The 72,089-nt window shown below is 38.7% G+C and overlaps 1 long non-coding RNA gene across 1 annotated transcript; it reads right to left on the bottom strand.

Moving 5' to 3' along the window:
* Positions 1–43,385: 43,385 nt before the first annotated feature.
* LOC139705582 (uncharacterized) lies at positions 43,386–50,119 on the bottom strand. Its single transcript, XR_011707472.1, has 2 exons — positions 49,638–50,119; positions 43,386–44,967 (listed from the first exon to the last, which is right to left on the bottom strand). It is a non-coding gene; the product is annotated as an uncharacterized lncRNA (long non-coding RNA).
* Between the last annotated feature and the right edge of the window lie 21,970 nt (positions 50,120–72,089).

The following is a 72,089-nucleotide window of genomic DNA, read 5'->3' as shown; positions in this document are numbered from 1 at the left end:
AGGTAAGTGCAAATGAGAATCACAATGAGAGATCGTTGTGGTGAGCCATTCCTATAGACCGTGGCCGCCATTAGAAGATGGCGCCGGCTTCCACTGTGGCCTATGGTAAACAACTCCTTTTATGGAGAGATTGGCACGCAATCCCTTACCACCCTATGAGAAAGATCCACGTGGCAGCTTGGGATTGGTATGTGGGAGGCTTTATTAGGCTGTGCTTGGGCGCTCGGCGGGGGGTCACTAGAAGATGATACATGAATCAAGGCCTGAATAAACTGCTGAAAGAAGAATCCTGTGTCGTGTTTTTCCCTTGCCGGCGAGGGGTCACGACAGTTGGTGGCCCTGACGGGGAATTATATTCCTCGAACCCAGGATCCAGAACTTTCAGCAGTCAGGGTGGTGCACCGGTAAGTTCCCAGGTAAAGTGGGAATCCGCAAGCTAATAGCGGGACGCTCCCCTGTAAAAGGAAGAGAGCGGGGATTTTTGTACTTTCACTTTCCTTACAGCTTTGAAAACATTATGGGTGTTACTTCTTCAAGCCCAATTTTGTTGGCCCTAGATGGGTTGCTACGTTCAAAAGGACTTAAAGTAAAGCAGAGCACTTTGCAGATGTTTTTGAGAGAGGTTGATATAGCGGCTCCTTGGTTTGCCTTTTCAGGGAGTCTTACGATTCCTAGCTGGGATAAATTAGGGAAAGATCTAGATTTCGCTCGTGAGCAAGGCACCTTAGAGGGTGGCGTTATACCACTTTGGAAGTTAGTTAGAGGATGTATAACAGATGGTAAATGCCAAGAAGCTGTGAGTGAGGGTCAGGCCGTTCTTGAACAACTACATGAGGAAAAATCTGAAAGATCACATAGTGAAGTGGCAGAGAGTATCAAAAGTAACAGTAGTGAGAAGGCAAAAGAGCCTGAAGATAAAAATAGGAGAAGGCTCTATCCAGACTTGACCGAATTAAAAACGCCTGAGAACACAAGCGACTCAGAGAGTTCTGAGGACCTTGATATATTGTTACAACAACTACATAAGATAAAAATGAAAAAGAAGAAAAAGGAGACACAAGGCGCGCATGCCTACTGTAAGAAGGGGGAGGGATCTAATATTGGTCAACAAAACTCTGAGGAGGAGGAGGTAGAATATCTAGAAGAAGATATGATGCCTGTTGCTCCACCCCCGTATGTAGGGGAGGGCCAAAGTTCCGGGAGATCTTTTCATGCGCAAGTTTGGAGGACAGTTAATACAGATATGGGACTTGCATACCCTGTATTTCAGGACAATAACAGGGGAAGATATCATGAGCCTTTAGACTTTAAGATAATTAAAACCTTGGCAGAATCTGTCCGCACTTATGGCATAGATGCCGCTTTCACTCTCACTCAGGTGGAGGGACTTACTAGATTTTGCATGACTCCCTCAGATTGGGCTAGTCTAGTCCGCGCTTGTGTTTCCCCAGGGAAATATTAGGAGTCCAAGGTTGGTTGTTTAATGTTTCTGGCAGTACCCAAGAATTAAAGTGGGGTAGGAGACTCAAAAATATGTCACACAATGCACAATTAAGTAATGCAACGTTACACCCTGCAGCAGTCTGTCTCCAATCTCCGTTCCTGTTTCTTTTGGCTAATATTTCGGCTAATGATACATCACAGGGGATACTTAATTGTTCTAATGTTACCTGCTATTTGTCTGAGTGTTGGAATGGCTCCTGGACTACGGCAGTGATTATGAAAATTCCAGCCTTTGTCCCGATCCCAGTTACTGCAGATCCAGAATCCTTTCCTATTGTTGAATTGATTAGAGCCCATAGAGATTTTGGAATAACGGCAGCTATAGTGACAGCTGTGGCGGTGTCTGCTGCTGCAGCGGTTACAGCTGGAGTAGCCATGGCCAGCCAAGTACAAACTGCTGCCACTATTAATCAGGTTATTCAACAAACATCCACCATACTTGAATCTCAAAGTAGAATTAATCAACACATTTTATCTGGGATTTTGGCTGCTAATCAAAGGATAGATCTGCTTCAAGCTCAAGTTGAGGAATTGTCTGACCTAGTACATTTGGGTTGTATTGATCAACGTGCACATTTATGTATAACCTCTGTCAGATTTAATGATTCCAAAAATGCCTCCCGCATCATCGGGGAATATCTATCTGGAACCTGGTCCATGGAAGCAGAAAACTTGATCCAGTCTCAACTAACTCAGATTGCTGTTTTGAATAATACCCGTGTCGAACCAGTGACTTTGGGTCAATTCACCAGTTGGCTATCCTCTGCTTTTTCCTTTTTTAAGGAATGGGTGGGAATGAGCATTTTTGGGGCAATGTGTTGCTTCGGTGTTGTACTTTATTTGTGGCTTCTCTGTCGCCTTAAAACTCGCCATGCAAAAGAGAAGGCTATGATCGTACAGGCTCTTGCGGCCTTAGAAAATGGCATTTCTCCACAAATCTGGCTTGCACATCTTAAACAGTGATTTCTGGGCATGGCCATTGCACCCCAAGTTAATTTCACATTGCACTGGGATTGGCGTGCCCTCTTTCCTATGCTTTCTCAGTGCTGAATAGCCCTTGCACTCTGCAGGTCTTGTTACCATTGCACGCAGATGGGTTTCAGGACTGGTCTTTCTTCTCGGCTACAGACTCTTTACCTTCCTCTGGGGCTTAGGGATTGTGTTGCCAACTTAAATTTTGTCATTATTACCAGGCTACCTGTATTATCCTACTTCTCACCATCGTCACGATGCAGGATGCGAGGCAAGGCACTGCACTTGAGTGATCCCTCAACGGACCTCAAGGAAAGCATGTCCTATTGCATGCAGGTTTGACGTCCACGCCCCGCCCTACGCCCTACGAAAAAAGGCGTCGGCTGATATGGGACCAGGTCTAGGGAAGGGCCCTCCTTAGGACTGAACCATACATTGCAGCCACTTCTGCACAGTGGGATAGGACCTCTACTTTCGCCTGCATTGTTTTATAAAACAGAAGGGGGAACTGTGGTGAGCCATTCCTATAGACCGTGGCCGCCATTAGAAGATGGCGCCGGCTTCCACTGTGGCCTATGGTAAACAACTCCTTTTATGGAGAGATTGGCACGCAATCCCTTACCACCCTATGAGAAAGATCCACGTGGCAGCTTGGGATTGGTATGCGGGAGGCTTATTAGGCTGTGCTTGGGCGCTCGGCGGGGGTTCACTAGAAGATGATACATGAATCAAGGCCTGAATAAACTGCTGAAAGAAGAATCCTGTGTCGTGTTTTTCCCTTGCCGGCGAGGGGTCACGACAGATCGTGTCACACCTGATAGGAGGACTATTATAAAAAGATACCAGAGGTGATAAGTATTAATGAAGATGTGGGAAAAGAGAACCCGTATACCCTGTAACCCTGAATGTAAATTATACAGTTCTTATGTAAAACATGGTGGAAGTTTCTTGAAAAATTAAAAGTAGAACTTGATATGATTCAGCAATGCCACTTCTGAGTCTATACCTGAAAGAAAAATCAGCATCTCAGAGATACCTACATGCCCATGTTTATTGTGGCATTATTTATAACAAGAAAGAAATAGAAACAATCTGTGTCTATCGATAGATAAATAAATAAATTGTGATATATCTATACACTATATATAGCATATATGTTATCTATATCATATAATAGTCCAGTGTTTGTGTGTGTGTATACACTTATACATACATATACCATATACTGTTATTTAGCCATAAAAAAGAAGGAAATTCTTCCATTTGCAACAACCCAGATGAATCTTAGGGTATTGAACTAAGTGAACTGTATCACACAAAGGAAGGCACTCAGAGGTGGCATCTAAAAATTCAAACTCATAGAAACAGAGTAAAATAGTGGCTATCGGGGATGAGGGTGATGGAAATGATCAAAATTTATAAACTTTCAGTTGTAAGATGACTAAGTTCTGGAGACCTAGCATAGGACATCATGATTATAGTTACCAATACTGTATCAAAGACTTTAGAATTTGCTGAGAGTAGATCTTAAATGTTCTCAATGTGCACACACGGTAACTAGGTGAGATAATGAATGTGTTAACTAACTTGACTGTGCTAATCATTTGCATATGTATGTGTATATATATGTGTGTGTATACATACATGTGTTAAACTATCACATTCTAAACCACCAATTTAAAATCTTTTTGTCAATAATACATTAATAAAGTTGACAATATAAGGAAGGAAGGAGCATCATTAACTGTACATTCTAGGGAAGAATTAGTTGAATCTGTTAACACAAGATTAAATTATTTGCTACACCTTTATAAAAATTCATCAAAAGTGTTTGAAATTTCTTCACACAACCCTCTCCTTTTGATTTTTCCCCCTGGCAATAATAACAGGGGCATTTATTCCTATAAATAATATTAAATTAAGGGTTGTTTCAATAAAAAATTAAATATACATATCTATAAAATATTTTCATTTATTCCTAGTTGATTTCAGACCTTACATAAACTATTTTGGCCCATAATGCATACTTTGAATTTTCTACTAGATTTTGTCCTTGTTATAAAACAGTCTATTTCCAAGAGGTAGCCTGAATGCCCTCTTTGTTTTATCAATATCTCCCTCTTTTAAATTGGGCTTCTACGTTAGTTAATAATATCTGGTAACAACTTTTATTCTTTTTTTTTTTAGTTGTAGTTGGACACAATATCTTTATTTTATTTTTATTCATTTTTATGTGGTGCTGAAGATCGAACTCAGCGCCTCAAATATGCTAGGTGAGCACTCTACTGCTGAGCTACAACCCCAGCCCACAACATATATTCTTTCAAACATATTTAAGTTATTATTATCTAGTGGTTAGAAAATAGCAAGAATAAGGGCTATAATTTATCTTGCCAAACCAAAAAGAAAGAAAGAAAAGAAAAAGCACAAAATAAAGCCTAGACATGCTCACCTGTAAACCCAGGTACTCCAGAGGCTGAGGCAGAAGGATGGAAAGTTCAAGGCCAGCCTGGGCAACTCTGTTTTAATATAAAAGAAAAAGTGTACTATTGATATTTAATTTCAATTTTATCAATGAGGATTTAAACAGATTAAATAATATGATAATGACAGAGAGGGGACTTTTAACCAAGTATGTTCAATGTTAACTAACAACAGAAAATTAACCACAATTACTCTGCTAAGCACTGAAGAGAGCTACATCATCTCCTTGAGCCGGGGCGGGACTACACACAATATTACGGATGCAACTGTTGGCAGAGAGGAAGGGGAAAGGGGCCCACTCCCTCTGCAAACTCTTCATGCCTCTTTCTGCTTCACAATCATCTGCATGGATTCCAAGCTCTCCTCAGGGAATGTGTGAGCTCTTGGCAAGAGACCTATATAGGCCAGGCTGCACCAGCTGTGGCAGATAACCCAGAAGTTATTTGTTCCATAGCTGATTTTGCAGCTTAGATTTCAGCCTGTGACTGGGTGAACCTGGCTTTCAGGCTTCAGCAATTCAAAAGCACAGCCTTGGCATATGCACAATATGGTTTTGTGTAAACAGTGCTTTCCCAATATATCCTTGCTAAGTAACTGGCAGTGTAACATGAGATACCAGGGTGGTTTTTCTCTTACCATCTCTTTCAATCACCTCTTCTCAGCCTCCGTTGTTTCTGCTCGGCTGCATGAGAAAAGAAAGATAAGAAAGACATCATCCTTGCCCTCAAGATGCTCCTGTCTAGTGCCACAATTGGAAGCTGAGCCGAACAGCTAATACACATAGTGACAAGTGTCAGGGTAGGTCCAGAGTACTGTAAGTAAACAGAACAGATCTAACAAATTGCAAATAGATAAGAGGAGATGGTCATTATGAAGGAGTGATATAGTTCATGCAGTTGTATTTGAATAGGATTTGAAAGGTTGCCAGTGCTTCCACAAGAAAGAAGGAATCAGCTTTCTAGGAAGATACTGCTGCACAGACTCCATGTAAGGGCAGAGATGTACACTCAAGAGCATGTGCTACAGATCTACAAGCTTTAAATTCTGATTTACAAACACCCGCTCTGTAACTGCACAACCTGCCCCCCACACATGCATTGTTTACTTTTGATACCAGTCTTGGAGATCAGGAATAGGTCCTCTCCCTGGTGTTGAAGATTAAACACTGGAGAAATGTTGAGAAAGCACAGAAAGCACGTTTTATTAGAGAAAGGAACAGAGACAGACTTCTATGAAGAGAAGAGGCCCTAAGAGCTGGGAGTCCATGGGAGGGGGTGCAGCTTGCTCTTTTATGGACCCCAGAACCCCATTTTAATTATTGTCTTCTCTTTCTGTTCCCTGTACATGTCTAAGGACAGGAAGGAGCAGGAGCATGCAGGTTAATTGTTAGCAACCCAGAGTGCCCAGGAGCAGATCACAGAGGTAACAGCCCATTATTCCTGTTTGATAACTAGTCCTCATCCTCTCTGGATCCCCATCATTCATTACCTGTACTGACTGCCTGACCTTCGCACCTGCCTCAGTCTGCTGAGGAATGTGACTTTTCCTGTCCACTTAGGCCGGGCGGGGCTGCAGTCTTGCTTTCTGGCAAAGAAAGCATGCATGGGGCGGGGGGGGGGGGTCAGCATAGTGGGCCCATTTTGTTATTCTTTTAACTTCGTGTGTTCCCACCATTCCGAACTATCTGTCTGTCCCCTTATGCTTTCTTCTTGGGTATAAAGACAATAAAAGATTAATTGCAAAAACATTGTTTAACCATCTTCACATATAGTATGAGGTATAATGATGTAAATTCAGGGACCCCCTTTTCATTGCTCAAGTCAGACTTTGAGCTATGTTTTTCTCCCAAGCATCATTTAGAGTCACATATCAAGTGAGCCCTAGGGCTAAGGAAAAATTAAGATGGTCAGAAAGGAAATCTGTGGTGTGAAAGCAGGAGGGCAGGACAAATTATGTTCAATGCCATTCCTCAAATTTTGAAAATGTATTTGCTATGTTTTTAATGTCCCTTCCAAAACTCTTGTTGAAATTTAATCCCCACTGTGAAGTACTAAGAGGATAGCAAATTAATTCTGCTTTGTTCTTTGGAGGTGGAAATTTTAGGAGGTAATCCAAGTTCAATAAAGTTGCCAGGTGAAGTGGAGCATGCCTGTAATCCCAGTGGCTCTGGAGGCTGAGACAGAAGGATCACAAGTTCAAAGCCAACCTCAGCAAAAACAAGGTGCTAAGCAACTCAGTGAGACCCTGTCTCTAAATAAAATACAAAATAGGGCTAGGGATGTGGCTTATGGTGGAGTGTTCCTGAGTTCAATCCATAGTACCCTCTGCCAAAAAATAAAGTTCAATGAAGTCATATGAGTGGCACCTAATCCAAGGGGACTGTGACTATGAGAATAAAAGGCACCTGAGCCAGGACAGTCTATTCCTACATGGAATGCTCTGTGCTGGACTCTGCAGGGTTCTTATCCTCAAAGGACCTCACCAGATGTACTTGCCTAATTTTTAACTCTCCAGCCTTCAAAACTGTGAGCCAAATAAACCTTTATTCCTCCTAAATTACCCATTCTATGGTATTTAGTTACAGCAACAGAAAATAGACTGAGATAGTGCTTTTCATGAAATCTAAAATTCTGGAAAGCCACACTTTGGCTCTTGGTTGGACATTAGTTCCAAAAAAGAGAAGCTGGGATGTAAAGGCTTTAGAGTTTTTCCAGGGAATTGACTCTCTTGTAGACATAGAAAGGCTATCAAAAGCTTTTAGACAAGAAAGTGTCCAAGCCTGTGTGTGTGTGTGTGTGTGTGTGTTTTAAATACTTATGGCTCATGAAAATCAAAGGGAGATCAGTTTAGGAAAGAAATCAGGGGAAAAGAGAAAGGGGAAACACCGGGAAATGATATTGGCTAAATGATATTGTTCATTGTGTGCATGTATGAATATGTAACAAGGATCCCACCATTATATACAGTTATAATGCACCAATTAGCATAAAAGAAAAAGAAAAATACTTGTTGCAACGGTGCTAAAGATGAAATAAAATAGATGATAACCATGAGCATAAGTATGATTTATTCTATTTTATAATCTATATATCTATATCTATATTGTTTTGGGGTCTTTGCTATTTTATCTTATTTATTTTAGGTGTATAAGCCTTTCATTAACAGAAAAACCCTACAGAATCATTGAGTCTTAGGCATACCCACAGTACACCATGGGCAGCCAGTGTTGTTCGTGTGCTGGCCTCAGACACAAAGGCCCAAGAGGTGGCCCAGCTCACTCTGGGCACTAATTTTCTTCAGTTGCTCCAGATCTTCATGGACTTTGCCATCCAGTCCATTGGACATTCCATCCTCTAAATCCTTCTGTCTGATGAAGGACCAGCCTAGGATCTTCTGCTGGTCTAGATTCTGCATAATGTGATCATACAATCCACCTCATTCCCAGCGAGTTCTCCAACCCTCTTGGTGAAGTCAGCATCTGTTTTCTTAGCACCACATGAGCATATCTTTGCCCCACGTTATGTCTTTTTTTTTTTTTTTTAACTTGTTCTAATTAGTTATACGTGACAGTAGAGTGCGTTTTGACATACCATACATAAATGGAGCATAACTGCTCATTCTTCTGGTTGTACATGATGTAGAATTATACTGGTCATGTAGTCATGTATGCACATAGGGTAATAATGTCTGATTTATTTCACTGTTCTTCCCACCCCCATACCACCTCCCCTCCCTTCACTCCTCTCTGTCTAATCCAAAATACCTCCATTCTTCCCTAGCACCCTACCTCCATTGTGAATTAGCATCCACACGTAAGAGAAAACGTTCAGCCTTTGGTTCTTCGGGGTTGGCTTATTTGGCTTAGCATGATATTCTCCAGATCCATCCATTTAACAGCAAATGACATAATTTCATTTTTCTTTAAGGCTGGGTAATATTCCATTGTGTATATATATATATATATATATATATATATATATATATATATATATATATATACCACATTTTCTTCATCAATTCATCTGTTCCAGGACACCTAGGTTGGTTCCATAGTTTAGCTATTGTGAGTTGAGCTGTTAAAACATATTGATGTGGCTGCATCACTATAGTGTGCTGATTTTCAGTCCTTTGAGTATAAACCGAGAAGTGGGATTGCTGAGTCAAATGGTAGTTTCATTCCAAGTTTTCTGAGAAATCTCCATACTGCTTCCCAGTAATATATGAGTGTACCTTTTCCTCCACATCCTCACCAACATTTACCTGTTTATTTATTTTAAATTTAATTTGTTATACATGACAACAGAATGCATTACAATTCATATTACACATATAGAGCACAATTTTTTATATCTCTGGTTGTAAATAAAGTAGTCATGCCATTCATGTCTTCACGCCTTACCAACATTTATTGTTGCTTGTATTCTTGATAATTGCCATTCTGACTGGAGTGAGATGGAATCTTAGTATAGTTTTGATTTTCTTTTTTCTAATTGCTAGAGATGTTGAACATTTTTTCATATATTTGTTGATCAATTGTATTTCTTCTTCTGTGAAGTATCTGCTCAGATGTTCAGATCCTTAGCCCATTTATTAATTGGGTTATTTATTTATTTATTGGTGTTAAGTTTTTAGATTTCTTTCTATATCATGGAGATTAATGCTCTATATGAGGCACATGTGGTAAAGATTATCTTCCATTCTGTTGGCTCTCTCTCTCTTCACATTATCGATTGTTTCTTTTGCTGTAAAGAAGCTTTTTAGTTTGATTCCATCCCATTCATTGATTCTTGATTTTACTTCTTGTGCTTTAGGGGTCTTGCTAAGGAAGTCAGTTCCTAAGCCAACATGATGAAGATTTGGGCCTACTTTTTCTTCTATTAGGCGCAAGGTCTCTGTTCTAGTGCGTAAGTCTTTGAGCCACTTAGGGTTGAGTTTTGTGCATGGTGAGAAATAGGGGTCTAATTTCATTTTGCTACATATGGATTTCCAGTTTTCCCAGCCCCATTTGTTGAAGAAGCTATCTTTTCTCCAACATATGTTTTTGGTGCCTTTGTCTAGTATGACATATCCCAACGTTTTAAAAATTTTTATTTTGAGACAGAGTTTTGCTAAATTGTTGAGGCTGGTCTTGAACTTGTAATTCTCCTGCCTCTACCTCCTGAGTAACTAGGATGCAGGTGTGAGCCACCAGGCCTGGCTCAAAAACAACATAATTTTATTACTTATTGTTTGTTTATTTGTTTTGTGGAACTGGGCTTCCACATGCTAGGCAAGTGCTCTACCGCTGAGCTACATCCTTACCCATCCCACACTCTCATTTGGCAGAAAGTAGTCTACCATTGATGTTACTGTTGAATACTCACAAAATGTGCTGGAAGGTCTCAGGGATCAGCAGAGACCTGGCTGTGGCACCAGCAGTGGTTTGTAGGCCTCCTGTAGAAAAGCCACATTTTCATTGTTTTTCATTTCTTCCCTGTGGAATATTTTGCCAAGAATGTTCTGTAGTGAAGGATTTCTTGCTATAAATTCTTTTAGCTTTTGTTTATCATGGAAGGTTTTTTTGTTTCACCATCAAATTTGAAGCTTAATTTTGCTGGACATAAGATTCTTGGTTGGCATCCATTATCTCTTAGAGCTTGATATATATTGTTTCAGCATCTCCTGGCTTTGAGAGTCTGGGTTGAAAGATCTGCTGAGATCCAAATTGATCTTCCCTTATAGGTAATCTGATTTTTCTCTCTTGCGGCCTTTAAAATTCTATCGTTATTCTGTACGCTAGGCATTTTCATTATAATGTGTCTTGGTGTAGATCTGCTGTAATTTTGTACATTTGGGTCCTATAAGCCTCTGGTATTTAATTTTCCAATTCATTCTTCATGCTTGGGAAATTTTCTGATATTATTTCATTGAAGAGATTGTGCATTCCTTTGGTTTGAATCTCTGAACCTTTCTCTATCTTAATAAATCTTAAATTTGGTCTTTTGATAGTATCCCATAATTCTTGAATATTCTGTTTCTTACCATCTTCACTATGGGGTCAACTTTATTTTCAAGATTGTATATTTTGACTTCATTGTCTGAGGTCCTGTCTTTCAAGTGATCTAGTCTGTTGTTGATGCTACCTATTGAGTTTTTTAATTGGCTTATTGTTTCCTTTATTTCAAAGATTTCTCTTTGGGTTTCTTTTTCCCCCAGTATCTCTATCTCTTTCTTGAAGTAATCTCTTACAACCTGTATTTGCTCTCTTATTTCTTTGACGTTAAGATATGGTTGCCTGAAAAAAAAAAAAAAAAGATATGGTTGCCTGTATTTGTTCTCTTATCTCTTTGTTGGAGTGATCAGTTTTTGCATGCATATGCTCACTTAGGTCTTTCTTTAATTCCCAAATCATTTTAGTTAGTATATTCTGAGCTCTTTCTCTGATATTTCACCTACTGCTCTATAAATTCTATTGTTGTACTATCCTGGTTTGTTTGGGGCACCTTCCTCCCTTGTTTTTTCATGATGTCTATGTGTCTTCTTCCTTTGCAGTGTAGAACTGAGGAATTATAGCATCTACCCTATTGTCTTACAGTGTGCCTACAAGTTACCAATACCTCACATTTAAGGAAGAGATCCATATTACAGCAATCAATGTACCCAACGTGCAGCCATATATCAGTTAGCTTCTATTTTTACATTTGCAGTTTTGTCACTATAATCAGAAATGATGAGTTTGGTTATCTTCTATCATATATTCAATAGGTTTACATAATGGTTTACAATTTCTAATGGTAGAAGGGGGGACTGGGGGGTTGGCTGAAATGTTTATGAGGTAGATGTGAGAATATGGAAGTATTAGATTATATGACTAGTGAGAGGATAATCCTAACAAGTTGGCTGTTAGTAGGAGAAACAAGAGAGAGGCAATCCCTTGTAAGACTCCCTGTTACCTCAGCAACAGAATAACAGTTAGCACCCCTGGTAGAGAAACCTATGGTACAGCCAGGCCCATAGGGACCTTGGTGATGTCTTATCAGATCCTTATTGTTGTCCCTTGATAGAAGTGGCAATGTCCCTGTTTCGTGGTGGTGGCTGCCTCAAGCCTATGTGCACCCTGATGTTGGGTTGTGGAGCCACACTTTGATGAATAAGGAACCCCAGCACAGGATGGCTCTCCATTCTGGCACAGGGAAGAGCCACATTTTCATGTAAATGTTTTGCATTTTTGGGAAATCCCACAGTTGGTCTTGTTGTTCAATTCTGAAAGATACCGAGGTATAGTTGAATAAGCACAGAAGTAGGAATGAACTGGCTCTCCTGTCATGATAGAAAAACATGCATCCCAGTTTACACAATTAAGGTAAATGTCACCTTTAAAAAAACTGTTACAAAACACATTTAGTTTAGAAAAAAAGCATTTTGATATTAACAAATTAAATCTCACATATGCTGTACAACTTCATTCAATAGAGCTCCTGTTGATGGTATCGAAAAGTAAAAAGAGATCCAAGAATTCTATGCTGCAACTTGCTCTTCGTCTTTCTAGCACTGGTTAAATACAATATAGCAATAAAATATTCCCACCATTTACCATCTACTGAATACATACTACTTATGAAGTACTGTGCTAGGCACTTTGCATGTCAAATATTTACTTAACCTTCAAAACAATAAGGGATTTGCATTTTGTTATCCACACTTCATAGCTGATTAAACTGAGATTCTTAGAATTTGTCATTAGCTCACATTCACATAGACAGTGGTGCAAGAGGGATTTGAATGAACTTATCTCCTTCCTTCAAAGTTCTTGCTCTTAACTCTTTCTTGTTTCATCCTAAATGTGTGATTTAGAGGAAAAAAAAAACTTCATGATTTATTGATAACTTACTATTTGGGAGACATAGCAGCTATTTAATGAAGCTAATTACTTGTAGAGTACTAGGCAAATTTCCATTTTAAACATGACAAGTAGAATAGAAGGCATTAATCATATTTCAATGTGGAGTTTTACTTCTCTGAAATAATACTACAGTTAATTCCATCACAAAAATGTATGTGTGTTAAAGTGAATGAAAAATCTTGACTTTAGGAAAAGACATAAAGGGGAAACTGTCATATTCCATTTGTGCTACAACACAATACCTCAGAATACCAACAGAACATCACAGACTGAGAATAATTTATACACAAGAGAAATGCATTTCTCACCATTTTAGTGACTTGGAAGTCCAATATCATGGTGCCCACATCTGATAAGGGCCTTCCTGCTGCAGGTGACATGGTGGGAGGCAACACATAGTGAGAGAAGGGGAACTTGTCAGCTCAGGTTTCTTTTCCACTTCTTATAAAGCCACCAATATCATCGTGGGATCCTCATGACCTCATCTAACCCTAGCTGCTTCCATAGGAAGGTATAATGGAATGAGGTATAGTGGAATAGGTCCCACCTCCAAATACCATCAACATGTGAACTTGGGGCTTGATTCTCCAACATGGGAACTGTGGGGGACACACAGAAGCACACATCTAGCAAATTGATAGGGTTATGGGCTAAGAAACCAACCAGGAAAAAGCAATGGATTTTGTTTCTGTCACTGAACACTGTGCAGAAAATACACCTGAATGGACATGATAGCTCATAATATCCCTTTCCATGTTCAGAGGGAGAAGCCCTTGTATGCCCTGACTTAGGAATGGAGATTCACACACATCACATTCAGAAGAAGATCAACCAAAAGCAAACAGATGTTTAGAAGACCCCCTGAACATCTGCAGTTACCTCCCTCCAGAGCTGCACTCTTTAAAGAAGGTATGTATACAGTTGAGGCATAGTAAATCCTCCCAAATAATCAATTGTTGAATCTTCACCTTCTATAGGTATAATTTCCTAAAACTGAGAAAACATCCACAGGCAAAGTGAGTCTCCTTTCCTTTTCATAATTTTTCTCCTACTATACAAAGAAAAGGCTTCCCCAAGTCCTACTTTGGTAATAACCTATGGACATTCTGTGAAGCTTGTCTTAGTAAAGCCTTCTAAAATAAAGGATGTGAAAGCTCATGATGAGCCCACGGTATGGAATCACTTCCTGGTGGGACTTACCTGTGTATCTGTGAGGGAGGAGCATGGTATTAAAAATGGGATAATTTGGCCCATGTTGGGATGCTCTAAGATCAGATGTATTATAGAATGGGAAGCTAGGGATAACAATAACATCCATTTAATAACTATAATATTCATTCAATGCTTTCCTGCATTGAATACTTTGTTATAAACTGGTAAATACAAGTAAGGTGTTTCTCTGGGTTCTGTGAGACATTATAGCAAATCACTGAACCTAAGAAAGGAGTCGTGGAAACTCCGTGAACTTATAAGTGATCTACAGAAGGTCTATGGGCTTGAGGACCAGTAAGTGGCATGGGGTGGGGTGAGTCTTGTGAGATCTGAAACTAGGTCCAGGTTATCAGAATTAAGTTTTAGGATATTCAGCTGGTGTCCAGAGAACTAGGGAATTGGTTGTTAATCCTGGAAATAACCCAGGATAAGGCAAGTCATATTTTTATACTTTCTTAAATATTCATTCAGACCTCATTATCTTTAACTAAAATTAACTGGTGTATTTATTTTTTAATTTGGTACACTATTTATCCTTGCTTTCACTAATCAACCACTTCTTTGGTTCTTTTTTTATTCATTTCTATCATGTTCTTACTGGATTCAGGGAAACTTCATGGGAATAGCTTATCTCTTTTATAGAAAATAACAAACTCAATGAGCTTTGTAAGATCCACTTCTCATTAACAGCCCCACATCTTCTCTTCTTTTTGAAATCAGTATCTGTAGTGCAGGGATTGGGTAGAGAAGATAGCAATGGTGTGGTAGATGGCCTCTAAATATGGCTGCCCCAAAGGACTGTGTCCCTGGGAAAACCGGCTGCCCTTCCCAGGAAAAGGTGCTGTCTCTTTCCCTGCCTTTAAGTCTGGTCTGGCCTTTTGACTTGCTTTGAATAGATTTGAAATGACAGTGTGCTGATTCCCCACCTCAACCTTACCAGGCCTGGCAATCCAGTGGCCATGTTTTAAAGAAGCCTGGATTATCCTTCTGGAGAGAAAGGGCCATGTGGAGAGACCTGTAGGATGGAACGTCACCACATGGAAAGAGAGGCCACTTAACAGAAAAACTCAAGGTGCTCAAACCTACATTTATTTCCAGACCTGTGAAGGAGAACTTCCAGAATATTCCAGCCCAGATACTAGCTGAATGCAACCATTGAGTGACCTCAGTCAAAACCACATACAGTAGAACTGCCCAATCAACTTTAAAAATTGCAAAAAATAACAGCATTATTATCTTAAGCTCCAGGTGATTTGTTACGTAGCAAACAACAACTATTACAGATGGTTCATGAGAAATTTCTTAGTATATATTTTTGTATAATCTTGATGTTTTGGACTATTTGAACATTCTATGAATCCAAAACCAAATTAAACCAAGAAGAAAAAAACCCTTAAAACTAAAACTAAAACAAATAATCCTAACTGACCACCTAATTGCAAATATAACCATGAAGAAAAAGAAATGAATTTGAAAGATCTTAAAAGTAAGTACTTGAGTCACAGTAGTACATAAATATCCTCAGTAGTATTTAAAAAGTATTTAAGATAAAAGGAACTGCAAAAGAAACTCTAAATTTTGCTCAGTAGTTCTATTGCCAATATTTATATTGTTATTCTGAAGTAATTTTATGTAGAGTGTAGAATAAAGTAAATGTTGTAAAGGTCGGGTGAACGTCGGAGGAAAAGACCACCAAGAGACTGTCTCATGCAACAGCAAAGGGTTTATTGGGGGTCCAGCATGCTGGGGCTCAGAGCTCACTTCAGAGGAGCAAAGAACAAAGAGCCCCAGGAACAACTTGAGCAGAGCTTATATACATTCTTTGGAGGGGGCAGGGACTTTACATACATCATAGCATCCTTTAGCAAATCATCACATACCGCGGGAAAATCAAATAACAACTCTAAAACATGATTAGCACATTCACTGGCGGGAACAGGTCGGGTGGGGGTGATTGGTCAGTACTAAGATGGGTATATATTTAAACTGATTGGTTTAAGCCCTGAGGTGTGTACGTGCGGGACTGCACGGTTTCTGAGGAAAGGGGGTTGTTCTCGTTGGGCAACTAGGTGGTCAGGGGAGATTTCGACACACATCTAATGGGCAGTTCTGGGAACTATTTTATGCTTTCACAATTTTCAGGTCCCAGGAGAACAAAACTTAGTCTTACTTCAGAAATGTGTAACTTAACAGAACTAGAAGAAAGACTTTATAGAATCAAGTTTTATCCTTTACATTTTAGCTTCTTCAACCTTTCAATGTTAATTTTACTTGGAAACAAGATTTTCAGTATAAAAGGTATCAGGTCTACAGCCCAGTTGTTCTGGGGCTGTGGGACAGATTTCAGAGACCAGTGAAAATATCCAGAGATGGCATATAAGGCATAAGGCTTTATTGAGAATTTCCAGTGGTGAGAGGCGCACCTTGGTCCCTCCTGGTGCCTCACCAACCAGTGCCTCCTTTCCTTTATGGGGTTCTGTCCAATGGTGGCTGGCTGGATGACTGACACATATCCTTTCCACTCAGTTCCACACAAGTTGCCCCGGGAGAGGAGTTTTATATGCTAGGCTGCAGAAGCAGCAACATCATCAGCATTAGCTTACTTATATGACCAGCACCCCAAGCAGCAACTGGTAAGCACCCCAAGCAGCAACTGGTAAATTGCAAAAGGCAGCTTTCTATAGATAACTTTAGCTTGCCCTATCTCTCAGTATGCATGAGTGAATCCCAGTGTCCCTCAAGATAACATGTATCTGGATATTCCAGTCCAGGCTTATTCTCTTTGTTCCCTTGACTTGTCCAGGTTCCTGGAAACTAAAAAGATGTTCCAGGGACATGGTATCTTACTATCCTCATTCTCTTTAAAGATGATACCAGAGGAAAGAGATGTATAGGCCAAAAAAAAAAAAAAAAAAAAAAAAAAACCCAAAACTTAAGGTACTGACTTGTTACATTTTGATGAGTACTATTACAAATTTATGATTTTAAAAGATAATTTTCCTGTTTTGTTTCTCTTAAAAGGCTGAGAAGCAATGATACCTTGTAGCATTAATCATCCTTAGGATTCAGATTTTGGTTTCTAAATACAAAGCACCATTAAAAGGAAACCAGACCTCCTTGGAAAAATTAGTGACTCCAGGGAATGTTGCCCACATCCCTGAGACATCTTGTTGATACAAAAAGCAAGGAAGCCATCAAAAGCTAATAGCATGGTATCCAAAAGCCACAAAAGCCAGGCATGGTGGTGCATGCCTATAATCCCAGAGGCTTGGGAAGCTGAGGCAGAAGAAATAAAAGTTTGAGGCCAGCCTTAGCAACTTAGTGAGCTCCTGTCTCAAAAATAAATAAGTAAAGGGCTGCCATTGTGGCTCAGTGGTAGAGCGCTCCCCTAGCACGTGCGAGGCCCTGGGTTCGATCCTCAGCACCACATAAAAATAAATAAATAAAATAAAGGTATTGTGTCCAACTAAAAAATATAAATAGATAGATAGATAGATAAATAGATAGATAGATAGATAAGTAAAAAGGGCTGGTAGTTGAACACCCCTAAATTCAATCCCCAGTACTGAAAAAAAAAAGTCACAAGAACAGATTAATAGGGCATGTCTGGTCAAAGCTGGAACACTCTTTGCATAACTCTAATTGAATAAGATACATGATATATGAAAAATTATGAGTTGACCAAAATACTCAAAAAAATAGACTGAAATGTAAAACTTCTAACTAAACAAAACAAGAAATAAAAACTGTATTTGCTACCATTGGAGACAGTACTTGCGTTACCCCTTATTCTAAAAATTAATGAACTAGGTTGCAGCTCAGGGGTAGAGTGCCTAACTAGCATATCTGAAACTCTGGGTTTGATTCCCAGCATCACACGAACAAACACCAATAACAAAACAACAAAACATTTGTAAACTTAATAATTAATGGAAACAGAATAAGAAGTTTCGTTTTATTTTTATTAGGCTATGATTTTGTGTATAGCCAGAAAGCCCCTGATAATGAAGACGTGATCTCAGTCGGGATCATCAATGATATTAAATTGAATGAAAAGATAATTCCATAGTTCCAAAATATCACCCCACTAATTACTTGTTGGTTTCAAGGAAAGACAGCTCAGAATAGAGAGACTGAACCATTGCCATTTTAATCCAGTGATTGACTTTAGTATATTAAAAGTATGAGCACTTGCTGGGCATGGTGGCACATGCCTATACTTCCAGCTACTCAGGAAGCTGAGACAGGAGGATAGTACATTCAAGGCCAACCTGTGCAACTAAGTGAGAACCTGTCTCAAACAAAATTTTTAAATGGCTAGGACTTAGCTCAGTGGTGGAGCACTTACATAGCATGTGCAAGGTCCTTGGTTCAATTTCCTATATTAGGGCTGGGGATGTGGCTCAAGTGGTAGCGCGCTCGCCTGGCATGCGTGCGGCCCGGGTTCGATCCTCAGCACCACATACAAACAAAGATGTTGTGTCCGCCGAAAACTAAAAAATAAATATTAAAAAAAAAATTCTCTCTTTCTCTCTCTCTCAAATATATTTCACCTGAAACTACCAAGTCTTTCTACAGATAGTAATATCCTTTTAAAATGCCCACCAGTCATATCATTTTGCAGGCCTAAACCATATTAGATTACCAAAAATTTCTTCAATTTGGCCTAAATTTGAAACCTATCCATGGAAAAATCACAAAATGCACAATTTTCAGTTGTATAGCCTAACTTCCATTCCTTTTAGTTCAACGAAGCCAGCTGCTGCTAAATTTGTAACAGGTAAATAAGTAGTAACAGGTAAATAAATAATTACAACTCTTTGTAAGGATTTTTTTGATGCTCTTCCTAGGAACTGAGTAAGTGTCTTTTAGAAGAAAATAAGTTGGGTGTCATGGTGTGCACCTATAATCCCAGCAGGTTGGGAGGCCAAGGCAGGAGGATCACAAGTTCAAAGCCAGTCTTAGCAATTTAGCAAGGGCCTGAGTGATTTAGCAAGACCCTGTCTCAAAAGAAAAAATTAAAAGGCCTGGGGATGTGATGCTCAGTAGTTGAGTGCTGCTGGGTTCAATCCCTAGTATCAAAAAAAAAAAAAAAAAAGATGATGAAAATAAATCTCTTTACAAGTCAGATGATCTCCAATGATTTGCTTAACAAAATTGGAAGACTTAATTGAGTTGCCAGCTGATAACTCATTAAAAGCAATTTTCAACAAAGATGACTATATGATTTTTAGAAAATAACTCAGAGAGCATTCGAATAATTGACTGACACGGCTATAACAAAACTGCTTTCATTTTCATCTACATATTTATGTAATCAAGCTTTCTTAATGTTTATTTCTATAAAGATGAAAAATAGGAATAAAATTGATGATGAACCCTTTCTCATTCTAGCAATAAGTAGCAATTTAGACAGAGATGCATGAACTAATTTGGAAAAAAGCACCATCCATCTTATTAAGAAATGCCTTTCATTATCTTTTTACTTTCTGTATTTGATAGTTATCCATCAAAATGTAAAATATTTATGTTGCTTTGATTGATTGTGAATTTGTAATTGCTGTAAAAGATAACCCAATCAAGAAAAAATGCTTTTATTTTTTTTAGTATTAAAATCGAGCCAAATAATCCCACACCCAGGTAGATACAGTGCCCTTCCCCCTTTTCCCTAAGGATGAGTGTGCATCAGATCCAAAGGGAGTTAGATTCCACTGGATATGCAGTTTTTAAAAAAGGTAATGTATAAAGGCTTTATTTCAAACTATCAATACAATATACTCAATATGCCAGGAAGTAGTGTCCTTTGCTGCATATGAATGGTAAAAATGTTAGATGCCTACCTTAAAACATGAATAATAAATGGGTTTTCAAAGTCTTTTGAGGGCTAGGACTTTAGCTCAGTGGTAGAGTACACGCTTAGCATGATTCAATCTCCAGCATTTGAAGAAAAATTCTTTTGAGAATTACACAGACAAAAAAATTAGAGACTAGTGACTTAGAGTCCTGACCAAATCCACTGAGTCAAAGCCAAGCTGAAGAAGATACCACTTCTGGGCTGGAGTTGTGGCTCAGTGGTAGAGCATTTGCCTAGCATGTGTGAGGCCCTGGGTTCAATTCTCAGCACCACATATAATAAGTAAATGAATAAAATAAAGGTCCATCAATGTCTAAAAAAATTTAAAAAAAAAAAGAAGATACCACTTTAAACTGGAGATGGGATTGGAGTTTTCAGAGTGATTTCATAACTTCAATAGAATAGAAAGTTAGGGGGCTCCCATGATTTTATTAAGGGACACAGGGAAATGATTTAAGATTTATGGGCAGGGTTTAAATCTCAAAATATTTTATAATAGTAATCTACCAATTTATACTGCTCAATAAATTAGTTTCAGAAAATATTTGTATATACAGTGAAAGAAAACACTAAAATATTAATCATATCTACCTGACAGAACTACATATTATTATTTTCATCATTGGACTTTTTATTTTTCATTTTGCTGAACAATATACTTCTGTTGTAATGAGGGGAAAAGTACTTACATATTTTCATTTTTAAGACCTTCCAATCTTATTTTTAATATCTATACATGAGTCCCAGGCCACATATTTTTTACATTTCTAAAAGCATTACATGTAGGTAGTTTAAAAATTCATATAATATTCACAGGCTTAAATCACAAACTGGCATTTCTGAGCTCCCCCACCGCCTTCTTCACTTTATTCCAGGTAACCAAACAAACCACATTCAACTCAATTTATTTTTTTTTCTTCTGTTACTCATGCCCTTATTTCTAAATGAAATATAAGCAATATCTTTGACTTCAAATTATGGGAGGTAAAGATTTAGCTGACTCCTAATTCTTTTTTCCTCCCCAAATTGTCAGCTCAATTTCTGTTACTATAATGAAATGCCCAAGGCTGGATATTTTACAAAGAAAATAGTTTCATTTAGTTCACAGTTCAGGAAGTTGAAGAGCATGGTGCCAGTATGAGCTCTACTATGCAGAGCACCTCATGATGAATGGTTTCATAGGACAAGAGTGAGGGAAGGAGGGAGGAATGACGTGGAGAGATAGGAAGCCAGAGAGAAAGATGAAACTGAACCAGACTCACCCTTTTATTTTTTTCTTTTGTTTTTTGAACTTCTTTATTTTTAATTTGTTCTAATTAGTTATACATGATGGCAGACTGCATTTCATTCATTGTACACATATGGAGCACAACATTTCTTTTTCTCTGGTTGTACACAATGTAGAGTTGCACAATTTGTGCAATCATACATGTACCTAGGGTAATGAGGTCCATCTCATTCCACCATCTTTCCTATCACCATGCCACTCCCTTCTCCCCCACTTTCCCCAATCCAAAGTTTCCTCATTCTTCCTATGCCTCCTCCCCATTATGGATCAGCATCCACTTATCAGAGAAAACATTTGGCCTTCGGATTTTGGGGAATAGCTTACTTTGCTTAGCATGTTATTCTCCAACTCCATCCATTTACCTACAAATGCCATAATTTTATTCTCTTTTATTGCTGAGTAATATTTAATTGCATAGGGATGGGGTTGTGGCTTAATGATAGAGTGCTCATCTAGCATGCATGAGACACTAGATTTAATTCTCAGCACCACATAAAAATAAAAAGATATTGTGTCCATCTGAAACTAAAAAATAAATACTTAAAGACAATATATTCCATTGTGTATATGTACAACAGTTTCTTTATCCATTCATTTGTTGAAGGACATCTAGGTTTGTTCCACCTAAATTGAGATATTGTGAATTGTGCTGCTCTAAACATTGATGTGGCTGTCTCCCTGTAGTATGCTGGTTTTAAGTCCTTCGGGTATAGACTGAGGAGTGGGATAGCTGGGTCAAATGGTGGTTCCATTCCCAGTTTTCTAAAGAATCTAATTCCAGAGTGGCTGCACCAATTTGCGGTCCCACCAGCAATGTATGCAGACTCACCCTTCTATAATACCCCCTCAAGGGAACCAGGGTCCCTTGAGAACTCTTATTAATTCCTTCTGAAGGCAGGCTTAGATGACCAATCACCGTGTTCTACTCTCCCCCTCCTAAAGGTTCTACGGCACCTCCCATATCACCACACTGAAAACTGAGCTGCCAACACATGGGCCCTCGGGGTACACAGTCAGACCACATCCAAAGCATGGCACCCAGTACCTTTCATATTTCATCCCTTTTAATTTTTTTCCTGACTATATGACTGTGTGTGTAAAAATATTAAAATTATGTCTTCCTTCTTGTACCATTTTGTACTTTATTTGGAGTCAATTTGCTAAATTTTTTTTGAAAGTTTATCTAAGTCTTCCCACAACTTCAACATTTCCATGAAATATTTTGAATACATTTTCCCATGGCGAAAACTGTCATTGTATCTTTTTTCTTTGAGTTCAAATCTAGACTGATTGTTTTTCTAGATGTGCTGCACAGCTAACATCTTAAGCCTTCCCTTTCCTAATTGTACTTTAATAAAGTGGTTCTGTTCTAAAAATGAAAACTTTCTCCTCCCTTTCAGCATGGAATCTCTCTTATTTCTTGCATCCCATGTCATTTTTATTTCTTGGTTTTTAAAAATTTATTTATTCATCCATTTTAATTAGCTATATATGACAGCAGAATGCATTTTGATTCATTGTACACAATTGCACCACAACTTTTCATTTCTCTGGTTGTACACGATGTAGCATCGCACCATATGTGAAGTCATACAGGTACCTAGGGTAATGATGTCCTTCTCATTCCACCAGCTTTCCTGCTCCTATGCCCACTCCCCTCCCTCCCTTTGCCCAATCAACTTTCCTCTATTCTTCCCATGCTCCCCCCCCCCCCCCCCCATGGATCAGCATACACTTATCAAGGAAAACATTCAGCCTTTGGTTTTTGTGAATTGGCTTATTTCACTTAGCATGATATTCTCCAACTCCAACCATTTAACCATTTACCTGCAAATACCATAATTCTATTCTCTTTTAATGCTGAGTAATATTCCATTGTGTGTAAGTACCGCAGGTTCTTTATCCATTCATCTGTTGAAGGGCATCTAGGCTGGTTCCACAGTTTAGCTATTGTGTGCAAGGAATAATAATAATAAAGCGTGACACAGAGACAAGGGACAGGGGCAGGGAAGGTGGCAGAGTGGCTCAGAGGCCAAGCTGCCACATTTATTTATACCGATAGGTTACATTAGGTCATTAGTACCATAACTACATTATTGTTTAGAGTAGCAGTAAGATTGCTTATTCTGCAGTTACATTTACAGTTACAATATGTAATGCTAGGAGCTATGTGCAGATCTCAAGAAAGTCCATTGTCTAAAGATACAACAGTAACACATAGGCAGGCAGATCCAGGAGCACCAGGAGCTTGGTGAAACATTGTAATTATCAAACAAGCAAGTTCCTTTATTCCCAGGAGTTATGTGACTAAGATCAAGGTCAAAACCCTCCTGAAGAACATTGCTACTTCCTAGCAGCCAGGAATTCTGTACCTTTGCACAGAAACTTCCTAGCAACCAAGAATGCCACAATCATGAAGTTTATCAGAGACACAATCCAAAACACAGAACCCCTACAATTGTGAATTGAGCTGCTATAAACATTGATGTGTCTGTGTTACTCTGGTATGCTGATTTTAAGTCCTTTGGGTATAAACCAGGAGTGGGATAGCTTGGTCAAATGGTGGTTCCTAAGTTTTCTAAGGAATCTCTGTACTGCTTTCCAGAGTGGTTGCACTAATTTGCAGTCCCAACAGCAATGGATGAGTGTGCTTTTCCCCCACATCCTCACCAACACTTATTGTTGTTTGTGTTCTTAATAGCTGCCTGAGATGAAATCTTAGAGTAATTTTGATTTGCATTTTTCTAATTACTAGAGATGTTGAACAATGTTTTATATTTTGTTGATTAACTGTATTTCTTCTTCTGAGAAGTGTCTGTTCACCTCCTTAGCCCATTTATTGATTGGGTTGTTCATTTGTTTGTTTTTGGTGTTAAGTTTTGTGAGTTATTTCTGTATCTATATCCTAGATATTAGTGCTCTCTCTGATATGCATGTGGCAAAAATTTGCTCCCATTCTGTAGGCTCTCTCTTCACCTCACTGATTGTTTCTTTTGCTGAGAAGAAGCTTTTTAGTTTGATTCCATCCCATTTGTTGATTCTTGATTTTATTTCTTGTGCTTTAGGTGTCTTGTTAAGGAAGTCGGGGCCTAATCCCACATGATGAAGATTTTGGACCTACATTCTCCTCTATTAACCACGGGGTCTCTGGTATAATTCCTAGGTTCCTGATCCACTTTGAGTTGAGTTTTGTGCATGATGAGAGATGGGGTTTAGTTTCATTTTACTACATATAGATTTCCAGTTTTCCCAGCACCATTTGATGAAAACATGATCTTTTCTCCAATGCATGTTTTTAGCGACTTTGTCTAGTATGAGATGACTGTATTTATGTGGCTTTGTCTCTGTGTTCTCTATTCTATACCATTGGTCTACAAGTGTATTCTGGTGCCAATACCATGCCATTTTTGTTACTATAACATTGTAATATAGTTTAAGGTCTGGTAATGTGATGCCTCCTGCTTCACTCTTCTTGCTAAGGATTGCTTTGGCTATTGTGGGACTCTTACTTTTTCAAATGAATTTCATGATTGATTTTTCTATTTCTATAAGGAATGGCATTGGGATTTTAATTGGAATTGCATTGAATCTGTATAACACTTTAGGTAGTATGGTCATTTTGATAATATTAATTTTGCTTATTCAAGAGCTCTCTCCAGCTTCTAAGGTCTTCTTCAGTTTCTTTCTTTAGTGTTCTATAGTTTTCCTTGTAGAGGTCTTTCACCTCTTTTGTAAAATTGATTTCCAAGTTTTTTTTTTTGAAACTATTGTGAATGGGATAGTTTTCCTAATTTCTCTTTCAGAGGATTCAACACTGATGTATAGAAATGTATTTGGTTTATGGTTATTGATTTAACATTTGGCTACTTTATTGAATTCATTTATTAATTCTAAAAGTTTTCTGGTGGAAGTTTTTGGATCCTCTAAATATGGAATCATGTAATCAGCAAATAATGATAGTTTGAATTCTTTTCCTATTTGTATCCCTTTAATTTCCTTCATCTGTCTAATTGCTCTGCCAAAAGTTTCAAGGACTATGTTGAATAGAAGTGGTGAAAGAGGGCAACCCTATCCCTTTCCAGTTTTTAGAGGGAATGCTTCCAATTTTTCATCATTTAGAATGTTGTTGGTCTTCAGTTTAGCATAGATAGCTTTTACAATGTTGAGACATGTTCCTACTATTACTAGCTTCTGTAGTGTTTTGAACATGAAAGGGTGCTGTATTTTTCAAACGCTTTCTCTGAATCTGTTGATATAATCATATGATTGTTATCTTTAAGTCTATTGATGTGATGAATTACATTTGTTGATTTCCCTATGTTAAAACCAAATTTGCATCCCTGAAATAAACCCCACTTGATCATGGTGAACTATTTTTTTTTTAATTTCTTTTTTGTGTGCAATTTGCCAGAAATTTATTGAAAATTTTCGCATCTATGTTCATCAGGGATATTGGCCTGAAATTTTCTTTCCTGATGTGTCTCTGCCTGGTTTTGGTATCAGGATGATACAAGCTTCATAGAATGAGTTTAGAAGGATTCCCTCCTTTTCTATTTCATGGAATAATTTTAGAAGTTTGGTATTAATTCCTTTTTGTTGGTCTTGTAGAACTTAGCTGTGAATCCGTAAGGTCCTGGGCTTTTCTTGGTTGGTAGGCTTTTGATTGTATCTTCTATTTCCTTGCTTGAAATTGATCTGTTTAAATTGTGTATGTCTTCTTGACTCAGTTTCAGTTGATCACATGCCTCTAGAAACTTATCAGTGTTTTCAAGGTTTTCTATTTTACTGGAGTATAAATTTTCAAAATAATTTCTAATTGTCTTGTGTATTTTAATAGTGTCTGTCGTGATATTTCCTTTTTCATGACAAATTTTATTAATTTGAGTTTTCTTTCTCCTTCTTTTAGTTAGTGTGGCTAAGGGTTTGTCAATTTTATTTATTTATTCAAAGAACCAGCTTTTTTGTTTTGTCAATTTTTGAATTATTTTTGTTTCAATTTATTGATTTCTGCCCTGGTTTCAATTATTTCCTGTTTTCTACTACTTTTTGGTGTTGATTTATTCTTTTTTTTCTAGGGGTTTAAGATGTAATGTAAATATTTGTTGACTTTTTATTCTTTTAATGAATGAACTCCATGCAATAAACTTTCCTCTTAGCACTTCATAGTGTCCCAGAGATATTGATAAGTTGTATCAGAGTTCTCATTTACCTCTATTTTTTTTTATCTCCTCCCTGATGTCTTCTTTTGTCTATGTATCATTCTATAGCATATTGTTTGGTCTCCAAGTTTTGGAGTAGTTTTTTTTTTTAATCATTGGTTTCTAATTTCATTCCATTATAGTCAGACAGAATGCAAGGTAGTATGTCTAATTTTTGTGTATTTGCTAAGACTTGTTTTGTGGCATAACATATAGTCTCTTTTGGAAAATGATCCATGTGCTGCTGAGAAGAAAGTGTATTTGCTCTTTGATGGATGGAATATTCTATATATGCCAGATAAGTCTAAATTGTTGATTGTTTTTATTGAGTTCTATAGTTTCTTTGTTTGGTTTTTGTTTGGAAGATCTATTCAGTAGTGAGAGAGATGTATTAAAGTCACCCAGTCTTATTGTGTTGTCATCTATTTGATTCTTGTAGTTGAGAAGGGTTTGTTGGATATACATACATGCCCCACTGTTTGGGGCATAGATATTTATGATTGCTATGTCTTGTTGATGTATGAGTTCCTTATCCCTTCTGACTTTATCCCTTCTGACTAACTTTGGTTTGAAGTTTACTTTATCTGATATGAGGATGGAAACCCCTGCTTGTTGCTATGGTCCATGTGAGTGGTACGTTTTTCTCACTCTTTTATCTGCATTCTGTGGATGTCTTTTCCTGTGAGATGAGTCTCTTGAAGGCAGCATATTGTTGGGTCTCCTTTTTAAAATCCAATCTGTCAGTCTACGTCTTTTAATTGATTACTTGAGGACATTCACATTCAGGGTTATTATTGAAATGTATTTTGTATTCCCAGACATTTTGGTTTATTTTTGATTTTTAACTTGACTTGGTTTCGCTTTGATTGGCGTTTCCTTTAGTGTAGTTCCTTCCTTTGCTGATTTTCATTGTTGTTTGCATTTCCTCTTCCTGGAATATTTTGCTGAGAATTCTCTGTAGTACAGGCTTTCTAGTTGTAAATTCTTTTAACTTTTATTATCATGAAAGGTTTTTATTTTGTCATCAAATCTGAAGTTTAATTTTGCTGGATATAGGATTCTTGGTTGGCATTCATTTTCTCTCAGAGCTTGGTATATGTTGTTCCAGGATCTCCTGGCTTTAAGGGTCTGGGTTGAAAAATCTGCTGAGATCTGAATTGATCTCCCCCTATATGTGATCTGATTCTTCTCTCTTGTAGCCTTTAAGATTCCATCCTGGTTCTGTATGCTAGGCTTTTCATTATAATATGTCTTAGTATAAATATGTTGTAATTTTGTACATTTGGTGTCCTATAAGCCTCTTGTATTTGATTTTTCAATTTACTCTTCATGTTTGGGAAATTTTCTGATATTATGTCATTGAAGAGATTGTACGTTCCTTTGGTTTGAATCTCTGTGCCTTCTTCTATCTCAATAAATCTTAAATTTGGCGTTTTGATGGTATCTCATAATTCTTGGATATTCTGTTCATGGTTTCTTACCATCTTCACTGTGTGTTCAATTTTATTTTCAAGATTGTATATTTTGTCTTCATTATCTGGTGTTCTGTTTTCCAAGTGATCTAGTCTGTTGGTGAAGCTTTCTATGAAGTTTTTTAGTTGATTTATTGTTTCCTTCATTTCAAGGATTTCTCATTATTTTTTTTCAGAATCTCAATCTCTTTCTCTTTATTTTATTTTTTAGTTGCAGATGAACACAGTACCTTTATTTATTTATTTTTATGTAGTGCTGAGGCTCGAGCCCAGTGCCTCACACTTTACCACTGAACCATAACTCCAGCCCCTCCATCACTTTCTTGAAGTAAACTTTTGGTACCTGTACTTGCTACCTTATCTCTTTGTTGGTGTGATCAGTGGTTGCCTGTATTTGCCCTTTTATCTTTTTTGTTGGAGTGATCAATTTTTACCTGTATGTACTCTCATGTCATTCTTTAATTCAGAGATCATTTTAATTATGTACATTCTGAACTCCTTCTCTGACTTTTCATCAACAGCATTGTCAATGGATTCTATTATTGTAGTATCGTGGTTTATTTGGGCACTTTCTTCTCTTGTTTTTTCATGTTGTGTAGGTGTCTTCCTTTCTTACAGTGAGGATCTGAGGTATTACACTTTCTACTCTATAATCTTGTAATATCCCTGCAGATTACCTGTACCTCCCCATGGTATTGGGCTTCCAGTCTCTGGACAATGTCCCAAGATGGATGCTACTGCAACTAAACTGGTGGCAGGGATAGCGGAGGTAACTCAAGATAGAAGTGGGGGTGTCCCAAGATGGATGCTACCACTTCCAGAGATGGGGTTGAAAGGGTGGGCTTTGGGCTGCCTGTTTGGAGATTCAGCTGCCTCAGGTCCTGTCTATTGTCCCAAGGTGGAGGCTGCTATGTGAGGAGGGCTACGGTGATGACTACAGTGTCCCAAGATGGAAGCTTTTGGGTGTGTCAGTGGGGGCAGTCCTGGACCTGGCTTGGGCCTGGGCTTCCATGTGGGTCTATCGTCTGTGGAGGTGGTCCTAGGCCAGGAACTGGGCTCAGGTGTGTGTCGGCAGGTTGGTGTGACAGTCCTGGACCTAAACTATGCCTGGGATCCTGCAGTGGTCAGCAGGGGAAGTCCTAGGCCTGGGACTGGGCTTGGACTTTGGTGTGGGTCGGCAAGTTGGCGGGGGTAGTCCTGGTCCTGACCTGGGCCTGGGCTCCAACACAGGTCTGTAGGGGTGGTCCTGGGCCTATCTTTGTTTTCATAGAGCATCTTTCAGGCTTCTTGGACACATTTATATGAGAGATACATGTATTTTTTCTGACTATTCTATTTTGAAAGTGTTCTTTATTCTACCTTCACACTCAACTGATAGTGTGAAGGGTGTTTGGAATTCTACACCGGAAATTGTTTCCACTCAAAATTTCGCAAGCATTCTATTATTTTCAAGCTTTCACTATTACACACTGTTGAAAATTTTGATTGTATCCTAATTCCCTAATTTCTTTGTGAATGATTTTTTTCATTCTCTCTAGAGACTGCTTCTTGCCGGTCAGGATGGTTTTCTAGTTAAACTGTTTTAAATCAAGCAGGATGTATGTTGCTTATATCTTCTGTAACCATTTTCTCAGCCCTCAGCCCAGGGATCCCAGGCAGGGGTATGAAGCCAGCTGTTTTCCTAAACTCTCTGTCCAACAATGAAAGTTCAGAGAACACGTAGCCTCATTCTCCTTTATGCAGTCATCTATTGCTGTGTCACAAACCACTCTGAACTAAGTGGCACAGAGCAACAATATTTTTGTTATGCTCATGATTTTTCAGATTACTAACTTACACAGAGTAACTGGGAATTGCTCACCTCTCTTCCATAATGGGTGGGACCTCAAGTGGTTCAAATAGCCAGGGAGAACTGAAATGGGGTCACCTCTGGGTTTCCAGTTTTGATGGTCAGCCAGCTCCTCAGTTCTTCTCTGTGACATGGATGCTGAGGATGAATGGCCAGGATCGTCCTTCACTCATGTTTAGTAACTGGGTCAGGGTGAAATGGGATCATGGAGGGGAGAGAGAAAGATTTCTCTCTCTCATGACCTCATAGCTTGGTGGCCACCTGTAGGGTGGACTTCTGTGGTAGCTTTAACCAGAGGAAATATTTCAAGACACCCAGGTGGAAACCGAAAAACTTATAACCTAAACTCAGAAAATTATAATATCACTTTTGCTACATTTCGTTGGTCAGTCTCTAGAACCAGCCAGATTCAAAGGTAGGGGAATCGGATGGTACCTCTCAATGAGAGGAGAAGAAAAAAATCTGTAGCCATCTTTAATGGCTGGCACCCCTTTCAGTACTGTGAGCACGGCAGAGTGCAGAACGTGACTTCTATCTGAGCAATGAGCCAGAAGAGACTAAGTTTTGAATTTAGAAGCATCAGCAGAGATTGTCACAGAAGGAGCCAGAGCACAGAAAGAACGAATGGAGTGTACCATATTAGAACTGAGAGAATGTGTCTCTAAGGATGTGCTGGAAGAAGTGGCAGCTGGCTGGATTGCATTTGAAACACACACTAGACATCCCCCTGGAGAACACCCGAGCAGTTGAAGAGAATTGAAAATAGTTCTTTATAGACTGCAAACAAGAAAGCACTCAGAGAAGCAATATTCTTTTCTTTTTATTATTACTATTTTATTACTATGAACTCATTTCTCCTCTCTTTCCCTCTCTCTCTCTCTCTCTCTCTCTCTCTCTCTCTCTCTCTCTCACACACACACACACACACACACATTGGGGATCTAAAGGAAATACCTACCACAACAATATTTCTGTAGTGACTGGGTAGCTTTACCATAGAATAATGTTCCCATCGTAAACCACTCAGTCCCTCCATGAGGGACATATGATCTAAAATTGGTGGCCCTATACTTTGCAATCAATGGATGTTAAATATACTAGGGACATAAAAAAAAAAACAAACTGAGGTACATTTTGACATATTTCATGTGCTGGAAGAAAACTATGCCCATAGCTGTTGCTGAGACAATAAGTAGCTTAGAATATAGTAACTGAAGCCCTGTATTTAAACTCCATAATAGAGTGAGCCAAAGAGAAGATTAAGAAAACAACAGCTGGGTTCGGTGGTGCAGGTCTGTAATCCCAGTGTCCTGGGAGGCTGAGACAGGAGGATCATGAATTCAAAGCCAGCCTCAGCAACTGAGGGGTATTAAGCAACTCAGTGAGACCCTGTCTTTAAATTTAAAAAAAATACAAAATACAAAATAGGGCTGGGGATGTGGCTTAGTGGTTGAGTGCCCCTGAGTTTAATCCCTGGTACTGCCGTCCCCGCCCCCGCCCCCAAATAAATAGATAAATAAAATTTCAAAAAAGAAAACAACAAATATCTAAAAACTACAAGAAGTACACAGCTAATAAGAACTTAATTCACTATAACCACTTTTAGAAAATAAATCTTTAATACCACCTTAATGGGATAGAAATTGTTTTTTTCTTCAAGATCTTATTCTATGAACATTATCTATAGCTTGCTACCCTGACCCTTTATCACCTTCCCCCTCAGAGAAAATCCCATTGGATGCACTGAGCTCCGCCATGCCTGCCCGCTTCCTCTCTCAGTTTCATCCCCAGACACATTTTAGAAGCTGTCAACACACTATAGACTGCCCTACTCTGAGGACCTGTTCAGCCAAGTCAATAGCACCCAAGCAATTTAATTCAATGAACTGTTTAGTGTGAAGTTTCATTTTACAGACTAGAATTCCTTATTCAGGGTGAACTTCTAAATAAAAAGTCAACCTCATGAGCCATAAAAATGTGTCTTAAGGAAGCTGGACTAATTCTAGGAGAAAGATCAATCCACTCATCTCTAAAGTGCTAGTCCTTTTATTTTCCAACCGCATGATGCAAAACAAAACAAAACAAAACTGCTCAAAGAAAGCAAAGAACAGGCTTCTTTATCTCTCTTAGTTCAAGGAAAATAATTTTTTCCATGCTTAATCAATAAGATCCAGTTTTTTACCATCCTTCTTTGATGTGTCTGTAAAGGATTCACAACAGTCAAACTATGGAACCAACCTGGATGCCCTTCAACAGATGAATGGATAAAGAAAACATGGTATATATACACAATGGAATATTACTCAGCCTTAAAGAAGAATGAAATTATGGCATTTGCAGATAAATGAATAGCTGGAGAATATCATGCTAAGCAAAATAAGCCAATCCTCAAAATCCAAAAGCCAAATGTTTTCTCTGATATGTGGATGCTAATTCACAATAAGTGGGAGGGGCTAGGAAAAAATAGAGATACTTTGCATTAGGCAGAGGGAAGTGAAGGGAGGGGAGGGAGTGTAGGGGTAAGAAGGGGTAAGAGTGAATCAGACATTGTTACCCTATGTATATATATCATTATGCAACGGGCATGATTCCACATCATGTACAACCAGAAGAATAAGAAGTTACACTCCATTTATGTATGATATGTCAAAATGCATTCTACTGTCATGTATAACTAATTAGAACAATGTTTTAAAATGGATAATCTTACTAAGTAAATACTTCATGCCAAGCAATGCACTAATGAAGATATTTTTTCTTCGCTTTTATGTGCTCCTAACTTGAATAGCCAATATTTGTGAAGCTCAGTGGTTAGACAAGTGGTGGCATTACTAAGTCTCTGCTTTTAATAATTTTAAGAAGAATGGTGCTTATCCAGGGGTTATCCTTCTAGGGAAGTATATGCTAAACTGTATTCTGAAGAGCATGGTTAATTGTGGCTTAAAAAGTGAAGCTTCCCATAATCCAGTAAGATTGGAAAACACTAAATTCAACAAACAGGTATACTTGCATCAAAACTTCTCAAAACTTTAATATGGAATATTACAGGAGATTCATGAATCTGCAAATGAGGAGTATTCCATATAGACTTTCCAAATTTTATTGAATTTTATTACGAGCAGCATAAAAGGTAGTATATTTACATTTTGTTCTGAATATATTTTGAAAAATGTTAATACATTAATAGCCAAATACATCAAAATAGAAAAACTCCTAGCCAAATTTATCCATATATCTAACCAACCAGAACTTACTAATGTTGTCAAATGAATTTTTGGAAAATTCTATGTCTTAAAACTAGAGATGAAGATATAGATTACTTGGTGACTATTTTATTCTTATAACTTAAACAAATACATGAAAAAAACTTCACCACTTATATTTTATCCTTACTCGAAGTTTAACTTTATTCACAGACTGCCATGGCAGAGGGGAGGGGGCTGTCTAAATTTATAAACAAATGTCCAGGCCCCTCAGAGCTCCTGATGCTTTGTTTCAACAAGCTCTTACAAGTTTTCCCCACACTGTCTTTCAGGAGGGTATTGACAGGCCGTTCCTCACTGGTTCACATCAAGGCAAATATAAACCTCTTGGCTCTTGGTTTTAATAAGAAATATCCAAGAAGCAAATGAATGAAAGAAGGCAATCAAGAAGAAAAGGATGATGAGGAAGAGGAAGAAGAGGAGGAAGGGGAGAAGTGCAAGGAAAAAGTGGGGGAGATTGCAAAATGGCAAAGAAAGCAAACTGTATTTCAAAATAGCCACAGTTAAGTCCTTAGATTCCCGCTTTCCCCCATTCTTTTCATTGCTCCTCCTATGATGAGGTTGATTCCGTTTCTACATCCTTTGAATCTAGGCTTGGCCGTGCCATTTAATTTGGTCAATGGGTCCTTACAAATGTAATGACAAAAAAAAAAAAAAAATCAAACTTTTGCATACTCTTTGATCCAGAAATTCCATGATTCTAGGAAGTCATCTTGGCTGTACACAAACATTCCTTTTCAAATATGTTTATTTCACTGTTTTTGATAATAGTGAAAAGCTGGAGGCAACCACAATGTCTAGTAGTAGCCGATTGATGAAATAATTACAATTCAGCATTAATGGATCACTAGTGAGTCATTAAAAAATACTGTAAAATTGTATATATAACACAGGAAAAGGAAGATTCCAAAATAGCATATTCAGTGTAATCTCAATTACACAAAAAGGAAATTGTCAATATTTTAAGAGAAATACATGATTAGAAATATATAGAACTAAATAGTAACAATGGTTATATTTGTAGACAGAGTTAAGAATACTGTAGTAGAAAATTATTTGGGGAAATGTTTTCTCAAAATTTCTCCCCTTAGTATTTAATAGTGACTGAATCTGTGGATCAGAAATACTATACAGGAACTATTTATATGTATGGATTGTTATGTGTGAAGATAAGAATAGAAAACTGTCAGTCAAAATATAAAGAGTATACATAGTATAGATTCAGCTGTGTAACAGATTACACTAAAATAATTAAGGAAAATTATACTTGCCAAAAAATGTAAGTCTGAGTCTAGGGCTGAGAAAATGCCAAGAGAGAAAGTCATCTGTGGTTCCAAGTGAAAATCCCTGTCAGACACCCCCTCTCTGTCCAGGGTGTGCCACAGACAGGTGGAGAAGAAGAAACACAGAGCATCCATCGTACGTGAGCAACAGCAGCTGCAACTGAGAGTCTGGGCTTCCGTCCATCGCATCATAGATAAATCACACCCAATTAAGGGGATCAAAAAATTCAGGCATCCCAACGCTATGAACCCTAGAAAATAGAGCTGTTTCCCAACCTACTTTTTCTCAGGATTCTAGAAGAACACCATTCCAGCTGCATGGTATCTGCTTCGAATTCCCCAAAGGTTACTTGGACTTAGATTTGGGGTTTTCCCTGGGAGGGGACAGATCACTTCTCTTCCCTTTGTTGATATGCTCTGGGTCATTAAATGGGAAAGGATGTGAACTAAAACAACCTCACTTCTGAATATGATGGTGTATCCCCCATAGACGTGGGGCAGGGGTAGCATATTGTCTGTTATCCAGAAATGATTTAGATTCTTAGAGTTTTCGAAATTCAAACTTGAAACAACTGATTTTACTCTCCCCTTTTGCATTTAGTCTCTATTTTCCCATCTCTCCAGTGAATATGTAATTACTTTTCAAAGACAGAAAAATTAATGTTAATAATTTTCATATCTCATTATCAGTTTTATTACTTTATCTTTAAAATGGACAATATCAAAATCCCAGAAAGCTGGAGTTCTTGAGTTTGAATGATTGAACTAATAATGAAGATGATTTGGCAGTCACAGCCATCCAGACCATAAATTCAGTGAAAATAGTCTCAAAAGAAAAGACATCTAGAGAATCTAATGTTCTATAGAAAACAGAGATGCAAAGAAGTATGTCTATTTATAGGTGCACAAGACTATCTATAACATATTAAATCTGAATGTTGAAAAGCAGATGATTAGGGCAAATTGCATTTCCCAAAGCTCATCACAATATTATCTACCACCCTGGGTACTCATTTACAATGTGGCTTTGACATGCTTCCCACAGTGAAGTGGGGGTCTACTTTCTCCTCCCTTACTCTGGGCTGATTTCGGACTCGCTTGTCACCTTCATGGCATTCTGTTCACAGTGCAGGAGAAGCCATGGCTACTTTCAAGACTAGATCAGAAAAGGCATTGATTGTAAATTCCTTCCTGCTCACTGCAATCTGCACCCAGGAAGCCTACAGCTACCATCAATAGCCCTGAGGCCATGGCTAGCCCAGTGGAGACACCACCGTTAAGACTCTGATATGCAAGAAGTCAGAGGGTTTCCAGTATCTCCAGCTTCTCTGGCCCTTGCTGTTCTAGCCCCAGCTACTATCCAGCAGCATTTCTGACCTCCAGCCAGACCCACCCAGCTGAGTGATCTTGCAGTCCTCATCCACAAAATAACCATGTGTGTACTAAAGGAAAAGTACTAATGGTCTTAAGGGATGCAATTAGACCATCTATGTCTGTTGGGAGTTGTGTATCAACTATGGACATTGTTTGAGCCATTAAGGCAGGGAAGCTGCTTTTCTGGGAACTCCTGGGTAAAATTCCCTGGTTCGAGAAAGCCCAGATCATGCCGGCACCCCGCCTTAGCTCACAGCCTCAGGTTGAAACATAGCCGTCCAGAGATGGGTATAACCTGCCAAGCACCTGTTTATCCCCACTCCTATACTGGTTTTTGTGAAGGTGCTCCCTACCACCACCCCCTTTGGTCTTCAATGCTATAAATAAAACAAGCACAGGGGTTTTTTTCTCTTTGTTAGGAGTCAGACCCATCAGGTCTGCTGAACTCATCACTGCCCCCACATTTAAAATATATATATTTCTGGTCCTCTCTGTTTATTTTGGAGTATGACTTTCATAGCTTTTATTTTGCAGCCAGCCCCCATCTCCAACGCTTACCCACTCCTTCCCCATGCAGGACACAAGCAGAAAGTGTCCTTCAACTGGTACTTATCAAAGTGAGTCTTCTACCTTTTCACAAAAACTAGGAGACAAGGGCCCTATCTTTCTTAATGATTACATTTCAAAGGCATGGCTCCCAATTCCTTGAGAAAGACATTTCAGGGTTGTAGAAAACAGATATATATATATATTTCAAACAGGTAGAAAAAAAATTTACAATTACAAATTTTCTAATACAAATGCCCCAAGGTAAAGGAGACCAGGGGTCTAACATCCGGCTTGAGCTGCAACAAAAAGTAGACTCCTTTGGCAGACTCAAGATTTTATAGTCAGGAGCTGGGCAGGGCTGTTTTGCAGAGGGGCATGGTCCTTGGCTCCCAGAAGCCATAACAGACCTGGGTTATGTCTCTTAGTGTAGATGTTGAAGGGAGTTTTTCATTTGGAAAGTTTGTTTCAATTCTCAGCTGTTACACAGTGCTGTGATTTGAATGTGTTCAAACCATAAAAGTTCATGTTTTGGAAACTTAATTCTCATATGTTAATGGTATTTGAGAGATGAGAACTTCTGAGGTAGTTGGCTCATTAGGGCTCTGCATCAGAAATGGATGAGGTGAAAAGTGAAAACTCTTCCTAAGATGCCCAGGCTGGCCTTCAACTTGCAATTCTCCGATTTGCTTCAGCCTCCTAGTAGCTGAAATTACAGGTGTGTGCCACTGTGCCTATGCATGAATTAATGGGTTCTCATGGAGTGACTTTGTTGTAAAAGCAAACTCTCCCTAGCATCATGTGACACCTTTGCCATATTAAGATGCAGCAAGAAGGCCCTCATTAGATGTCATCCATGCAGTTGGATTTCCCAGCCTCCAGAACTCAGTTAAATAAATTTCTCTTCTTTATAAATTATCTGGTCTTGGCTATTTTGTTATAGCAGCAGAAAGCAAATTAAGGCAAATAGCATAGAAAATGAGAAAAAAAAATGTTACCTAAAAGCAAAGTGCTGCTATAACAAAAACCTAAAACAGCAGGAGTTTTAAGATTGCACAGCATGGGGCTGGAGGGTGTAGCTCAGTGGTAGAGCATGCTTGGCATGCATGCAGTCCTGGACTAGGCAACAGGAGGAAGCTAGAAGGACCTTGAGGACACTGCTAGAGCACGCTGAAAGAGCCTGCAGGATGCTATCAGTGAAGGCTGACTGTACAAAGTGAGGAACTTATTGAACCACTGGGTTCAATCCCTAGTACCAATAACTGGCTGTAAGTCATGTAAATATATCCCATGGAACCCAATCTCACTATAACCCAGCTCCGCTTTTCTTTTGGCAGATTCCAAAAATATCCTTCACCTCTCCAATGGTAGTTTCATGAGAAGCTGCAATGGAAAGAAAGAAGTGCTCCTAACATACTTCTATAGAGTCTTCTGCAATTTTTAGAGCCACCTGACCTTGCTAAGATTCCTCCCAGGAACATGGACACATCCTTCCCACGTGAAGATCCAGAAGGCTTCACATTCATTAGCTTTATAGTGAAACCATCCTGCATCTGTCTTTCTTTTCAAACCTGAATTAGATTTTTTAAAAATTTATTGAGACACAATAGTTTTGAGTACATCTACAAAGTTGTGCAACCACCACCATAATCTCAATTTAAAACATTATCACCTTAAAAAGATAACCTACATCCCTTTGTAATCTCCCATCACCCCTCTCCAAAACCACCAGCCCCAGGGAACCATGAATCTATGTTCTATCTGTGCATGTACAACTTTTGGATGAAATGAATATTCACCTACCGCCACTTTTAAATCAGAAGAATCAGTCTTTTGTCATCAGATGACAAAATTACTATTTGGAAAAAATGCATGAGAGGACTAGATCAGATTTGTTGGTTTTGTTTGTGTTGTTTTTAGTAAAGTTTATTGAGGTATGATTATCACAGAGTAAAAAGCATCCTTTTTAGTCATATAGATCTGAATTTTGACAAGCATGTAAGGACAGTGTCGAATGTTGCCTTAACCCTGGACTCCTAGGTGACAGATGATTCAGAACTCTCCCATCCAGGAAACAACCTTTTGCAAACTAACCGGGCTGGTGCCCTATGCTGGGTTCACAAAATCTGGCGAAAGAAGCACACAACACAGAGAAATACCTTTTGCTTGCAGGAATCAGGGATGGCTCTCAACCTTAAGGGTCGAAAGAGAGAGCAAGCGACCTAAAAATCCTCCATTTATTGCGGACAAATGCATTCGAGAAAGTTCAACACAAACGAGGCAAGGGATTGAGTTTCAGGGGGGTGTAGCTCCATCTCATTGGGTGACACCCGCTCCCCTGGCTTCATTCCCCTGCCGATGGGAGCTGAGATACACCTGCTTCTGTGTGCAATGGAAGCGAGTCTCCACACCTCCATTGCTCAAGGCTAAGGGTGCTTAGCTCCTGTGTGGCAGTTCCCAACAAAGGACCCTTCCCCAAAGACTTAGATAGGCTCAGATTTGCCACAACAAGGCCAGAAACACACCCTCCAAGTTATTACTCAGCCTCACAAATGATTAGCTGATGTGTTTCTCCCCCACTAGTCAATTAGAACAAGAGCCTTTAACTGAACTCTCTCCCAGTCCCTGCTCCTGAACTTTGCTCCACCCTCAGCCTGAGCCTATAAAACCTGCCCTCCTGAAAGGGCCCACCTGACAATAAGTTAACCTCAGAGCGAAATAGTCACGCTTCATCAAACCATATCCACCCTTTCATCCCAACTTCCCACACCTTTTTAGCTCTCTCTAGCTTCATTTACTTCTTCTCTAAAAGAAAAGCCTCTTTCTGCCCCACTTTTGAGATGCTCAAAAATCTCAGGGCAGGCAATCTCTACCACTAATAGTCCCTTTCTTTCCTTTAGCAATAATAATAGTAGTAATGTTAATAATAATATAACAATATATAGCAGTATAATATTAATATTATTGTGATGTTGTATTATATTATTAATATTGTACAATACTGTTATTGTGATGATTATTATACTAGGAACTGAACCCAGGGCAGCTTTATCATAGAAGTACATCCCCAGGTCTTTTTAATATTTTTAATTTTGAGACAGGGTCTCACTGACTTGCTGAGGCTGGCCTTAAACTTGTGATCCTCCTGCTCCAGCTTCCCAAGTGGCTAGCCACTGCACCTGGCTAGCAATAATTCTTTTAAATAAGATATGTCCTTGCCTAAATTCAAACTCTTTATAGTTTTTGTACTATCTTGCAGTACCACACGCAATGCATGGGAATCACAGTTGCTCCCTGCTAGAGTTTGAATGAGTATCCCTCCAAGGTCCATATGTAAGGGCTTGGTCCTCAGCGTGGCAGTATTAGGAGGTGCTTTGAACCTTTAAGAAGAGGACCTTAGGCCATCAGGGCATGCCTCTGTTGTCAAAAGCTAATCTGGTGGAGATGAGGTTGGTTTTCCTCAGAGTCAAAGAATGAACACTGAAGAGACAGCAAACACAAATGTAGCAAGCTGGTTTTATTTAAGAAAGTGATAGGACAGACTTCTCCCAAGGGAAGGGACCACAGAGCTGGGTGTCTGCAAGAGGAAGTGAACATGCCTTTCTTATAATCCTCAGAACTTTCCTCTTTTATTAATCATCATGTTTTCTTTCTCCCTCATATTCGTGACTCAGAGCACAAGCACAGAGGTTCACTGTTAGCAACCCTTTGTTTTCTCTTTGATAACCAGTCGTCACCCTCTGGACCCCCATGTTCATTACCTACACTGACTGCCTGACCTTTACTCCATCTCATGAACACAGACCAAGCACATTTTTGTCTTTCTACAGTGTTAGAATTTATGGAATAACAATAAATTCACAGGGTTCACCACATCCATCAGTAGCATACATAAAAAGGGTCAAGGCAACCACAGGGTTAAGGGAAGGGTTAAGGTGTTGCAGGAAATAGTCTGGTCGGAAAGCAGCAAGCAATACTCAGAGAGAAGGAGAACTCCAAATTTTATTTTACACCTGAAGGTCCAGAGGAGAACAAACTCCAAAATCTGAGCCCTGATCCACAGGTTCTCATAACAGTTATAGCTATTGAGTGTCATAAAATTTCTAATCCATGTGACTGAAGGCATTGCACAGTTTCTGGTGGGAAGTGTGTTTATAGAAGCAAAAAAAATGGTAAGAGAAACCTGCTCTTTTCACACATCTGAGAAATCTCTAGCCTTGTGTCTGAAAGCCATGCACATGGTGTTTATATTTTCAAAAGGGTGAAGTTAGACTCTTAGAGGCAGTTATTTACAATTCAAACTGTAGGGACTCATGATTAATTAGATTTCTTGTAGAATGGCTGGCTGACAGAAGGGGAGGGAAACTGACCCTTTCCCCAAGCATTTGTTTCTCAACATAATGTTCTTGGAATTTCATTTTACAACTGGGTCTGTTTTTGTCATCTCATTCCCCTTTTTGATGCCCTCTTGACCTTTTTAAGGGGCATCATATCTGTCCGGATCCTCTAAATTAAGCTGCCGGTAATTCTGGAGAACCATTTGGAACTTTATGTCCTCTAGGTGGGAGGAGATAAATTCGGTCAGTATGTTAAGGATGCAGGGACCAAACATAAGTGCCTTAAGAAGCATCATAGTAAATAGACCAATACAGAAAATAAGAGTAGTCCATTTATCCCAGTTATCAGTTGGTTCCTCAAGCTCCAGCTGTGCACAGATTAGTCAGCTTCCAGAGTGATTAAAGCAGGACTATTGTCCTCAAAGTCCTCTTGGGGTGCAATTTGTTTATTTTGGATGGTTAAGTTGCACTATGCAGCTGGACTGGGAATACACTCCAACCATAAGAGGCTGGTTTTACCCCACTGTTATGAATCCAAGGGGCCACATTGGCCACCTTCATTGCAGTAGGGGTGGATAAAATGACAATGAATTGACCACTCCAAGGAGGCTTTAGGAGTTGCATATTCCATTCTATTACCCAAATAGCATCTTCTCGTTTAAAGGGGTAGACATATGTTGTTCAATTTTTAGACTTTTCCATATACCTTATAATGGGAGGAGGGCACCCAAAATAATTTTATAAGTGGAGAATCTTGTCTGTCTAATAGGGATATAATTAATCACTAACAAAGCAATTGACAACACTTGATTCAATGTAGGTGGGTTTCCTGATACAGTATACTTAGTGTTAACTTCCACGTGACTTTCAACCCCTTTCACCAATTCTATCACCTTAGCTATGAAAACCAGTCCATGTGAAGCTATACTTTGGTTATAACTCTCCACCCAGGTGTTCAAGACTAAGTTGGTCAAAATTGACCTTGTCCTTATCTACTGTTCAAAATCAACTGAGATTTCTCAGGGGTCACTCTTGAGAAATCAAGAGAAGCCTCTTAGCTTCTCTAGTGCCATCCACCAGGATAGGTCAAGATATAGCTGACCTTCTGTGGCTTTCCTTGGAAGCATTAGGGACATTTCCCTTTCCAGTGACGCTACTCTTTGCAGAATGTGCACTGATTGGCTTCCTGTTCTCTAGGGTCCCATTGACTGATTAGGCAGTCAAGTGGGCCAAAATTGTAAAGCCTTTAGTAAAGTCCCTCCATTGGATGCAAGCTGACCTCAGAAGGCAAGAGTCAAATATTGGCTATTTTCCTGGCTCTTTTATTTTCTTAACTTTAGTCTCCATGTTTGGGTTTTAAACATCTAGCAGGCCAGTTTCACCATGCTGGAGAACTGGATTTTATATTTAATGTCTATAAATTTAATGTCTACAGTTATTTACCTCTTCATTTAATTGGAGTCAGAATTATACTGGAAGTCAGCCTTATATTTTGTCTTGCCTATAAATGATGGCTTATTATCTGAAATTCAGAAGTGGTACTTTTACAAAGCACTGACAGACAACAGTTCTAAAATTTATAAGAAAAATACAAAATAAAAGTAACAACATATTTAGTTTGTATAATAACTATGCATCAAGAAACATGATTTTTATAATCCCAAGCCTTTATTTAGTTACACATTATATTCCCTATTTATTTTTAGATCACAGTAATCTTTATAACAACAACAAAAACAACAATAACAAAAAGCTCATCTTATGAACTTAAGTGGTTGTCCTAACATGGAATAAGGTAAGAAGCAGTTTTAACTCAGATGAGGTGGCCTTTTGACAAATCTTTAGGTAAGTTGCTTTATTTCTGAAGCTGATCTTTACCTCTTTTTAAAATATTATTTTATAAAGTTTTCATATATTGTTTCCTGAGTCTACATGAATATTAGTCAACATAATCCAACATTACATTTGAAACATAAATCAAACAAGCTAAGAGAGTTTTTGTCCCTTTTGCGGGAAAGTGACAAAATGTCTTCATATCCCATATTGTCAACCTGTAAATAGACTCTCCTCATTACCTTTCAAAAATGCATTCAAGTTCCCATCCCACTGTAAAAGTAACACAAAATGTTGTATGTAACTTATTGATGACAGGTTACTTTTATCCAATTACAAAATATTAAATTCCTAACTAAATTTGTTCTTTTTATATTAGTCTGAAAGAGACTGCTGCTACAGAAAACTTTAGTTTGGAGAACATCAGCTTGGTAAAATGCTCTTAAATCTTTTATTTTAAAGAATTGTATATTTGGAGGACATGAATGCATCTAATATACAAAGAAACCAGTAACAGCATTACAATTACACTGGTATATTTATATTAACCAAGTTTAAACTTAAGAAAAATTTATAGTTTTCTTAAAAAAAAATAGTGCAGTGTTATAATCTAAATGACAGTTGTTTATTTAACCAGAGTTGGACAAACCTTAATCCTTTAAGATTAGTTCCCATAAATAATGAAAACTAATAGAAGAAATTATCTTGGTGGATAAGAACAGATTATTTTACAAAACCCTTATTACTTCAACACATAGAGAATTAAATTCTGGTTTATATCAGTACATTAATATTTGACCTTAAAAAAAAAAAACCTTAAAAACTTTAAATGACTTTAGCTGATTGTGCTAATTATAGCCAACTTACTCATACATATCTCAAACTTTTGAGATATATGCTCCACAAACTTTGTGTAATATACTTAGACACTCTACAATATGTTTACTTTATCATACAAAAGACTTCCTTATCTGTGAACGTCTAGAGCGTTCGGGTCCCTGGGTAAGGGTCGCGAAATAACCAGGACACAGGGGATGCAGAGCCAAGGCAGCAATCGCAACTGCATGCTGAAGTTTATTTGCAAGTTCCTTTTATACACTTCTTCTAACAAAGCAAGCAATTCTTCAATAACACTTTACCCACATTGTCCAAATATCATGCCTCAGCGGATACACAGAGCTAGATTCAAATTGTTCCTGTTTGTTTGATAAGTACCCTCCTAAAGTTCTTTGTAGACATTATCTAGTCCTCTGAGGATGCATTTGTTTCTTCAGAATGTACTGTTCCCAGGATAAGTATGCAGGAAGCATCTTCCTCTTGGCCAAACCATGCAGAACTTGTGACTTGCGATAAGGGGAAGAGAACTTTTCCTCCTCCTAGCTGAGGTTTGCCTCAGCTGACCTAAATCACAGCCACAGCTCTTGCAAAATGTCAGGCCTGAGGGAGCTAAACTCTGCACACTTAAACCCCAACAATTCCTTCTTTTTTCTTTTGCTTTTCTAAAACAGCTTTCCACAAAGTTAATATAGCGTTTTGAGATGGTCTTATGCACATACAATATATAATTATAAACAGGATAATAACTAAGCATAACACTATTCCCACTCCTCCAGCCATATGGGTAAGACTTTGAGCAATTCCTTTGGGATTTAATCCTTCTAACTGTTTTAAAAACAATTCAGCTATTTGTGCAGCATCATCATGTTGAAACCCTTTTCCAAAAATTTCAAATATATCCTTTTGTAAAGAATCGATCATTAATTGAGCTGTTTCATTACCATCGAGATAATTTTGTATGATACTCCATTCGTGTAAGCTTTGATTATATTTTATATTAGTTATACAGAAAGAAGTTGAATTCCAGTCACATTTTAATCCAATTTCTTGTTCTAAGGTGAGTATCTTTTTTCCTAACCAATTAACTGTCTGTCTTAAAATATCTATTTGAGTTTGAAGTCTAGAATCAATTTGAGTCTGGGATAGCCATAACTCATGCGAATCTTTATGCCATTCCTCAACAAAATGTTTTGTTTGTAAAGAAGTATGTAAAGCTATCCCTGAAACTGTAGCAACTGTAGTCACTGCAATAAGACTTAGAATTACAGCAACAACAACTCCTACAAAACGTTTAGTACGTTTTAACAATTGTCTAAAAAATTCCAGAACTGAAGTATTTGCAGGATCTTGGGACCATGTTCTTTGTAAATTTACAGGAAGCCAAATGTGAGAGCGCTGTTGTAACAGCACAATGGAATAACCAGGAGGAATAGAAACAGATGTATTAATACAGGTATACAATTTACAATTAAAGCATAAAATTCCCTCATCAAAAGTAACATTTCCAATTAAGAACAGGTATGGCATGGGCACACATGTGGTTATATTATATTCTTTAAATACAGTAAAATTATAAGAAGCAGCAGATTGACTAGTCCCAGAGAAAGAGCCATTAGACAAAATTACAGGTTTAGTTGCAGCAGCAATTTTCCATAAATGTGTTTGTAAATGATAAGGGTACTGCATTGAAGCCAAGCGTGGATCAGCAATTCCGCCATCACCCCAGGCCATCAATTTGTTGTTCCGAATGGTTTCATTCCATCTCTCTTTCGGCGGGATTCTGTATGTAAAAGATAAATCACAAGCAGTAATATTCCATTCTGAACAATTTTTTAAGAACATCCCGTAAGGACCCCACATGATAATATTCTGAAATATCTTCCCAAATTTGCCTAAACATTCCTGCCATATGAAAGGGGAGTATCTCAAGTCCTGATAAGTAAAATCGGGGCACTCAGGGAACATAGGGTATTTTTGTTCAGTTATATTATCCCAGGTCATATTGACAGACCATGCAGATAACCGTTGTAAACGTGTTCGAGAACTATTACTCCAATTTCCAACTAGTATCCAATGTTGCCAATCTAATTGTAAGCAAGGAGGAACACCCAAGCATATAGGTTTACTGTTATTATTCTTATAAGTAAAATTAAATGGTGTTCCATCATTAATATTCATATATGTTAAATTGTTCCAAGGGGGAGATAAAAGAGCAGGAGAAGTATATAAGGTAATATCCATGTCACCCCAAGTAACAGGTTCCAGCAAAGGTGGATTGGGAATATAGGCCCAATAGTGAGTATTATTATTTTGTACCTCAGAAGCGGAAGACACTGTCAATAATGCACACATAGCCAGAAATAAATTTTTGAGGGTGCAATTCTTCCCTGTTTGTTGCAGCACCTTCTGCCCTTCCCCACTAAGCTTTTTAATTTGACCCCACGTAGGTAAGGGAGAGAAATTAGGACGTCGACGACGTCGGGCCCCAAGATGAAGACGCGCCATTGCTGCCACCGGAACATCAAGCTCAGGATCTTGATTCCTTGGCTGGGGTAATGGATAGGGTGCCCCCCTTGGTGCCATTCTGATTGTGACGGGTCTGGATCCACCGCCCTGGGAGCCACTGCCGGTGTCCATTTTCTGTTGAAACATAAGCATAGCCCTTTCCTCTACAAAGTAAAATCCCTGGCTGCCATTCAGCATCTGGGGCAATTTTTATCCAAATTGGTTCATGAACTGTTTCTAAGGTTTTTTGCTCAAAATGTCATTCTGCTCTTGTCAATATTTCTCCTTGTGGAAGATTAAGAAAATTTAAAATAAATAAGGCTTGATGTAACAATGCTTTAGGTTGATTTTGTAAATGTCTAAACAAGTGCATATTTAAATCTGTCATTTTCCTCCTTTTTAATTTTTTAATTTGTGTTTTAAGCATAGCATGTACACATTCTACTAAAGCTTGTCCTTGTGGATTATATTCTATTCCAGTTAGATGAACAATATCATATAATTTGCAAAAATCTTTAAAATTTTTACTAGTATAAGCCGGACCATTATCAGTTTTAATCATAGCGGGAATTCCCATAATAGCAAATGTTTCCACTAAGTGTTGAATAACATGACGGGTGGTTTCTCCAATTTGAGCCGTAGCCCACAAAAATTTAGAGTATGTGTCAATAGTAACATGAACACAAGAATAACGTCCAAACAAGGGAACATGTGTAACATCCATTTGCCATAATTCATTAGATTGAATCCTTCTAGGATTTACTCCGGAAGGTACAATCCTAAGATGTAAAGTTCGACAAATTGGGCAATTTTTAATAATTTGTTTTGCTTGTTTATATGGAATCTTATATTTAACGTGTAAATGTCCGGCATTAGAATGAAACAGATTATGTTCTTCTTGAGGAGTTTTGAACATCACTAATTTGTCTACCTGAGCATTACCATATGTCAAAAATCCTAGTAATTTAGAGTGTGATCTAATATGATCTATAAATATGCGAGCATTACGAGCTTGTAAAAGTTTTTGTAAAGTAAGAAAAAGATTTTGTAGAGTAGGTTTATTAGAATAGGCTACTGCAGTAAATATATTTTTAATTACTCCCATCGTGTATGCAGAGTCAGTAAGAATGTTAATGTCTTGATTATCAAAATCATTTAAAACTTGAATGACTGCAAATAATTCATTTTGTTGAACAGATTGATAGTTTGTTATTTGAACCCAATATTGATTCTCTGTCCAATAAGCACTTTTAGTTTTTGATCCATCAGTAAACACAGTAACAACATTGTCTAAAGGATATTCACTAATAATATTATTGATTACAAATTGTTGATGTTTTAACATGTCCCATAATTTGCCCTTGGGGAAATGATAGGAAATACCTCCGGTATATTCAGCCAACGCTATTTGTAGCATTTCAGTCATTTGTACCAAGTAAGTCCATTGATCTTTAGGTAATGGGGTAATTATGTGAGAAATGTCATTGCCCATCAAAGTTATACTTCTCTGTCTTCCTTGTTCAATTAATAATGCGATCTGGTCAGCATATGGCATAATATTTTTGGAGAATCTATGTTTTGTATAAAGAAAAGTGTTAGAGTCAAACATTTAACTCAACAAAAATAAGAAACATTTTTGATTCCTCTGTTAGATGTAGATTGCTTCTCCTTTTGCTAATGAATGTTTTTTAGCTGTAATATCACTGAGCTGAACAAATAAATCACCTTGAGTACATAAGGAAAAATAAACACATGTTAAATGGATAAGCTATATCTTTACTAGATCATCTTTATCTCTAATACTTCAGAAGCTTAGAGATTTAGAGTATTCTTACATTAACTGCAAGAAAAATTAAAGGAGAAATTCCTTTTGAGATCACAACTATGAAGTCATGTGGTTATAAAATTTTGCATTTGTGTGCAAAATATGAATCACATTTACCTTTATTTTCCCTACTTAGTCTTGTCAATCACCTAGTAGGACTTAATAGATACCTTTCAAAGAAACAGAGATTGAGATGTGTTTATATAACTTCAATAACCTCATCACTATAGTAATGAGAGATGTAGTATCCTTTTGCTATAGTTCAAGACAACAGGGAAGGAGAGATCACAAGAAAGAGAAATCAAAATTATTACAACTGAGAAATTACTTCTCATTAAGTTTTACCATGGTGCCACCTTCATTTTTACATAAGTATGGTGGCATAATTCAAGCTCAATAAATCGGAAATCTTAATATTTAAAATTTACCTTGACTTTCATTTATCACCATATTAACAACCAAAAGAATTAGATAAAACACATAGGAAAGGGTAATATTAAATCCACCTTGTTGAGTTGATTTATTGACATATTAACTCATTTTTATATAGAAAAGGGATAGTGTATCTCAGTTTGCTTACAAGCTAGGAGATCACTTAAAATTTTGCATTTCCTAACTGCAAACAGAATATAGCACTTACAACAGGTTATAAATAAACTGGTTTTCAAGCATAGAGCTAGCCCCAACGATAATACACTATTTAAAAAGACCTAAGGTAATGAATTCCATTTCCAATGGAAAAAAAGAACTGTGCAAACAAGCTTAAAACTACTTTTTTTGTGCCAGTGTTATAAAATGTAGCTTTTAATAAAACCTTGATCCAAATGCCATTAACTTCAGAAAAAAATTTGGTGGAGAGAAGAATGTTATCTCATTTAGGAAAAATAACCATTATCTTTTTTCCTAATCTTTAACACACACAATTTAAATATATACAGTTGCTTTAACACTTTACATAATTCCTATGTACTGGACCAATAACAAGGTCTAATTTTGTCCCAAGCTTCTAAAACTATTTCCTTCAATTGGTCATGAATCTCAGGAAGAATATTAATTTGATGTTGAATGTCATCATATATACCAGTGCCAGATAACATAGGGTATCCTATGGCATGAATAACAGGGTTTTGACTGTTACCATTTTCTCTAGCCTTAGTGGTACATCCTTCTAAAAACCACATGTGCCATTGAAGATATTCAGGTTCCTGTAGAAGAGCACGGCTCACAATCTTCCAATCCTCAGGAGCAAAATTATTATAATGAGTAGCAAAAGCATTAAGCAATGCTTTTACATAATGAGATTGAGGTCTGTACATTGTCACTGCCTTTTTTAATCTGCTAATATGATCAATATCAATCCCCTCATACCAAGGTGGATGTGCCATTCCATTAACTGGATCAGGCCTGATTATAGGAAAAGCAAAGAAAGGAGTTTCGTCCTCATCATCAGAAGGTTCTGAGTCCATTTCCTGGACAGCCTTTAAAGAAGCTGCCAAAAAAGGATTGGTGGCCGGAGGGGCAGAGGGCCTGGTTCCCGATAAAGGCTTAGGGTCTATTTTAGCTTCTAATTTATTAAGACGTCCCAGAACCTCCTCCATAACAAGTTTGAATTGCTCCGAAACGGAGAGATCATCAATCATCGTTTTTACTTTCGTTTTCTTTTCTGTAGCAGTACCAATTAAATCAGCAGAATTTTGTGAAGAATTATGAGTCAATTGTTGCGTATCTTTTACTACCTCTTCTTTTTCACTAACATCCAGAGGGAGATCTAAAATAGAGGGAGCTAACTCCTTTTGTAAGTTGCCAATCAACCTTTCTTCCTCCATAGCTTTAAACATTGTATATAAAATAGACCAGATAGACCAAAACCGAATTGGAATTTTTTCACCTTGCCTCATAGCCTTTTCAACATTGTGACGGACCCGTTTCCAATTATCTACATCCATAGATCCTTCCTCCGGGAACCAGGGATTCCATTCCCTGACCACCTTAAGACACATCTCTATATCAGAATGAGAAATACTAATACCATAGACAGCAAGTGAATGCCTAAGAATACGTAAAAAAGGAGAAGATGAAGATTGTCCTATCACCCTGTAATATAAAGAAAAATAACTTACCCTTCCTATCAATCCAGCAGGGTCCCTATTCCGGCGCCAATTGTGAATGTCTAGAGCGTTCAGGTCCCTGGGTAAGGGTCGCGAAATAACCAGGACACAGGGGATGCAGAGCCAAGGCAGCAATCGCAACTGCATGCTGAAGTTTATTTGCAAGTTCCTTTTATACACTTCTTCTAACAAAGCAAGCAATTCTTCAATAACACTTTACCCACATTGTCCAAATATCATGCCTCAGCGGATACACAGAGCTAGATTCAAATTGTTCCTGTTTGTTTGATAAGTACCCTCCTAAAGTTCTTTGTAGACATTATCTAGTCCTCTGAGGATGCATTTGTTTCTTCAGAATGTACTGTTCCCAGGATAAGTATGCAGGAAGCATCTTCCTCTTGGCCAAACCATGCAGAACTTGTGACTTGCGATAAGGGGAAGAGAACTTTTCCTCCTCCTAGCTGAGGTTTGCCTCAGCTGACCTAAATCACAGCCACAGCTTTTGCAAAATGTCAGGCCTGAGGGAGCTAAACTCTGCACACTTAAACCCCAACACTTATCCAGAAAAGTTCTTTTTCTTTCTGGTCTTTCATATTTCCACCTAGAACATTTTCATATTTCTTTCCTAGTTGCTGACACTTTTTTAAAATTTACATCAGAAACAATCTTTATGAAATTTCTGAATTTTTCTTGTTACTCCATTTTACTAAGATGAAATGCTTTATGTTATTTACACAACTGAAACATTTTATACTTTTTTTTATATAGAATTATACCTGTTAGAATTTTAACTCTTAAACCAGGCATGGTGATGCATGTCTGTAATCCCAGTGGTTTGGGAGGCTGAAACAGGAGGATCACGAATTCAAAGCCAGCCTTCGCAACTTAGTGAGGCCCTAATCAATTCAGAGAGACTGTGTCTCAAAATAAAATATTAAAAGGGCTGGGGATGTAGTACCTCTGGGTTTAATCAATCACTGGTACCAAAAAAAGAAAAGAAAAGAAAAAGAAAAATGGGGTTGGGCCTGGGCTCAGTGGCACAGCACTTGCCTGCCATGTGAGGGGCACTGGGCTCAACCCTCAGCACCACATACAAATACATAAATAAATTAATTAAATAAAGGTCTATTGCCAACTAAAAAAAAAATTTTTTAAAGAATTTTAACTCTCTAACTTTTAGTAACTTTACTAAAGAATTTTAACTCTTAATAACTTTATTGAAGATCCAGAAACAAAGCAATCTTAAACTCTTTTTTTTTAAGAGATAGAGAGAGAGAGAATTTTAATATTAATTTTTTAGTTTTCGGCAGACACAACATCTTTGTTTGTATGTGGTGCTGAAGATCGAACCCGGGCCGCATGCATGCCAGGCAAGCGCGCTACCACTTGAGCCACATCCCCAGCCCATTAAACTCTTATTTAACCAATTTAAATTGAACTGTTTCTTAAATTTTTAAGTCACGTGGACTAAAAGTTATTTGGATCCACTTATTAAATTTATGAATTTATGAGTACTCATTTATCTACAAGCCAATTTTGATACTATGTACATGATATATGTCAACACAACTGATAATACAAAAATGTACACAAATATCCATAAAACCAACAAGAAACAAAGATTTTATTGCTTTTCCTTGAATAACTGACCTGTGAACAAACCAGCAAGAAAAACGGAGGACTACAAACTCCAGCTGGACAAAACAAGACTAGTTGGAATAAAACATATTGACTTAGGTGCATAGGACCCAGTGTGAATTCATCACAGAAACCATGAGCTTAAACCAGGCAGAGATTTTGAAGGAAAAAAAAAAAAAATGACATGGCCGTAATTACTCCCAAGGTGCCATGGTTGTTCTTCAGGGTTGTTCCTCCCCAGAAAATAAAATCTGAATATCCTGTGGCATTGCTTTAATTCCTTTTTTAGTGTGGATAGTGAAGGATGCAGGGCAGGTGGAGGAGTGGGAGCCACTGCAGCTGGCTCAGATTCTCTTCCCCCCTCATAGTTGGCATCACTCCCAGAGGCATAAGTCAGGGAGTTTTGGACTTGAAGAGGCCTAAAGTTTGAGTCAGAATACTGAAGGCTTTAGGATAGCTTCCTGAGTCCAAATAAAACTATAGTATTTTATCATCTTTTGAGTTCTTTTTCCCACTTTTCCTAGGATTCTTTCTAATATTTTAACATAAGACCAAGAGGACCATCTGGGGTAATTTTGATGTCTTAGAGGCTCAACCCCCCAACAGGTTTCTTGCACTCTTCCTCATCCTGCTGTCCTGAGGGTAATCTCAGTGCTTTGGAGCAAAGAGGAAAAACTGCAGGAAGTGGGGCATCTCCTGATATTCCTGGATCTGCCCGGCTTTCTTATCAGGCTTTTGCAGAAAATTACAGAGTTAATCCCTGCTGTTGGGGGCAACACCTATATCATTCCAAGGCAGAGTGCAGACTTCTAAGTACCCTTAAAAGGTCTAGAGCCTGATCTAGTTGTCCTTTTAGATCCCTTCCATTTGTCCCTTCTGTTTCTTAGCATTAGGGAGGAACTTGGCAGAATCCCAGAGCCAAAGAACGGATGAAACAGCCATGCATATCCATCCCACAGCAGCTTGGATTCCAAAGTGACACTTTTCCCCCTCTTTGGTCTCAAACTAATTTGGGCACCTACCCATGTAGCTCTTTATCAAGTGACCTTTGGAGGGTCAACCTACTCTGAAGGAAGGCCAATCTATTTCACAGAAGGTCTGGAGTTTTCCAGGAGTTAATTTAGCTTCATAGTCTCTGGAATACCCCTTTCTTAAAGTTCTTAGTCATACAGTCGAAAACTGTAGGCTTAGAATGAATTACCCCCTTGTTCTGTGCTGGGAGCCATTAGCCAAGTAGGTATGACAATTTCCTTGCCAGTGTACCCCATGTTGCTTAGTGGAAGGACTCGTGGAAATAGGACATTTTGCAGTGACATTGCATGTAGGTGACCTTGCTCAAGGACCAGGGCGGATCCGGGTTTAGGGTGTTCCCAGTTTAGGATAATCTGGGTTTAGGGCATTCCCGGTTTAGGACAATTCAGGTTTAAGGTTATTCCTGCTGGGAATAGGGTGTATCCTGCTGCCTGAGTTCCCCTTGAGTTCTCATGGGATTCAGACAGTATTTTTTGGGAGACAGAAGCCCAGTGGGGGTGGATTTGGGCAGAGAACGTGGATTTCCCCAGAACGTGATTGTAGACAGCTGGTGTGAGTTCGGGAATAAAGAGTTGCTGTTTGAATCTACAAGCTGTGTGGTGGCCCGTGATTTTATGCCCAGCCAGACTGCGGCATTTGGTGGTCCGTACGCGGAACATCTGAAACTTGGAGGTAAGTGAAATTGCTCGTCCCTGAGGAAGAGCAAAAGAATGGGTGACCATTTCAAAAAAAAAAAAAACAGTGAGTTCTTGTTTTGATTTATTTTGTTTTTGTTTCAAGCTGCCTATCCCTAGAAATTTCTCAGGCAAACTGGAAAAAATGGTTGACTAAAGGTTTGAAGTTTGTCGGCCCTGAGGAAGAGAAAATTGATACAACGGTTTTTTATTCCGTTTTTGTTTCATTCAGTTTCGGTTTTGTTTTGTGTTATCTTATTGGGTTGCGTTATCTTTATAGTAGATTAGAAATTAGTAAAAAACAAACCGAAAATATGTTAAGTAAATTGTTAGAGGTTCAGACCATGGAGAAAGACATTTTAGATCAAGCAAAAGAGAAGGTCTCTCAAGCTAGTCAGACAGAGGAAGAAAATTTAAAGGAAAAGGGGTTGTTAGGAAAAAGGCCACAACAGGAGGCTGTTACTAACTCCATTTTATCACAAGAGAGCGTAATTCAACCAACAGCCCCACCTATGGAGACAGCTGAATGGCCCTCAAACCCCGTAGTTGATAAATGGGATCCTGAGACAGGACCTCAAAGATTAGCATGCCCTGTACTTGAACAGGTAGGAGGGCAGCGAATTCACCATGCTTTAGATTTTAAAACAGTGAAGCAGTTAAAGGAGGCTATAACAACCTATGGTCCCCAAGCTCCCTTCATGGTAAGCATGGTCGAGTCCATTACTAACTTGGACATGACGCCAGCAGATTGGGCTAGCATGTGTAAATCTGTACTAAATGGAGGACAATATTTGTTATGGAAGGTTGCCAATGAGGAATTTTGTGTGGAGACAGCTAGGTGAAATGCAGCAGCCGGTTACCCTCAAAGAAATCTAGATATGTTGTTAGGAAAAGGACCTTATGAGGGTCAACGGCAACAAATTGAATATGATCCTGCTATATATGCACAAATTGCTGCAGACGCAGTTAGGGCATGGAAGACTTTACAAGGACATGGAGATTTACAAGGTCAGCTATCTAAGGTAATACAGAGAGCTAATGAACCTTACGCTGACTTTGTAGATAGGCTAACTCAAACGGCTGCCAAAATTTTTGGGGATACAGAACAAGCAATGCCATTAATAAAACAACTGGCTTATGACCAAGCAAATCGTTGCTGCAGAGAGGTTATTAGACCATGGAGACATGAAGATTTAAACACATATATTAAATTATGTAGAGATATTAATGAACAAGGGCAAGTCTTGGCAGCTGCAGTACAACAGGCTTTAGATGCCAGGCCAAAAACATGCTATGATTGTGAACAAACAGGACATTTTAAAAGGAGTTGCCCCATAGGAGGAGGGTTTAACAAAACTAGGTATCAAAGAAATAGAATACCGGGTATTTGCCCACGATGCCGTAGAGGGAGACATTGGGCTAATGAATGCCGTTCTCAAACCACCATAGAGGGTACTCCCTTATCAAAAAACGGACAAGGACCAGGTATTTATCCACGATATCGTGGAGAAAGGCATCAGGCTCCATTGCCAAAAAACGGACAGGGGGGCCCAATTCTCAGGGGCCCACAACCACAAATCTACGGGGCAGTGGAGGAACCCAGCAACACCATCAGGGTAGTGCCCAGGACACATTGTCCATTAAATCCCTCATCAGACAAACCCGAGGGAGCGCAGGGTTGGACATCTGCGCCTCTGCCAGAGCAGTACTAACGCCAGAGATGGGAGTTCAAATCATTCCCACAGGAGTAAAAGGACCTCTTCCCCAAGGAACAGTAGGCTTATTATTGGGACGTAGTTCATCTACATTAAAAGGACTTATGATAAGTCCTGGGGTAATTGATCCCGATTATGTAGGTGAAATAAAAATTATAGCTAGTTCTCCAAGAGGTATATCAGTAATTTCACCTGGAGATAGAATAGCACAGTTGTTAATAATACCCAGCCTACGTAATAAATTTCCTAGTCATAGTGTAGAAAGAGGTTCCAGGGGATTAGGCTCCACAGGTGTAGATTGGGCTATGTTGTCTTTAAATTTAGATTCTCGCCCAATGCTAAAACTAAATATTCAAGGACATGAGTTTAATGGGCTACTGGACACAGGTGCTGACCTTAGCATCATATCTCATCAAGAATGGCCAAAACATTGGCCATTACAACAAGCCACTCAAACGCTTCGAGGCCTTGGAGTGGCAACTAATCCCCATAGAAGTTCTATGATATTAGATTGGAAGGATCCTGAAGGATGTGAAGGAACTATACAGCCATATGTATTGGATCATCTTCCTATAAATTTATGGGGACGAGATGTCCTAGATCAATTAGGTTTGACATTAACAAAAATATTCCTACAGGAGTATTTTGGCAAGAAGGTCCATTATTGTGGATACATTTATCTTATTCTCCTAACACTATTCTTACTAGGTATCCTGAGGCTGTAGGACAATTAATACTCAAAGGAATAAAAGCAGCGAAGGGAGTGTTTGGAATTTCTCCCAATAAAATTATTACTCCATATACTATGGATCAAATTGATGAGTTAGCTAATGAGTTAAATACTTGGGCAATAATCATGTGTAAATCTAATGTTACATTTGATAATCATTTACCATCTAATCCTTTGTTGTCTTTTTGGTCTAAACATCCTGTAGTTTTTCCTAAAATGACAAGAAAAACACCTATCATGAATGCTCCAAATATATTCACTGATGGGTCTAATAATGGTACAGCAGCAGTAGTTACCCCAGATCGAACTTTTACATTTTTAGTACCCAAACAATCAGCTCAAAAGGTAGAGCTTAATTCAGTTTTACAAGCTTTTGTGATGTTTAAAGATTCTGTATTTAATTTATTTTCTGATAGTCAGTATGTAGTTAATGCTATAGTATCTCTTGAAGATGCTGGTAGGATTTCCCCTTCTTCTACTGTTTTCTCTTTGTTTTCCACTATACAAAGTCTAATCTGGGACAGAAATGATCCATTCTTTATAGGACATATTAGGGCACATACAGGATTGCCTGGAGCCCTTAGTTTGGGCAATGATTTAGCAGATAAAACTACACATGACATACATATTTTCTCTACACTAGAAGAGGCTACAAATTTTCATAAAAGGTTTCATGTTAATGCTAATACTTTACTAAAGCATTTTAAAATAACTAAGGAACAAGCCAGACATATAATAAAACAATGTCAAAATTGTGTGACATTTTTACCACAAGTTAATCTTGGAGTCAATCCTAGAGGACTGATACCTAACCATATTTGGCAGATGGACGTCACACACTTGCCAGAATTTGGAAAATTAAAATATTTACATGTTACAGTTGATACTTCTTCCAGATTTTTGATGGGCTCCCTTTATGCCAGAGAAAAAACTAAAGATGTTATAGCTCATTGCTTACAAAATTTTGCCACTGTGGGCGTTCCTAAACAGTTAAAAACTGATAATGGTCCTGGCTATACCTCTACCTCTTTTAAACAATTTTGCTCATCATTTGGTATTACTCATATAACAGGAATCCCATACAATCCACAGGGACAAGGCATAGTTGAAAGAGCTCATCAAACTATTAAAACATACTTATTAAAGCAAAAAGAGGGAATTGGAAGGGGGTATATATCCCCCAAAGATAAACTTAAAATAACGCTTTTTACTCTAAACTTTTTAAATTTGGATTCATCAGGACTTAGTGCTGCGGAAAGGCATACATATCCAAAAAATGTACATAAGCCTAAAGTACTTTGGAAAGATATTCTAACAGGACAATGGAAAGGTCCTGACCCAGTGATTGTCTGGAGTCAGGGGTCTGTGTGTTTTTCCACAGGGAGAACAGCAGCCGATTTGGATTCCAGAGAGATTAACTAAAACAATTTCTACAGATCGAAAAGAAGATGATTTGACTCAAATCCATATCAGCTGATATCCAGAACTCCAGCTTGGCCATTCTTACATCTGCGACAGTGATTAACCAGGATGCTTTTTTCAATAGCTATTTTATTATTGCATTTTTCCACATCATAAGGTTCTATTTTTATTTTTTGAGCTCATACAAACCTAGGTTAATGTTTTTCTGATCAGTTTTATTTTTTGACTGTGGAGTTTTTAAACAATGCAATGGAGATTTCACCTAGGTAAAGCTACAAGGCCTTTACTATTTTCTTATGTGTTGTACGTTTGTGTGCATTCTTGTGTTTTGTGTTGTATGTCTGTATGTGCGTATGTCCATATTTCTTATATGAGGAGCACTCATGAAAAAATGGATCCGAATTATTATTATTTTTTTTATTCACGTGATTTAAATGGTTTAATTTAAATTAGGTAAACAGCTGTTAAGAATTGTTTTTAAAGTAGGTTAACAGATCTGTTTGTTTACTTTCACCTTTCCTTTTCATTATATTTAATCATTCTTTTCAGGATAATGTCTCTTTAGCATCATTGCCAGAATTCCTATCTTCATCCCAGTGCCGATGAAGACAAAGATAAAACCAAACTACAGCTTCTATGATAGCTATCACAGTAAACTGTATAAACTGATGCATCAATGAATTTAACTCAACAAGTAATGCTCAATCAAGGAGTCAACTTACTTTGGGAGGAAACGGATTTGGGGAGGAAATGGACATATTGATAGATTCCTCCGCTTTGAACTGCTTGCAGAACTTGCCTGGACTATGTAACTATTGTTTGGTGCAGCAAATTGCGGTAATGCTGGCATATCTTTGCTGATGGTGTCACCAGTGATGCAATTTTTATTTCCTTGCCAGCACACCCCATGTTAATTGTGGTAGTGCTGGCATATCTTTGCTGATGGTGTCACCAGTGATGCAATTTTTCCCAAGGAGCCGTCAATTGGCTTGGTGTCGTGGCATTTCTGTATCCTCCTCCCTTCTGCTAGTGATGGTCTAAAATTTGGGGGCCAATGGCTTATGCTGGACCGGTAGTCAGTGACGGGTATGATCCAATTGCAGTGGTATCAACCTAAGACAGGAGGCTGACGCCTAAAGGTCAGTTTTCCGATGACGGGTAAGAACCATATGTTGAATTGGACAACCTACCAGGCACGGTCCTTAAGCCACATTAACCTCACTCCCCCACTGGCACCAAGGCCAAATTTGGGGGCCAACAGAGGTGAGGCAAAGAACCTCACCCCCCCACTGGTGCATAGACCTATCCGCAAGTATGGCTGTATGCTGGACCGGTAGTCAGTGATGGGTATGATCCAATTGCAGTGGTATCAACCTAAGACAGGAGGCTGACGCCTAAAGGTCAGTTTTCCGATGACGGGTAAGAACCATATGTTGAATTGGACAACCTACCAGGCACGGTCCTTAAGCCACATTGCTTGTTGTTTAATTAATCAGAAGGGGGGAGATGCTGGGAGCCATTAGCCAAGTAGGTATGACAATTTCCTTGCCAGCATACCCCATGTTGCTTAGTGGAAGGACTCGTGGAAATAGGACATTTTGCAGTGACATTGCTCGTGTTTTTGTGCCCAGCCAGACTGCGGCAGTTCTGCTCAGTGCTGGTATCACAAGACAGACAAGGGGAAGTCACACAAGGCATCCACCTGGCTACATCTCTGAAAGAAACTTAGATGCTTCATGGCTGAAGGTGTGCCCATGTAAATCCCAGACCTAGTCACCATTATGCCATACAAAGTCACCACGGAGCTGCAGGTTATGACTCACTCAGACTCCATAGCACAAAGCTGTGGAGCCACAAATAGTTTTGCATTCCCTCACAAAAATACTCAAGTTTAAAGCACGTTCTCCCCCTTTTGGGAATTTCTTACACAGATTGCTCCCTCACAGGAGGCCATGGGAGGGGATTAGGCTCTCATTTGTACTTATATGGACAAGACTGACTACAGTCCTGGGTCCCAGGATTTTACCTTTATCCTGATGATTGTGCAGGAGTTGATCCAACTCTCCAGGAGTCCAGGTGACAGTTGCTGCTGCAGAGGCACAGGACCCTCAGGTGAAGAAGATCCCAGGAAATCCCAGATCTATCAGGGGGCACCATTTTGTTCAATTTGAGGGGCACTGCACACTCTGGGTAAGCAGCCTGAAACACTGGTGGCTCAAAGGGCCAGGTCGGTTGTTGCTTCCTGGTCAAGGAACCACAGTATTTTGGGAAACATGCTGGTCAGGAAGCAGCAAGTGACACTCAGAGAGAAGTCGAAACTTTATTTTACACTCACAGGCCCAGAGGAGAACTCCAAAATCTCAGCCCTGCTCCACAGGTTCTCATAACAGTTATAGGCTATTTGGTGCTATAAATTTTCTAATCTATATGACTGAGGCTTTGTGCAGTGTTTCTAGTTGGAAGTGTTTTTGCAGAAGCAAAAAATGATAAGAGAAACTGGCTCTTTTCACATGGATCTGAGAAATCTCTAGCTTTGCGTCTGAAAACTGTGCACAGGGGTGTTTATGTTTTCAAAAGGGTGAAGTCAGACTCTTATTAAAGACAGTCATTTACAATTCAAACTGTAGGGACCCATGGTTAATTAGGTTTCCTGAAGAAAGGTTGACAGAAGGGAAGAGGAACTGACCCTACCCCAGGCATTTGTTTCTCAAGATAACAATCTCATCTTATAACCACAGGAGTTCAGGGGGCTGAACTGAGAGCAAAGTCAGAGAGCAATACACTCATGCAAAAACTTACTGTAGGAGGTCAGATAAGATTATCGACCAGAACCAAAGAAATTGTTTAGGGCACAAAGCTGTCAAAGTGCAGGAACTTACTCTAGACCAAGGTCCACCAGACAGTTTCAGAGTGTTAGTTTGAGATGTCAGCTTCAAATGTCAGGTTGGAGTGGACCCTGCAGGGCCATTATACACAGGAGAAACTGCTCTCTGCTGAAGCCCAAGGACAGAGGATTCAGAGTTTCATTGCTGGGCAATTTTCCTGGGCAAGGCTCATGATGAGGGGCCAGGTGACAGTGTCAGGGTGTCCACGTGTCCAGTCTCAGGGGATTCCTTCTTTTATGTGTCCTAGGTGAGAGGATGTCTTCATTTGGTGGTCTGGTGTGTTCAATAAGCTCATAGACCTCATTTTTCCAATATGAGTTGATATGCCCATACTTCCATATACTTCTGACTAGTTCAGTAAGCTCACAGGTGGTCATTTTTTATTAGCATGATCAACTTATTAGTCAGTTTGTACCTTATGGTTCTGCTGGGCAGATGGTGATTGTTAACTTGTACAAACAAGTGTCATTTTACTTTGGCACTTATACTCAAAATTGAGTAGCTTATGGCAAACTACTGCTTTATAAAATGGAGTAATACAGGTTTAGGTACAGCCTAAAACTTGCTGTTCTATTCATCACAGAGTATCTCTGAACAGGGCTCAGCCTGCTCTTCACAACTTTCCAATAGGGTTGTGGCAGTCTGGTTTCTCTCTTTTCTCCCTGACTTGTGATATGAGCATTTAATCCTGCTATGATGTGCCGCCCTCTCCAGAGGCCCAAACTAATGGGGCTAGCTATCTGATCTTGGACTCGAACCTCCAGAACTGTGAGCCAAAACAAACCTTTTTCTACTTCATCAGTAGCCCACACCAGGTATTTTGTTGTAGTAACACAAAGTTGACTACTATATTCTTTTTCATTTCTTTTCTTTTTCTGAGATGGGGTCTCATTATGTTGCCCAGGCTGGTCTTGAATTCATGGGCTCAAGTGTTCTTCTTGACTCACACTCTCAAGCAGCTGGGACTATATACAGGCATACACCACCATGTCTGATGATGAATACTTTTTCTTTTTTTTTGGTACTGGGATTGAACCCAGGGATGCTTAACCACCAGACCACATCCCCAGCCTTTTTTTTTTTTTTTTTTTTTTTTTTTTTTTTTTTTTTGCATCAAGTTTGCATTGAGTTGCTTAGGGCCTCTTTAAGTTGCTGAAGCTGGTTTGAATTTGCAGTCTCCTGCCTCAGCCTCCCAAGTCATTAGGATTACAGGCATGAGACACCATACAGAGCAACTAATACCCCCCTGAGCCTTGTTAGAACTTGGTATTGTTGGGGTCTTTTTATTTGTTTCTTTTTGTTCATTGAATAGGTATATGAAGATGCCTCATTTTGGTCTTAATTTTCATCTCCCTAATGACTAATGTTGAATTTATTATTGTACTGGGATTAAACCCAGGGGTGCTTTATCATTAAGCCAAATTCCCAGACTTTTTTACTTTTTATTTTTTAAACAGGTTTTTTCTAAATCACTTAGGGGCTTACTGAATTTCAGAGACTGGTATTGAACTTGTAATCCACCTGCCTAATTCTTCCAAGACACTGTGATCACAGGCATGAGCACCAGGCTCTGATGTTGAATATTTTTATGTGTGTTTTTGCCATTTTTATTTCTTCTTTGGTAAAATGTTCACATCTTTTGCCACCACCCCCCGACTTTTTTTTTTTTTTTTTTGGTATTGAGAATTGATCCCAAGGTCCCAGGGGCCCTTTACCAGTGAGCTACATCCTCGGTCCTATTTATTTATTTTATTTTATTTACTTTTTTGACACAGCATCTCACTAAGTTGTTGAGGCTAGCCTTGAACCTACAATCTTCTTGTCTCAGCTTCCCAAATTACTAGGATTACAGGAATACACTACTATACCAGGCTACTCATTTTTTAAATTGAATTTGTTTTCTTATTTTGTAGTAATTAACATTCTTCATCTATTCTGCACATGAAGCTTTTATCAGATATGTGTTTTATCAGAGTCTGTAACTTATCCTTACAATTTTGTGTGGGGCTGGGGGGATACTGGGGATCAAACCAGTACTGGATGTCACCAGCCCTTCTTATTTTATTTTGAGACAGTATCTCACTAAGTTGTCCAGGCTGCCCTTGAACTTGCAGTCCTTCTGCCTCAGCTTTAGGAGTCACTGGAATTATAGGTGTGCACCATCTGAGCCTAGCTTAGTCTTTTTTTAAAGTCTCATATTAGATGAGGGGTTTCATAGATGCCCTTTATCAAGATAGACAGATTTATCACAATTCTTATTTTGCAGAGGATTTTGCCAAATGCTCTTTCTGCATCTGTTGTCTTTTATACTGTTGATACAGTGGATTATGTTGATTGATTTTCAAATATTGAACAAAGCTTGCATTCCTTATATAATCTCCACTTTTCCAATTTATCTGATGCAGGATTCAATTTGCTAATATGTTGTGAAGGATTTATATTTGCAAAAGATATTGATTTATAAGCTCTCACAAGAGTGTTGAGTCTTTTTAGAGGGTAACATGGCAATGTATATCTGTATATCTTTTTTTTTTTTTTTTTTGGGGGGGGGTACCAGAGGTTAAACCCAGGGGCACTTAACCACTGAGCCACATCCCCAGTCCTTTTTATTTTTTCTTTTAAGACAGGGTCTCACTAAGTTGTTTAGGCCTCACTAAATTGCTGAAGCTGGCTTTGAACTTGTGATCCTCTTGTTTTCAGCCTCCCAAGTCTCTAGGATTACAGGCATATGCCACGATGCCCAGCAATTTCTATAAAATTTTTAAGTACACATTATCCTTAACCCAAAAATTCTATTTCTAAGAATTTATCCTACAGATACAATCATAGACATGGATATAAATTCTACATGTACACAGAATTTATTAGAACTTTGTAGCAACAAAAACAGCTTATTATTTACTGCCACAGTCTGGCTGGGCACAAAATAACGGAGCCACCACCAAAGCCTTGTAGATTCAAACAGCAACTCTTTATTCCCGAACTCTCACCAACACTCTACACGCACGTTCTGCGAACACTACCTCCACTCGGCTCCACGTACCAATACTCTCAGAACCCCGCGAGAACTCCATGGGAACTCCAAAGGAGTGGGCGCTTGAGGCAGCAGGATCAGGATCCACCCTAATCCTGGAGCCGCCCGGAATAGGATCCACCCTAAACCCGGAGCCACCCTAATCCCTGAGCAGGGTCACCTTTCAAACCAAAATGCCATGCGTCATTCCTACTTGGCTATGGCTCTCAGCAATTTACTAGTCCCCATTAATTGGGGTCTAGTAAAGTAAATCATAATTCACTCAAACAATGGGATACTATGTAACCACTGTAAAAAATGAGATAGAACTATGTGTGCTCTAAGGAAAGATGTCTAATATGTATCACTGGGAAAAAGATAAAAGCCAAGATTTAGAGAATAATACAGTATGAGACCTTTTGAGGTAAAAAGAAAATATTTATATTATAAAAGTTCACCTCAATCTCTTGGAAAACATGAGAAGCTATTAGGAGAACTGCTTCTGAGAAACTAGAGTGGTACTTGAAAAAGGAAACTCAAATCAACTTTTCACTATAATTTTCTGTACTTTTTAAAAACTTATTTTGATTTTTGCAATATAAAATTATTTAACTTACCAATAATGAAAAGACAAGAAAATTTTTTGAATGAATAAAGGACTTATACAGGCAATTTGAAAAGAAATAATAAAAATAGTACAAAAATGTAGAAAATATTTATTTTCCAAACATTTGAGGATATAGATAGTAAAATATTCTTTACATATTTCTCATTTCTAAATTTAGAAAAGATTAAAAATGTTTACAATGCCAAATACCTTATTGGGCTACGGAAAACAGGCATGCAAAGATACCCCACTGAGATTTCAAATAAACACAAAGTTTTAGAAGTGAAACGGTTGGGCAATATCTATCAAAAAATCAATATGCATAGCCTTTGAATCAGCAATTTTTCTCCTACAATTTTTTTAAAGAAGAAATCAAATGTGGTATAAAGATTTATTTATAAAATATGTTTATCACAGATTTGTGGGACCCCAATAGACCTCCAGGAGCCGAATCCAATGCAATCACACAAGAGTCTTTATTGTAAGTTCGAGCCTGGACTCACAACCATTCCCAACACAGCAGTCCCAGGGAGTGAGTCCTGGTCCTTTGTTCAGTGAGATTTTATAGGTTTGGGGGGGATACTCTATGCATCACAACATCACACAGCAAATCATTCCATACCGCAGGAAAGTCAAACAATAACTCTTAACATTAATTAGTACATTCAATGGCAGGAACAAGTTGGGTAGGGGTGATTGGTTAGTACAAGAGGGGGATTCGTTTGAACTGATTGGTTTAGGCCCACGAGGGGTGTACATGCTAAACTACGTGGTTTCCCAACATGTTATCAACCACCATAAACTACTTGGGGGTCTTCTGGCATCCCAGGTATTTTCCTTGTCTCATGCTGATTGGAGGTTGCTAGGGGGGTTGCTATGGGTCCTCACCTAGCCTAACTGAGTCAGGGACACCAGACACCACAGATCTCTCCTGTTATTTACAGACAAACAACTCAGCAGGGTGGGTATGTGCTTAGGAGTGCTCTGTGGGTTTTTCCAAGGACAAGGGTCATGCCCCCTTCCTTAGGACAGGCATTGAGGTAGAAGCTGCTGTTATTTATTTATTTTTAAAAATGGAGTACCATTAGTTTCTCACTACAATTTGCTATAAAATCATACAAAAACAAAAAAAAAAAGAAAGTGGAGGAGTATATACAACAAAAAGATTTTTTAAAATTGTGATCATTTTTTAAGATAGGTGATGGGCAGATGAGTCTATGCTATATTATTTCTTCCACCTTAGAATATATTTGAAGGTTTCATAAAACTTTCATAAAGCTTCATAAAGTTTAAGTTTCAAAAAATTATTAAATTTCTAGATTATTGGAAAAAATTCACAGCATATTTCTGTAAGGGTAAAAGAAATTGAAGTTAAAGCGTAAAAGTTAAAGGGTAAAAGACCGGGTGTTGTAAAAGTTTCTAAGCTGCAAGGTCTGAGTTAAAATGTAAAGGAGGTATTGTTAGGTTTCTATGCTACCTGCAAAACCCGAAATTTCTGTAGCTGTTAAGACAATGCTGAGAACCGCCCAGTAAATATTTCCCCTGACTATTTGGATTGTTTAATAAGGGCTCTGTGTGGTCGCACATAGGCATTGCAGGGCCTGAACCAATCAGTTTGAATGTGTACTCTCCTTAGGAATGACCTATCACTCCAGCCTGACCTGTTCCCGCCAATGAATGAACCAATCATGTTTAGGAGTTGTTATTCAATTTTCCCGCGCCTCATGATGATTTGTTCTGATGTATACAAAGCCCTCCGCCCTCCCCAAAAAGTGTACTTAAGCAGTGCTCAGCCCCTGCTCGGGGCTCTGGGCTGCTTTCCCTTCTTGAGTGGGCACGGAGCCCCAGCATGCTGGTTCAATAAATCCCCCTTCTGCCAATTGCATGAGTGGTCACTTGGTGGTCTCTTTCTCCAACGTTTTGCAGGACCCTTACATTTCCAATAATTATGTGATGAGATTGGGAATGATCCATTTCTTTATTTTTGCTTCCATGTATATTTGGTTGGCTCTTCAATGAAATTATTTGTAGGGGAGAAAATGAAGTTGAATGTTAAAATCCCTTTTCTTACCCAATTTCTTAATAAGATGGGGTCTCACTAGGTTGCTCAGGCCGGCCTTGAACTTGCAAGCCTCCTGCCTCAGGCTCCAGCCTAGCTGGAATTACAGGCATGTGCCACAACACTGGCATAAGCATGTTTTAAAAGCAGAGAAAAGAATGGGCTGGAGATAAGAGGGGCTGGTTTTCACAGGGGAGAAGGAAGCCGTCACCTGTCCCACTCCACTTGCTCTTCTACCACAATCATCTCTGTTCTTGAAACCCTTTCACGTGAGTTGGTCCCAGCCATTGTCACTTTCCCCTCCATCCAGATAATATTTAGACAGCCCATCAGCCACTCATGCACCATATCAGCAACTTTTTTGCAACATCGATTTTCCCTCTGTCTTTGTGGCAACACTGCAGTCCTTGGAGAGATCTGACTAGCTGCCTTCTCAGTACTGAACTGCTGAGTGCTCACTTCCCAGCAGTTCGTCCTCAACCAGGATCTAGGAAATGCTCTATTCAGGTCTCCTTCACATTTTTTTTACAGTGGATTTTTTTCAGGCAGGCTCATTTGCAAAGCAAGCCAATAGAGAAAAGTGCTCTGGTTATTATTGCTCCTAACCTCTAACCTAATCCTCATACTAAGTCTTTTTTGTGTTGCTATAACAAAATACCTGAGACTGGACCATGAATTTAAAAATGTATCCCCTCACTGCCCTGGAGACTGAGAAGTCCAAGATCAAGGCATGGGCAGGTTTGTTAGTGAGAGCTTCCAAGATGGCACCTCATGGCTACATCCTCCACGGGAAGGGTGCTGGTCCTCACCTGGCAGAAGGCAACAGAGCAAAAGAAATATCTCATAAAGGGACACTCATCCCAAACATGAAATGGCAGCTCTCTGTCTTAATCCCCTCTCAAGGTCCCACCTCTAAACAACATCACTTGCTCACACCTACACTTTGGAGAGGCACTTTTAAACCATAACACAGCCTTTATGCCTTCTCTTTCTTCCTTCTTTCCTATTAAGATCAGCCTCTCTTTTAACTTCAGTACATTCTTTACTTTTAAATACATGCATAAGCCTTTGTCTTTGTCTTGAAACAAAATAAAACACCAAATTGAAGTGTGATCTGTGTAAGAAAAAATAACCAAGACAGGAACAGACCTCAACGGACCAGCAAGCAGTCTTGATGAATCAGCGTGGAATGGCACGTTTTCAGGGGAGAATATGGCAACTGGTTACAAGAGGGGTCTGTTTTTCAGAGGTTTTAATGGTAGTTCATCATGGTAGAATGTTTAGTGTGACTTAATCATTGGAGACTTGGGCAGTCAGGAAGCTAGTTGCACAAGTTCAAAGTCTAAATCAGGAAAACAGCTATAAAAGCTCAAAACCCATTGATACTGGGATGGAAGTCCAGAGCCCAGGGCCCATCACTGGCCTTCTCCACCCAGAACCCATCCCTTCTCCCTGGGGGTGGTGATTCCATAGCCTTCAATCTGTATGGCCCTAAATCTGAAATCTGGCTGTAGCTACTACCTCTCCACTGAATCTTTTGCCAGTGACATGACCTCCCCAAAGTAAATCCAACCAATACTATTCAGACCTATTAGCTAGGAGATACGGAAGGGAGAAGGGCTAGGACACCTTCATCCCACCAACATCTCCCTGTGAGGGAAAACTGGGCTGTCTTGCTGTTAAAAGGAGGAGGTTAGATGAATACAAGGGGACTTCAAGACCCTGAAGAGAACACCCTCCACCTTGGGCATGAGCAATAGCTCAAGGAGCTGGCCTAAAGTCAACTTGCTGCTAGTTAGCATATCATTAGCATGTGGTTTGCTCCCCCACTGTGACTTTGAAGGGAGGATGGGAGGAACTTATACCCTTGGGCAGTAGAGAAGAATTATTTCAAATTCAGCTGTCAATTAGGGTGCCAACCAACCCCAGAGCCACCTAGGAGAGAAGAGGGATAACTAGCACAGCCCAATAAAAGTGAGCTCTGTTGCACAGACTTAGCCTGAAACTATCTCAGAGGTTGGACCACTCCACTCTCCCAGAGTGAACTTTCACTTTCAATAAACCTTTGCTTTGCTTGCCAACCTCTTGCATCTTGCTTAATTCTTTGTTCAGGATGCCAAGAACCTGGAACCAAGACCCCTTTGAGATCCCTGCCTGTGTGACACTAACGCTATTTAACTGTCCACATTTTTGACATTATTAGCCACTCTGCCAAAATGTTCTTCCCCTTTAGTTTCTGTTCAATTAAGGTTCTAAGATTTTATTTGAATGTGGGGGCTATGGCTGGAAAAATTTGCAAAACTTTAATCTAGAATAAGATTTCAACGTAGCTGATACAGATTTAGCATATTTCTTTACTAACGCAACTTGTTATCATTTGCTAGTTAACATTTTTCTTAGGCTCAGTGTTCCTAATGTGTTGTCAGTCTAAAAAGACAATTAAAGCTGGACATGGTAGTTCATGCCTATGAGCCCGCTGACTTGGGAGGCTGAGGCAGGAGGATTACAAGTTCAAGGCCAGCTTCAGCAACTTAGTGAGGCCCTAAGCAACTGAGAGAGAACCTGTCTCCAAATAAAAATTAAAAGGGGCTGGGGATGTGGCTTAGTGGTTAAGCACTCCTGGGTTTAATCCCCTGTAGCAAATGATGGGGAGAATGCTTGCTAATCCCCATAGGCATACTGTTTTTACACCACCTGGGAAATAGTGGGGAGTGACATTGGCCAAATTATATTGTTATATTGTGTGCAAGTATGAATATGTAACAACAATACCACCATTATATATGATTATAAGGCACCAATAAAAATAATTGAGGGATCTGGGAGTAGTGGTGCATGCCTGTAATCCCAGCAGCTTGGGAGGCTGAGGCAGGAAGATCATGAGTTCAAAGCCAGCCTCAGCAAAAGTGAGGTGCTAAGCAACTCAGTGAGACCCTGTCTCTAAATAAAATACAAAATAGGGCTGGGGACGAGGCTCAGTGGTCAAGTGAGCCCTGAGTTCCATCCCTGGTACTCCCAAAAAGTCGGGGGAAAAAGGAATTTGGAGGGAGGCAACATAAGTTGTATAGAAAGGATCCAAGCTCTACAGTCAGGCAAAAATTTAGTTCACAGCTTATCTACTTCTTAGATAAAACTTGATTGAGATTGTATACGCAAAGTACAAGCATAAACACCAATCAAAAATTCTTTCATTCTCCCTCTATCAGCAAATCGGTGTCCAAAGAGAGCATTTCTTGAGATTGCTCTGTGAGATCTCCTAATATTTTTCCTCATTTGACTCAGAATACAACCTGTATCATGCAAGTAGGAGACTTCGTATTTAAATCTTCAAATGAAATTCAGTGACACTATTTTTTATTCTTATATGATATCAACTTTGGTAAATATTTTTTTTTTAAATTTTTCACACCACTTTATTGGAACTATGTAGTCAATAAACCAGTTTGTTATTTGATTTGTATTTTTATAATTATAGTTTTATATATGACTATACTGTCTCTATTGCCCAGGATTCTTTGCTGGACATTATAGAAAACTTAATTAACAGTGATTCCAAAGAAGGAGGAGGAAGAGGAGGAGGAGGAGAAGAAGAAGAAGAATTTTTTTTCATCTAACAAGAAGCTTGGAGGGAAGAAGTGCTAACATCAAAGTCCAATGTTCTGAGATATTTTTTGCATATATATACTTCATGGCTAAAAATAGTTTACAGAGCTCCAGACTTCAAACCTGCTTTAAAGATGGAAAATGAGAAAGAGGTGATATCCAACCATTTCTGTCTCTTTCATCAGAAAAGGAAAAACTTTCCCAGAATGCACGAATAGTTCTGGTTTTGCCCCATCTGCCAGAACTGGCTGTAAGTGAGATTAAGAAAATCATGAATCATGACTACCACAAAATGGCAGCCAAAAGCAACATGGTCTGGGAAAATAAGCCCATTTCCTTGGACAGTACATACAGGAGAAGGCAATCAGATATCATTTTCTTTTGTACACTTCTGCTTAAACTCTACTGGTGCTTGAAACTTCTATTTCCTTTAGAGATGTAATGCATCTCGTAGTTTACTAGAAGAAATCTAGTACTGGGGCTGGGGATGTGGCTCAAGTGGTAGCGCGCTCGCCTGGCGTGCGTGCGGCCCGGGTTCTATCCTCAGCACCACATACAAACAAAGATGTTGTGTCCGCCTAAAACTAAAATAAATAAATATTAAAAAAAAAAAAAGAAAAGAAATCTAGTACTTATAATTATAGGCAAGTTTAATTTGGGGTGGTCAAGGATTCAGGTTCAGCTCCACATATTTCTATCATCTTAGTACCATTCCTCTTTGAAACTTTGCAACAAAACTCAACCATAAGGTTCTATAATCAATTTACTGAATAAAAACTGTAAAAGCAGGGAAGACAAAAGTACAGATGTAGATGGGTAAGGGAGTTTAATCACAGGATGAAATCTCCCATAATTAATTCAGAGAGCCAAAATCATTCACAATTTCAAAGAACTACAGGGACAGGAAATAGTGATAAAAAATGGTCAAGTATTTGACACCAATATTAAGTTACCAGATCTTAATAAATACTATAATCTGGTCATAGTAATAAAATAACAAAGAATACCATAACTGTAAGCTATTTTTCCCCTTTTCCAATCTTTCATGGAGTAATTATAAAAACAAGTGATGAAAGACTGATACCCATCACCTACATTTGCTTTAGTTTCTTTCTTCTTTATGTCTACAGTGTGACATTACTTGTCATTTATGTTCTCACATGATATTACATATGCAATCAATTCCAGATGGAATAAAAAATAATGTATTATAAAGGACAATAATCTGAAAGTTTTGGTCCTCATGCGTGAATAAGCTAAGAGATCAATGGAACACAGTATGAACTATAGAAATAGATCCAAATGTAGACAGGAAGTTAGGAGAGGATAAAAGCAACACATCAAAACAGTAGGGAAAAAATTGATTTGTAATAAATGGCATTGGGGTGCTGGGAAGCCATCTGGGAAAAAATTAACTTGGCTTTCTGCCTAGTTCCTTTTGCCAAAATAAACTTCACATGACTCGAAAATTGAAATGAAAAATGAAACCTTAAAAAGTAGTAGAAAAAAACATAAATTATTCTTGGCTTATAACTTAACCATATATAAGTCCCAGAAACAATAAAGGGAAGGATCAATAAAGTGGGCTATATAAACAATTAAATTTTCTATACTGTCAAAGATACCACAAACTGAAGTAACAAATGGAAAAAAAAATATTATAACATATTGCCAAAGTGCTTAATTTCTTAATATAGTGATCTTAGTAAATAATTGCTTTGACCCAGATTCCAGTTTTAAATATATAAGTGGTATTCTTGTCCGCATACAGACATGTTTTCAAAACTGTACATTCCGGCATTATATGTAACACAATAGACCAGAGGAATAGTTGTTTATCATCCCAAGATATTCGATGGGAAATTGTTCAGCTATTTTTAAAAATGGCCTAATCTGGATTTGGTGGCCTATCATCCCCAAAAAGGGGAGGGGGGGGTTGGTCAGGAAGCTGAGACAGGAGGATCACAAGTTCCAGATAATAAAAAAGAAAAAGGGATGGGATGTGGCTAGTGGCAAAGCATCCCTAGGTTCAATCTCCAGTTTAAAACATTACACACACACACAACACACAATACACACACACACACACTCAGGAGCTGGCACTGTGCTTGACACATTGCTTGACACACAGCTCAACACATGACACTTGACACTGGACAGGTGAGATCCCCAGCAGCTTAGCAGCATCTCATAATCACAGCTTGGGGAATGAGGACACCACAGGCCAGGCAGGTCACCACAGGGCTGCATTCAGGAACAGAGTGAATCAGCAGATGCCATGGGCAGCAGGCTGTATAGGATCAAGAGAGAGGGATGGCCCTGGCTCCTGAGGGAGGATGCAGCTGGTTTGTTTGAATAATGGCAGAGGATGACAGGGAACTAAGCCCACTCCCCAGGCACAAGCAGCCACTACACCTAGATCTTTTGTTAGGGAGGGTTGTTAAACTTGGGACTTAACAAGTGAGAGTAGAGTAGGGTGGAGAACTTGCAGTTAGGCCATTGGAGTTCTGATTTTACCAGAATTCAAGATAGCACAAAATGTTGGACCTTAATTTTAGGTTTTATTCCATCTGTGGATGCGTTACTTGAGAGACAAAATACTTAAAACTTAGAAATATGTTTAAAGTTAAGAGTAATCTAAGTTTTAAATTAAAATGATAAAATACTGTCTTTTTTCTCCAGTAAACAAAGATTTTCTAATACAATAATATTTAATGCTAGAAAAGAATCAACCTTATGCTCCTTTAAAAACTAAGGAAGAGCTGGGGATATAGTTTAGTTGGTAGAGGGCTTGCCTCACATGCACAAGGCCTTGGGTTCAATCCCCAGCACCACACACACACACACACACACACACACACACACACAAAGTCCAATTTAGCCAGGTGTGGTGGCACACTCCTGTAATCCCAGCATCCCAGCAGCACAGGAGGCTGAGATGGGAGGATTTAAAGTTCAAAGCCAGCCTCAGCCTCACAAGGCACTAAACAACCCAGTGAGACTGACCCTGTGTCTAAATAAAATACAAAATAGGGCTGGGTTGTGGATCAGTGGTTGAGTGCCACTGAGTTTAATCCCTTGTACAA

Source organism: Marmota flaviventris, chromosome 1, assembly GCF_047511675.1.
Source record: "Marmota flaviventris isolate mMarFla1 chromosome 1, mMarFla1.hap1, whole genome shotgun sequence".
NCBI lineage: Eukaryota > Metazoa > Chordata > Mammalia > Rodentia > Sciuridae > Marmota > Marmota flaviventris.
This window is presented reverse-complemented; position numbering and strand designations above follow the sequence as displayed.